General features: G+C 39.0%; 3 protein-coding genes and 1 pseudogene across 3 annotated transcripts; 2 read left to right on the plus strand and 2 right to left on the minus strand.

Annotated features, from left to right (window-relative positions):
• Nucleotides 1–13,138: 13,138 nt before the first annotated feature.
• Nucleotides 13,139–18,096, minus strand: LOC122641904 (annotated as a pseudogene).
• A 426-nt stretch (nucleotides 18,097–18,522) lies between these two features.
• Nucleotides 18,523–20,723, minus strand: LOC122641902 (pentatricopeptide repeat-containing protein At1g11710, mitochondrial). The gene has a single exon (XM_043835229.1). The coding sequence runs from the start codon at nucleotides 20,534–20,536 to the stop codon at nucleotides 18,578–18,580; it is 1,959 nt and encodes a 652-aa protein (XP_043691164.1). The 5' UTR covers nucleotides 20,537–20,723; the 3' UTR covers nucleotides 18,523–18,577.
• A 6,397-nt stretch (nucleotides 20,724–27,120) lies between these two features.
• On the plus strand, nucleotides 27,121–28,893 carry LOC122641903 (cysteine desulfurase, mitochondrial-like). The gene has a single exon (XM_043835230.1). The coding sequence runs from the start codon at nucleotides 27,167–27,169 to the stop codon at nucleotides 28,556–28,558; it is 1,392 nt and encodes a 463-aa protein (XP_043691165.1). The 5' UTR covers nucleotides 27,121–27,166; the 3' UTR covers nucleotides 28,559–28,893.
• A 37,869-nt stretch (nucleotides 28,894–66,762) lies between these two features.
• On the plus strand, nucleotides 66,763–67,275 carry LOC122642513 (protein translation factor SUI1 homolog). The gene has a single exon (XM_043836016.1). The coding sequence runs from the start codon at nucleotides 66,809–66,811 to the stop codon at nucleotides 67,148–67,150; it is 342 nt and encodes a 113-aa protein (XP_043691951.1). The 5' UTR covers nucleotides 66,763–66,808; the 3' UTR covers nucleotides 67,151–67,275.
• The last annotated feature ends 4,814 nt before the right edge of the window (nucleotides 67,276–72,089 follow it).

Consider the following 72,089-nt stretch of genomic DNA (forward strand, 5'->3'; position numbering starts at 1 on the left):
CGCTCTACTATATAAGCCCCTCAACCTAACCCATTCCAACCCAAACCCCTTGGTAAAGGCAGGATTCGATCATAAGGGCTTGGCAACAATTTTCAAAAGCTTTATATTTTCTCACATGGGAAAATGCATTTGAATTGGAGTTCATTATATGGATAGATGTAATATGGAAATGTACACAAATTTAAGTACCAATAAATTGCTCCATATTTTACCATGAAAGAAAAAATTTAAGCATAGTATAATTTTAATGAAACATGGGTCTCCATTTTGGTAAAGCTTACAATTTTATTTTTATATTCATAAAGGGCAAATAAAACACTTATCATAAGAACAAAATCAATCCTTTGCATCTTATTTCATCTCGTTTACAATATTTTGTCTAACTTGCTCCATGCGAATTGTTGTTGAAGGATAACCAAAGATTTATACCCAAACAAAAAACAAGGATAACCAAAGATGGCCAGCCACAACCCGGTATATTTATGTCATCGGGGTCATTCATCTAGTCATCATCGAGGATAACCGTTCTTAATCATTATTCAAACAACAAATCATTTGATTGTTGCTTCCGATGAAATTGTATAGAGTTGTACAAACAACTATAATTTAACATTTTAAAATGATATGGAGGCATCATTTTGAGAATGAAAAACCGTTTCTTTGAGTGTCAAAATGTGAAAGAAATCTGAAATTGAATTTCCTTAATTTTCTGGATGGGATTTTATATATGTTTGTAGATTGGTTTACAAATAGATTTGGTTATTTACAAGTTAACAAACACCGGTTTGAGCTCAACGTATAGATAGAATTTTGACACTAGAAACATAACGTTATCAAACGGTGCCTTAGTCTTGGATAAGATAACGTTTGAAATTCAAATGCTAGTTGTGAGAAGCCTTATCCTTAACAGCCCCCCTCAAGGTGAAGGTGGGCGCTAACCAATCTTTAACTGTGTCACGTAATAGCTGAAATTGATTGATAGATAAGGGTTTGGTAAATATATCAAATGGATTTCAAGTAACTTTCTTGCAACCAAATCCCGAACGAAATGAAAATCAACCTCTATGTGTTTCGTCCGTGCATGAAAGACAGGGTTGGCAGTGAGATAGGTGTCACCCAAGTTATCACACCAGAGAATTGGTAGAGAAGACACTGAAATGTCAAGCTCTTGAAGCAAAGTCCAAATCCAAGTGAGTTCTGTCGTAGTGTTTGCAAGAGCATGATACTCGGCCACGGTTGAGGAGCGAGCAATAGTGTTCTGTTTCCATGCAGACCAGGATATTAGGTTACGACCTATGAATATGGCTTATCCACCGGTTGAACGACGATCATCAACACAACTGGTCCAGTCGGTGTCAGAGTACGTAGCGAGGCGAAGAGACTTCCCACGAGTAAGGAGTAGGCCATGACAGATAGTAGCCTTCAGATATTGAAGAACGCGTTTGACAGCCTGCCAATGATCAAAGTTTGGGGCTTGGAGAAACTGGCAAACCTTGTTGACCGAGAAGGCGATATCAGGCCTTGTAAGAGTGGCATATTGTAAAGCGCCAACTGTATTGGAGTGGGATCCTAAAGGGGGTGGCATGACCCTTGGGATAAACGATTTGAGGAGGCCATAGGAGTGGACACAGGCTTCGCATCAACCATGTTTAATTTCTTTAATAGATCAAGAATGTATTTTTGTTGAGAGAGCAATATACCTTGAGCGTGTGGAAGAACCTCCACCCCTAGGAAGTTGTGTAATGGGCCAAGATCCCGAATAGCAAATTCCTTGCCCAAAGCTATAATCAGTTGTTGAGTGGCTGCAGGATTAGAGCCAGTAATTAATGTCATCGACATGTACCAAAATGTACAGGTAGTCAGTCCCTTGCTTAGAGATGAATAATGAAGTATCAGTTTTGGAATCCTCAAAGCCCAAAGATAGCAAGTAGGTACTTAAGCGTTGAAACCATGCTCGTGGCGCTTGTTTAAGACCATAGAGCGACTTATGAAGTTTACAAACATTATGGGAGTGAGATGAATCAACGAAAACCGATGGTTGTGCCATAAAAACGTCCTCCTTGAGAGAACCATGAAGGAAAACATTGCTTACGTCTAGTTGGTGAACAGACCAAGTTTGAGTCATAGCTAAGGATAAGACAGTGCGTACAGTGGTGGATTTGACTACAGGACTGAAAGTTTCTGTGTAGTCAATCCCTTCCTATTGATTGTAAACCTTTGCCACCAATCGCACCTTATAACGATCTAGAGACCCATTCGACTTACGCTTTACACAGAATACCCATTTGCAACCCACAATATTCATGTGGTGTGGGAGGTACCAATGTCCATGTGCCATTGGATATCAAAGCATTCATCTCAGAGACCATTATTGCTCTCCAGTGAGGAGACTTAATAGCAGTAGAGAAGCAAGTCAGCTCATTTTCCTCAGCCAGTAGGGCAAGGAAGGCCTGGGAAAGTGGATATCGTGGAAAGCGTTTGGGGTTGACTCGAGGCTACATGGAGTGGGTCTGTTGAGGAGGACATTGCACTATAGTACGTGTACCTTCTGGAACCAATAGTGCTGCAACATCTTGAGTAGTAATAGGGTTTGTATTAAGAGGAACAATATCCGCCGTTGAGTGGGGTGAATGTGATTATGGTGATGAAGAGTTAATAGGAGGGAAAATATTAGTGGGTTGGTTGGTTGGAGGGGTTGTATTAGTGGGTGCTTGGTGGCATGGAGGTGTTGGGGGTGGGACATTACCAGTCACAGGGGGAAGAGCATGTGAAGAAGAGATCACAACAGATGTGAGCGAAATCCATGGTAACGTACTGACTGCTGGCAAGGGAACGGTGGTGGACTGGGATAAATGATGATAAGGAAAATCTGTTTCAATGAAATTAGCGTGTCGAGTAATATACATATGACCAGGTTACACATCATAACACCGATAGCCAAGATGGAGTGGGTTATAGCCAAGAAAAATGCAGGTTTTGGACCAAGAGAATTTGTTGGAATTATAAGGACGCAATAAAGGAAAGACCGCACAACCAAATGTTTTTAGAAAATGCTAGTTAGGAACTACTTGATGGAGCTTTTCAAATAGAATGATTCCATTCAAAATAGAGGTGGGAGGACGATTAATTAGAAAAACAATTGTTTCAAAGGCAAAGGTCCAGAATTTGAGTGGGATGGCAGCGTGGGCAAGGATTGTAAGACCGTTGTCAATAACGTGGTGAATTTTACGCTTGGCCATCCCATTTTGTTCATGGGAATGGGGGCAAGAGAAACAGTGTACAATGCCACATTGTGTCAAATAGTTATTTAATTTTTGGTATTTACTACCTCAATCAGATTGAAATGCTTTAATGGCTTTAGAAAATTATTTTTCCACCATTGTTTTGAACTGCACAAAAATGGAGGGGACCTTAGATCTATTGGCGAAGGTATAGAGCCAATTGAATTTAGAAAAAATATCATCAAAGAGGATAAAATATTTATGATTATTAGTAGCAGAAATTGGAGTTGGACCCCAAACATCGGAAAAAAAATTAAATCCAATGGTTGTTTACTAATGCTTCCAGTAAGAGGTAAAGAGATCCTATGTGATTTGTCAATAAAGCATGAAAAACATTTATTTGATGAAGATGGGGAAGACAAGTGAGGAAAGGAGCGAGAATGAATGACATTGCTAACAATTCTATTGTGAGGATGACCCAATCTGGCATGCCAAATGTTTGTAAACACACGTTCACCAACGTTGATCTCAGCAGCTCGTACAACATTGTGCACATGAAGCCCTTTCATCTGGTATAGAACCGCTTCAAGTTCTCCTTGGTGGAGTGTCATGTGCGTCACCTTGTCCTTCACAAGAAAGTAGTAAGGATGATATTCAATATAACAGGAATTGTCTTTGGTAAAGTGATGAACAGAAAGGAGATTTTTCTTTTATTTGAGGTACATGAAGGATATTAGTGAAATGAAAATGTTGGTTAGTAGGTGTGAGAAAGGAGGTAGAATTGATATTGTTAATCTTAAGACTAAGACCATTACCTGCACGCAGATGTTCATTACCATTATATTCTGATGAGATGTGAAGGTTGGACAGATCTGGGGTGACATGGTGTGTTAGCCTCTGGAGTCTTGGCAGTAGAAGAAGATGAATGATACCAATAGAAAGTAACATGGCCGAACTTCTTGCAGATTTGACACTTGAGATTGGAGCGTCCTTTTTATTTTTTGATCTATATTCTTGGAAATGTCAAACGTTAAGGAACTTCTAGTGGCATGACCTCTTGGAGGAAAGGTTGATTGAGTGTGTTGAACATGGGCAAGATTTGCTTAGCCAATTGACTTTGCATTGGTGAGATAAATCTTATGGCTTAAAGAAGTCGATGAAGCATATGGAATGGAACCGGTTCAGACTTGGTTGTAAGAGCAGTGATGACATTGTTAAAATCTGAGTCGAGGTTGCGAAATATAATCGCATTAAGTTCTTCAATTCCAAGTGGTCTGTTGGCAGCGAACAATTGATTAGAAAGATATTTCACTTGCTGAAGATATATTAATATAGTCTTGTCACCCTTTTCAAGATTTTAGAGTTGCATGTGAAGTTGTAAGATGCTTGTGTGAGAGTGTTCCGAACGCAATTTTGAGAGCATCCTAGATAGCAGCGGCAGTAGATAAACTCACCGCATAAAGTAGAACCTCTAGAGAGAGAAAGAGAGAGAGGAGATTATCCAGCTTAGTACAAACTGGTCTTTGCACATCCAATCATTGTAATCTGTATTTGGAGCATGTCTTGGTGCCATCTATGAAGCCCATTAGGTCTTGGCTGTGTAGGAATGGTAGGAGTTGGGTTTGCCACAGTAAATAATTATTAGAGGTAAGTTTGATGCTTATATGTTAATGGAAGGAGTCGTTAAAGAAGAAGAAGCAACCATTATAGAGATGAGGTTTGAATATTTGAATAAGCAGTGGGGGAAGAAGAAAAAAAATGAAGATATTCACTAAGATCAGGAATTGGAGTTTTGCTTTGATGCCATGTCAAAATGGGAAAGAAATCTAAAATTGAATTCTCCTTAATTTTTTGGATAGGATTTCATATATATTTATAGATTGGTTTACAAATAGATTTGGCTATTTACAACCTAACAAATACCGGTTTGAGCTCAACGTACAGATAAAGTTTTGACTTAGTCTTGGATAAGATAACATTTGAAATTCAAACGCTAGTTATGAGAAGCCTTATCCTTAACATGAGACACCAAAACATTTCTTAACTTCTAGTTCATAATGAAGCATGTATAAGATCAAAACCATTTTTTACCATTATGGCCTTCTATGATGAAAATCTTATTAGCACATTTTGAATATTGTAAGGTATAATACTTTCTTATATATACATACTTCATACAAATTAAGTAATTGTGAATATTTGTCACACATCAATACTACCCCTTGGGAGGATCCGAAAGTTGACCCGAATACCCGATATATTCAAATACCTCCAACATCCGGATGCAGTATATACAACTCACAAACATGATCAAATAACAAGAAAACGAAATATTTCATAGATCAGAGTACGCTAAAGTTGATATTTACACAAAGATCTTATTTACATTTTTTCCCCCTTGTTTCCTACATTCTAGTTACATCATATGAAGAGCCAAAGACAACATGTAACCCTAGCTAATATTTACAATTGATTTTCATCTATCAAAAGAATATAAAGAAAACATAAAAAATAAACAAAAGAGAGGTTCTCGTCATTAAGCCCCGTCTTCCAGGGATATCCTAATCACCCACGTGAGAGGGATCACACCCCTTGGGGCCCAAGCCAGAATGCTCACAATCACCTTTAGCCTCCGCCTCGAAGTAATTCTCCCCGATTTCATCATATCTACCTGCAAGATCATCTAAAAGAAAGAATTCCATAGGGATGACCTCCACTGAGTCCAATGAATGAAGATAAACCACACAAGCAATCACAAATAAGTGATCCTAAATGCATGAGATTTAATTTTAACTCTAAAATTCCACTTAGCAACAATGCTTAAGTCCCTAAGCTTGTGCTATGGTAATAACTGGAAAAACATTCACAGCTTCTTCTGCACCTCACCACACCGAGTCCTTAGCCATTACCCTAGGAGTCCGCATAGGTCATGGCATCACATCACCCATTGACAGACCCCGATAATCAAAGTCTATCCTAACCTGGACAAAAGACAACTCCTTCAACATTAGGAAGCTACGATCACCCAACAGTTGTACCCCAGTTGGTAAGGATTATAGTACCAGGGTGTAACATTCCTAGTCTTATGCATACTAAATGGCATAATATGAGGTATATAGTGCTCCTGCATCCCATACTACGATACACCATACCCCTCGTTTCTAAGTCGACTACGACATCTATTCTAGTATGGCAATGATGCACATTCCAAACTGTCATACCATCACACCAATAACCATTCATAATTCCGTAATTCATATGCCATAAACAAGAATGAATTAACAGAACAGTTTCCAACACACACACACACACACACACACACACATACACACACACACACACACACACACACACACATATATATATATATATATATATATATATATGATGCATTGCATACATATGCTTGCCACTTAACAAGATAATTAAATGAACAAACATTCTCAAAAGAAATCAATGCGTATCCCCACTCATCTTGTTATGTGTGTGATTGCGTAGTTGATTTGGTTCTCGAGATGGTTGCTGATAGGTCTCAATGATCAAACATTTTTATCCTATGATTGATAGATCATACATACATGTCAAAACAGTGTATGAGTGTAGGTAGGGCCCTAAGGTAGCCTTAGAGTTGGATTAGATTAGGTTTAAATATCAAAATTGCTATGACAGCAACTCTGATCGGTGGAGATGGTCGACCAATGACACTGATCAGAGGGTTACAGTAACCAACCTTTTAAATTTTTCTGAGATTGCATTCTCTAGTTGATGGAGGCGGTCGACCAGTGGCATCAACCAGAGATTTTGCAACAAAAAATTAAAGAACGAAAATAGGGTTTTGAGAGGGGTTTTGACTTGGATTTACCCAATTGCTCTCAGGGATGGCATCTACCTTAGGAATTGAGTTTTATAACTCAAATTAGGTCTAAGAAGTGGATAATTTGATGATCTGAAATGGAGATTGGGGGAATGCATGAGGATTTGGGTTCTAACACATGGTTTCAACCATGCATGACTGGAATTAGTTTTCAATTGGTACAAACTAGCAGGTAGGACATGAAATGACTAGGTTCTAGGTTAGGGATAGAAGTAGATTAAATTATTAGGTTTGAATCCAAACATGCATGAAGAAATTGGATCCTAATAACACAATTTCAACATGCACGCAAGATCATGGATTGATAAATCTTCAATCATAAAACAGAAGTGCAACATGATTTCTAGGCTAAGGAAAAGAATTAAGGTAGGGTTTAGGTTAAAGAGTCTGGATTGTACATGCATGGGAAGAATTGGGTTCCAATTTACAAATTATTAAACCAATTTCAAATGTAGACTTGGTAGATAACCAATTCTAGCCTTTAATCTAAAATTTATCCTAATTCTAAACTTAAAGAAGGAATTCAGAATATGGGAAGATGATTAATCAAGTTCTTAACTTGAAATTAAAGTGAGAGGAATGGATTCCAATTGGTCTTTCATACAAGCTAACCAACAAAAAGGAAAAACCTGGATTTTAGTAATTAATCTAGGGAGTTCTACAGATTGAAGAAAAAAGAAAGAGAAACATGAATCTCCATATCAAACTTAGAAGCCTAGGCCTTCTCTTCCTCCTCTTCTATTCTTTCTATTTCTTTCTCCAACGATTTACACAGTAGAATAGGTTTAGTCTTTAGTTGAGTTTATAAAGTTGTGGAACTAAAGGCTTATTTCGCTAAGGGCCCATTGGCCAAAATCTAATTATTTGTTTGAATTTGCGGGACAGAGATTTTGTTAGTACAACAACTCTGGTTGGTGGAAGAGGTCGACCAGGGCCATCGACCAAAGGGTGTTTTCCTACTGAAACATAGCCTGATCACCTCCGGCTATTGACGTCATTGCACTTTAATACTCACAATATGATTCCCAGTCTTAAAGCATAAAATTGTATTTAGGATTCGTTAACCAGGAGTACTCACCATGATCCGTACATTTGATGGTAAACTTTGCAGTTGCACGGGGGAGGTATCCATCTGATTTTTGGCAAATGGAATCTCACCACAGAAGTTCCTTCTTCTCGTTCAAATACCCTGTTCATATTTTACAATGTACTAGTGGCTATGACTTCGGGTTTCCAACCTACAATTGGATTCGGGTTAGGGTTCGGGTTGGAATTTGAGCCACACTGTAACAATATTTGTTCCAAAAAAATATTGTCGCAACCCAAACTCGTAAAGGCTAAGACCAGTGATCCCATTCTTTAAACTAATGTTTCACAAACCTTCATAAAATAAAATCCATATATTCCCCATATAGACAAATCGCAACTGAAAACATTCATAAGTGGGAAACTTTCAAGTCTCATCAATTGGTCCTATACAATTGTCAAAGAAGGATGATATCTTCTACCTCCATGGTTTCTAGCAAGAACTTCATTAAAAGATGATTGGATGAGTTCTCTAGCATAACTACAAAGGGTATGTAGTATGGTTTATAATCTTGAATTGGATCGGCAGATTTTGGCCTATCAGATCAATATCAGCCGAGATCGATCCGATCCACTTGTACGAACAAGGGTAAAAAGGTTTAAAAAAAAGTTTGATTTTTTTTAAAAAAAAAGAGAGGGGCAAAAGTGTCATGTTTGGCCTGAGTTTGGGCGATCCCAATCTAGTCGATCCGATCAGATCCTAATACCGGGATTACGAACCATGGTTTGTAGGATGTTATGAAAATTTTGGCTCATGATTTCACCGAAATATTGAAACCTTTTTTTAATATTACCATTCCTTACATTATGAGACAAATCAAAAGAATCATTGTCACTTGCTCCTCTATAGTAATATACTTTGTATCTTTTAACAACTCTCTTTCCTTAGAGTACATATTAACCTTAGTGATCTTGAGACATCCGAAAAAACTTACGTAATCTTATAGGATATGTATTGAGTTGTAAGATCTCAAAAAATCAAGTATGGTTCGCTATTATACATTCATTTGTAGAGAATGCGGAATGCTAAATCAAAATTTGACTGTCAAGAACATATCATCGAATGTGTTAGGTATACGTCAAAAACTAAAAACAGGTTTATGATAACCTCTGTGGTATCACAAACACAACACCTCCAAAGACTCCCAACACTTGTGTACGTATCTCCACTCAGCTACTGGAACGCCTTTCATTATCAATAGGCTAGGGTTCAAAACCCTAGAAAAGAGAGGAAGAGAGGATTACAAATCATATAAGAATCATTTTCTCCTTCCCTTAGCCTCATTGTAAAGAGGGGTGAAACCCTAATCTGAGTGAGGCCCACAAAACAAGTGGTGGGATCTTATAAGGTGATCCAACTAGGGTTGTTGCAATCCACCTCTTAATTACCATAAGGTATTGCAACTTCAATAATCATCAAACTATTTACCAATCGCTCAACCCTAAGTGACTGGTAATATAAAATTCACATATTGGCCAGGGTGCAAGTTTGGCCCTGACGACCCGAGCCCACCCTGGCCCGCATTGAGCCTGAACAAGGCCTAGGCTGAGATACCTTGGCCCTGAAGGTAGGTCAGGGCTGGGAATTTATGGCCCTGAGTTAAGGCCGAGCCAGGCCAAGGTTAAGGCCTTGGGTTGAGCCTGGCCTTGCCTAGCTCGACTCTGTCTTCTTCTTCTTGGATTGCTTCTTCTTCCTCTTCTTTTTCTTCTTTTTTCCCCAACTTGGCCCAGCCTCTACATCTCCCATCCCCCTCCTCATGGTTAGGGCCACTCAGGATCCGCCCGGCCCGGCCCGACCCTAAGGGTGGGTCAGGATTGGATTTTTCTGGTCCTGAGTCAGGGTCGGGCCAGGCCAGGGCCCAACTAAGGGGACTCGGGGTTGAGTTGGGATTTTAAAAAGCCGACCCAATCCGACCCTATTGCAGCCCTAATATTGGCTATAGAATTTACCTCATAATCTTTCCACTTAACAATATCACCTGACAGATTAATCGACATAGAATATTAATACTATAAAAAGAAACCCTAATATGTCGAATACTTTAAATCAAGGAATCTGGTCGTAGATTGGACGAAAAAACTTTAATAACATATTTTTAAATAGAATTATTTAAATAATAAAAATAATTAAGATCAATTTGTAAAAACATTACAAAATGCTATTGAACTCAAAATTTTGTCCATTCATAGTCAACGGATTCCTACTTGATATTCTCCTTGTTTGGGAAGTAGATTTCATATTAAGAATTTCTCTCATTCACAGATGAATGTCATGAATCCAACACACCGGTAATTAGTCGGTATTAGCATTAATCTTTGGTACATTACTACGTACAATGTCCACCTATAATGATGAAGACCTTTGAGGTCTGGATACTAGAGTACCAATGATGATTGATGAGTGTCTTGTGCAAATATACAACAAACGGTCTACATGCTAGACTCCCACAATAACCAAGTTTGATACATATAACATATGAATACTCATACTTATATTTTTGTAATTTTATTCACAAAAAAATATAGCGTAACAAGTTTATAAACTAAAGGCCTAGTTCAATCTCTAGTTGCAAACAGTTTAAAGGTCCAATCTTAAGGCACAAACCATCACATATGATGAGAATTAATATTAATTAAAATATGAAATTGTGTTTGATGGACATACATATCCAACAATATTAACTCATTGCATAGCGTCCTTAGTGCCTTTTAATTCTTGATAAAGCTCCATTATTTGTTTAAATAACATTCCAACATTTATTCAATAAATAATAACCAATAAATAATATGAAACAAGGCTCTATGCCAAAAAATTAAAAATATAACCACATGAAATCAGATCCCATGCAATTATATTAAGCAATCATCATTTAATCACAATAGGTCAAAACCACCATCCAATTACAGCCAATAGTTGTTTTTCTCATATCAAAGCCATCAAATCGTATAAACCTTTCAACCAAACGTACTAGTTCAATCATATATAAAATAACCAAAAATTGGATAAAAATCCTCTGCAATTCTTAATTCTTGCAGTAGGTTGTGGTGCAAGTTTCATAGAGCGCCATGTGTCTATGGAAGATCGTGCGATTGAGATTCTTTTGGCACATTTCAAATGAAAGACCCATTTAAAGTACTGGGTTGAGGTATTACCCATCCAACGAGCAAAAAGAATTGAATCCCCATTCCTCTTCCCTTTCTCGACAATAGCTTACCCTACGATCCCTCTCTCGATAATAGTACCGGGTTTGTTAGGTTAGGTTTCCTTACTGATTTGAGTGTCAATAGTCAAAACCAAAATCAATATTCAAAGGACAGGTTTGGGTTAGGGTGATTTCCAATAATAGAAAAATAATATGGATGGATGGGTGCATAGTTCAAGAACTCACTGAGCTCTAATTTTTGTTTTTCAAAAATCGAGACGAGATTGAAGACAAAATGGATAAATACAATGTCTCAGGCGAGATTTTGAGATCTCGATGATCTCGATGGAAAACCTTGGTATACAGACACTTATTTATACCTAATATCATTTATGTAATACATTATTTAAGATATTATCCATAAGTAAACAAATACCCCCTATTTGAATCCAATAAAAATAGTTAAAAAATCAAATTCCTAAAGGATAAAAAGTCAACCCGTTGGTCGAGAACAAAAATTAGTTTTTTGGCAATAAGAGCAATTTTCAACTTTCGAATGTTTGGGTTTTTCAAAAATCTAAATATTTCATAAATCTTAATATGGTAAAACATTATTAAAAACCAAAAGGACGGTAAAATATTTATTTGTTTTGATGTCTAAAAAAATATTTTCATTCAAAACAATTTTGACAACATTTTCTCACACCAAATTAAGTCTGACAGATTCATAGCTCCTTCAATATAAATCAGATTAATATACCCAACTGTCAAACTAGACTCAAATTTGATAATCGAGTTCTGTTCTAGGGTTAATGAAGATATGCTAGGAATTTCAAAATGATCGGATGGCTAGTTTGCTTAATCTAGAAAATACCCTTGTATACGATCTTCTAGAAAGCTAGGCTCTAATACAAAAAATTTAAGAACAAACTTACTTGTAATGGCTATGATCTGAGAATAGGGTTTCCAAAACAGCAATCAATAGGAAAACTTGAATAATAACACTAGACAATCTATCCAAACTTTACACCACAAGATGTCGATAGGATCACACACCAACCCCTTCAACCTTGATCAAGCACAGGGCAAATCTTCTAGTTACAGAAAACAAACACAGCACAGCTTCAGTTGTTTAAAAACATCGTAAGGTAAGAGAGAGCCTCCACGAATTAGTTTATTATAAAGGCCAACAAGTCAAAATCAGAATCGGAGTAGGAAATCCCCCTAGCTGACTTGATTTACAAGACACAACCTCCTCACATGCGTATAAGAGGCGTGGACCCGAGCAACTAACCTAAAACTTGATAAAATTAGAATTAGAATAGCGTAAGTTGAACCAACAATTGAACCTGGTTCATTAAACTAAACCAAGACAAAACATAATAAATAAACCAAGTATGAAAGCAAATAAAACAGCAAACAAAACAGCTTCTCTATTAAGCCACGGATTGGCCCCTTCTCTTGGACTTCTTCCTTCGTGAGTATGTCTTCAGATCTGCCTCAGCTTTACATTCTAAATTGCCAATCATCCTTCAAGGACATGCCAAAACTTACCGGAAAATCGAAGTCCCAGCAAAGCTCACTAGATTAATGAAACAAAATACATCACCTAGATAATTTACCAAATACCAAGTCAGTCATTGCCTTATCCATACAATATATAAATAGAAAACAGGGGTATGGGTGTTTATCACCTGTTTTCTATTTATATATTCCCTAGATTCATTTTGTCAGAACATGCACACCTGTATTCTCACAGGCTCCCTTGAGAAAAAACCTTGCTGAATGTAGTAGCTCCATGACTAAAAATTTTCCCCTACTGGTTTTTACTTGGCCAGATTCCGGATCACATATGGAAAAATGCCCTCATGATTGAAATATTCCAATTCCACCTGCAAGTGCATGTCAAATAAGTCCAAATATCCAAATATTAATGCTTGCTATACAGTAATTTTCATATCACAACAGATGATACTAAGCTTTTTGCAAGAAATTCATACACCAAGGCGTCCAGGCACTATGAATGTGTAAATAGTTTCGATTTCCTCTGAAAGAAAGGAAACGAGCATACTTCTGTGTCAAAGCGTGGTGTGCAGGTAAACGATTTGCCAGCGTCAGTCACAACAGTTACATCTTGACCAGGCCTTATGTTGCTGATTTTGCTTGGAAGGTCAATGCTGTAGCGTTCATGACCAGTCAGGCCGAGTGTGTCTGCATCCTCACCAGCCTTGAAACAGAGAGGGATGATACCCATGCCCACCAAATTACTACGATCGATTCTCTCAAAGCTCTTGGAAATTACTGCTTTAACTCCCTGAATACACAAGGAGAATTAGGAACCCAAATATGGCAAAGGTGAATACGGAATCTATTAACAGGTAAAGCAAAGGACTATCCCTTTACAAGGAGAAAGCATGCAAACTCACCAATAACATCGGGCCCTTTGCAGCCCAATCATGAAAGCTTCCACTGCCATACTCTGCTCCAGCCAGCACAGTGGTGTCCTGCCCGGCACCCATATATCTCTGAAAATACAAATTCATTAGTAAAGTCACTCTCACGAAATCATCACCAGAGAAGCCTCTTTACAAATGTTCACATTTTCTATCTCTAACTCAAGGAATCAAAATGAAAAGAGGGGGGGGGAGGATAACAAACTACAAGTGTTTCCAAAATTATTAAATAAAAAGATCGATACTTTGTTTTAGTGAAACATAACACCCAAAGTTGTCAAGGTGTCACCTAGGCGAAGGCCTTGACAACTAGGGTCACCTTGCATCCAGGCACCCTCCATCCCTTGGATCACCTAGATGCCGTGACAACTATGATAACACAAGTCTTATTTTTTCGTGAAATATAAAACAGATGGAATGATACTGATTACGGAGGACATATTATTGCATTGAACGTCCAAAGCAGAACAAATTTCACGTATTAAACAATTATAGGAAACAAGGCAATGAATTAAGTTCATGTATATGCCTCCAGGGCATTCAAATAAATGAGGTGGGTTGACATTTCTTGAATTTTTTCTGTGGGAAAAGGTGAGGTGAAGGAGAGGGAAGAAAAAAAAGAAGAGTTGAAATATAAAGGTTTGTCATGACTTCATTAGTCACCCCTGCACTTCCACAAAAGATTAACCCAAAGATTTGATTATAAAGGTAGCACTCTTATGACTTATGACCTGAGATAATTAAGAGTGCCAGATTTGGCAACCCATAGACCTGCCTGAGATAATGGACTTACATTGCCAAATACCAGACTTGAAAGGGTAAGTTCCATAGTGGAGGAGAAGCTCCAACTAAAGGCTTCTGCATCATTGGGTGAAGTATACCACATACTATGAGCATTGACTAATTATCTGCTTTTCTTCAAACTCCCAAAATAGTGAAGGTTGGCTCAGTAGATTTTTCACACCACCAAAGCAGCTAAGTCAACATTCAGATCATACGGACAGGGGCCAACATCAACCACTATTCATGTGGTAAGTTTCAGCTAAATGGAATTTGCCATGTGGCAGAAGAGACTTTAAGAAATTGTTGAAAACTCAACAGTTTGAAAGAATTCAGGGAAAAGGTTGAATGACTGATGAACAAGGATAATAATACAATACATTGTGGGTCATAAATTGAGTTAAGACCATAAAATTTGACAGGAGGCTAATCAGAAGGGTCACCTATCTATCCCAACAGTTGGTATTGCCTGATTAGTCCCATATGGCGGTGAAATAGATCTACCCAACCAAGCTTGGCTACGTGGACAACTCCCGGGACCTTTAGCCATGATTAATATTATTAATTAACTAATTTATAAAAGGAAATTATACACAATTTAGAAGCAAGAAACTGACCATTGCTGCATCGAACACTGAGAGTTTCTCCCCTGTTGGAATGTGAACTGTCTTTGGGCCAATTTCTCCATTCAATAGCTTGTTGACAAGGCGAATATTGGCAAAGGTTCCTCTTGCCATGATTTCATCATTCCCTCGTCGGCTGCCATAAGAATTGAAGTCTCTGTGATCCACTCCATGCTCAAGGAGGTACTTCGCAGCAGGGCTGTCCTTGTGGATGCTCCCAGCTGGGGAGATGTGATCAATTGTGATGCTGTCACCAAAGTTGAGCAAACAATAAGAATCCTTTACTCCGTGTGGACCAGGTGGCTCCATCGTCATGCCCTTGAAATATTGAGGCTCATGAATGTAGGTCGAGTTAGAGTCCCATGAGTAAAGTTTGGAAGCTGGAACTGACAACTGATTCCATATTTCATTGCCGTTTGTGATGGCTTCATAAGTGCTTTTAAACATTTCAGGCAACACACTGGATTGGACAACCTGAAGCATTCCAAGTTAATCAATTAAGTGTTAGAGTTTATGTGTTATGGGTACATTAGTCTTTGTTCTTATTATAAGTGATAGAGTTGTATTTTTCTCCTTTTATTAGAGTGTTTTGTTATAAGGGGTAGTTTTGTCATTGTCTTGTTATAAGACATGACTTAGTTGTATTTTTTCCTTTCTTGTTTTATTTCTGTTTACCTCCCTAAGGAGGTTAATGTAATTCATAGAAGTTAATTATAATGAAACAAATATGTATGTTGAGCTTTACTCAACATACACGATTGTGCTTTTCTTCCAACTCCTCTTCTCTTCTTCTCTTCTTCTCTTCTCCTCTTCTCTTCCTTTCAGCTGTAAACTCTCATTCCTTGCTAAGAATCAGTTCATTCCTCATTATTAACTTTAAGATCTCACAGGAAAACTACTGATGGAAAATAGCATTTATAGATCCTAACATGCATTTGAAGATTAGCAATTCCCACCTCTGCAATTTCTTCAGTGGTTGGCCATATATCCGTCAAATAGACACTCTTACCATCCTTCCCCACTCCAATTGGTTCTTTCTCAAAATCAATGTCGACCTGAAAAGTGGATTTCATGATTACATAGAAGTTATGACCTGATACATCATCGATTTAACCACAGATATTTAGGTCAAATATGGGAGTACAAATCACGATAAGTTAATTAGTATGGAAAGGGGGATGAGGCATCCATCAATGTATATCTAAATTACCAATAGCATATCCAAAAATAAAAAACACAAAGAATCTATAAAAAAAAAGGAAACTGTTGTTTCGAATTTCATCCGTAAAGTCCATAATAAACAGAACCTATCTCTTGGCCTCTTTCCTAATGCCTCTCAGTTGACACATAACAAGACAATAATGCACCCCTCCCCACGCCAAAAAAAAATATTTTAATGTTAAAGAGCGCATGAAGAACAAACACCCATCCCCCAAACTTCCAGTGTTGCAGTTGTTTTTTGTTCATCACCAGCTTTGTGGTTGTTGAAGCATCTACATTTACTTTCAAAGCAAAAAAAATGTCATTATCAATACATTGACAACAAGAAAGCATCAAGATGGTTTGAGAGCCTTTTAAGCCTCTTGTAGTCCTCCTGTAAGTCTAATTTATACAAATTAAACAATGGATTTTGAAAACAAGATTCATTTGTAACGGTATGCAAGATATTTTTCACAAATGCAGATGATAGTCATGACTTGGTAAATTGAACAGAATTTCCAAAACGAAAATTGCTAGAAGATGTTCCATCTTGGTATCTTAGGCCTGATTTGGTATGATTTCTATTTCAATTTTGGATTTATTTCTTGAAATAATCAACAAATAGATTTTTGGTCAAAAAATTGAAATTGTTTTGGTTGTATCAATATGAAATATTTCAAGAATAAAAAAAATCCATTTGATAGTTCAAATTCTGAGAATAGATTCTCCATATTTCTTTGGGAAGGATGGTGGTGGTGGTGGCGGCGACGAGGTAGTAGCGATGGTGGTGGCAGGGTAGTGGTGACGTGGAAGTAGTGGCGGTGGTGATGGTGGTGGTGGTGGTGGTGGTGGTTGTGGAAGCAGTGGTGGTGGTGGTGATTGTGGAAGTAGTGGTAGTGGTGGTGGTTGTGGAAGTAGTGGCGGTGGCAGTGGTGGCGGTGGTGATGATGGTAGGGTAGTGGTGATGGTGGTGGTAGCGGGGTATTAGTGGTGGTGGTGGTGGTGGTGGTAGTGGTGGTGGTAACGGGGCAGTAGTGGTGGTGGTGGCGGTGGCAATGGTGGGAGTGGGGTGGTGGTGGTGAGACCATTAGGAGAAGAAGGGTGGTGTTTTATTTTTAACATGAAATTACTACTTTGCCCATGAAATTAACCATGTGCTCATTCAAGAGCAAGAGTGCTAAATCAAATGAAATAGAAATTCTGAAGTAGCTCCTCAGCTATTTCAGAATTTCTATTCCACTTGATTTCTATTTCACTGAAATATGGTGCAAAAGTCAAACCAAGCAATTTCAGAAATAGAAATCACCCCCTGAAATTGAAATAGAATTCATACCAAATCAGGCCTTATTTATAGCAGAGTAACAACACAATGTTTCAGCAGTTCAAAAGTTCGACCATCCAGTTGGCAGTTCAGAAGCTTAACCATTGTCAAGTCATGCCATGTTTTTTCAGTAAATTGTTTCTCTGAAGAGAGAAAAAAGATGGATCCTAGCACTTAGCAAGTGAGACCAATATACATACCATGCCGGCAAGTGCATAGACAACAACTAGAGGAGGTGAAGCAAGATAGTTAGCTCTGGTCAAGGGATGCACACGAGCCTCAAAGTTTCAGTTTCCTGAAAGCACAGCTGAAGCAACATTATCTGCAAAAGACAAATAGGTTTGCATTACATTAATAACAAAATTTGCAACTAGCTAGCAGGAGAAATGAGCATGCAACTTGGGAGTTGTAAGAAAGAAGGTGTCAACTATGAAGCATGACTGCAAAAGTGCAAATACAGCAGGGCTTTAATAAATTGGGAATGCCTCCTTATGCTCTGTTCTAGTTTTGCTTTAGTTTTAGAAAAGGTTAAATCCATGATATTACCATTTTCTGTAATTGCAGAAGCAATTGATTCATCCAGATCCCCAGAATTCCCAATACATGTAGTGTAGCCATAACCAACAATATAGAATCCCTGCTGATTCAAATACTTCTGAAGGCCACTACATATAGCAAATACATAGCCATGATTCAGAAATCAACAATGGTAAAATAAAAACCAGAGATTCATGTCATTTATTTCCATAAATAGTCTAAATACCTTTGGAGCAGATATTTTGTAGCAACTCCAGATCCTGGTGCAAGATTCGTTCAGAGGCTTCCAGGTTTTCCAACCAAAAGTTCTCAAATGGCGGGCATAGTGTCCTCTCAAACTTAATGTAGATCTTCCAGCGAGCTAACAATGGCTCTATATGTGTATTCATCAGGAACTAATCCAATTAGTACCATGGAATCATGCAACTCCAGCACTTGCTCTACACTAGAATTTTTACTGGACTCAGTAATAAGAGTTGTGTATGTAAAACAATCAGGAGTTAGGCCCAGACAGGCCATCCTTTTCATGAGCTCATTTCCCTGCTCAATACAACCATTCTTGCACAGGAAGTTGATCAACACATTAAAAGTGACTGCATTCACCAAAACTCCTTCCTGTCGCATCTCCCGGAACAAAGCAAAACCCTCGGCAATCTTACCATAACTACAGTACCCATTTATCAAGGTATTGTACGTTAAAACATCAAGTGGTAACTCACTCTTCCTCATCTCCTCCACCAAAAGCCCTGCTATATCCACATGGCCTTCATTGCATAGACCATTAAGAATGCAGTTGTAAGTTACCAAATTGGGTCTTTGACCCTCCTTTATCATTGCATCATACACACAAATGGCATCTTCTATTTGTCCTTCCTTGCAGTATCCATCAATCATAGTAGTATATGTGACCATGTCGGGAAGGACCCCCCGAACATACATACATGCGAGCAATTGTTTTGCTCTTTCGGTTTTTCTGCCTTTGCATAAGTAATTGATAAGAATATTGTGCAGGAAAGCATCCTCCACAAGGTTATTTTCTACAATTTGGTTATGAATACTAATGGCTTCACCTATATACCCATTACTACAAAGCCCTCGTGTGAGAATGGAGTAGGTGAACCTGTCAGGAGAAATATGCTTCTCAATCATGTCAGAGAAAAGCAAAGAAGCTTCTTCCATGTCTCCTTCTTTGCAAAGCCAATGAATAATTGAGTTGTATATGACTGAATTAAACATCAATCCATTCTCAACCATCTCATTGCACAACCTAAAAGCCTCTTCTAAACTTCCTTCAGCTGCATATGCATTGATCAGAATCGCATAGGTCCTTACATCTGGCTCAATCCCCATTTTAACCATGTCGACTCGAATTTCTTCCACCATGGCTAGTCTCCCAACTTTGCAAAAACCATTTATGATGGAATTATAAGTGACTGAATTGGGTTTGATATCCCCCCCTAACACGGCAGCCATCTTTTTCATTATCTCCAGGGCAAATTGGACATCACCTGCTATGCAAGCCCCATGTATGAGCATGTTGAAAGTTACAATATTGGGAAAAATGCCCCTCTTCAACATCCAATATATCATTGACATGGCTTCACGCAATTCGCAGGCTTCACAAAGAGCACAAACAATCAAATTACATGTAATCACATTTTCAGTGTACCCGTTAGAGACCATCTCCCTGTACATACTCCAGAATTTATCAGTCTCAACCAACTTCATGAGATGATCCAAATAGTTATTCCAAGCGTGAACAGTAACCCAGCAACCTACCGTCTGCAACTTCTTAATCACTTTGTAAGCATCTTCGGTTGCCCCAATTTGAGTACAAGCCCTAACTAGAGCATCAAAAACTGCAACACTCGAGAAACAGGTTTCATAACTACCAATCAAGGCTTCCAACAGCTCCAATGGGGATACACGTCTTTCTTGCATCAAGTATCTCATGAGACACAAAGCATCATCAAACCTTCTTGCTTTGACCAGTATATGAACTACTATACTGTAAGATTCTACACAATGCGAAAAGCTCTTTTGTTCCCTTACCCAATTGAAGAAATTCAAAGTTAACTGTGGAGAGGACTGAAACTCTAGGATCACCCGTGCTACTAACGAATTTGAGAGACTCGAAGCCATCTTCTCCAAGAATGTCCATTGTTTATGACGTAGATTAACGCAAATTGCATGGAAAAGAATATCCTCAGTTCCTGGATTACAGAATTTTTTTCCAGAGTGAAAGCTTCGGAATAAGCGATGAACTTTAATCCTTAACAAGCAGGAAGTAACAACCATAGGAAGTTTGGTTCCCAGATTTTAAAGATGAATCAGTTCATCAATCCTCTTCGCATCTGCCAATAACAATGAACCAAATCATAAATATCCAAAATAAGCAAATGTATCAATTATCAAATGCATTGTAGGTCAGTTATCCAAAGAATTAGCATAGTTTTCTTTCTCGCTTTCACTGTCCAAGGTACACACAGAGAGGACACCAGAAATTCACCACTGAGTGAAAATTCATTTACAAAAATATACAGATTATGTTAACCTACTAACAGAAGCTACAACAATCAGCAATTATTGTTTACCATTATTAAAATTGCTAAATGAACATGATACAAATCAAAGGTTAAAAAATGCCAAAATATAAGGGGCAATTACTATCACTCCCCTACACTCAACCTACATTTACTCAAAGCCCCCTACCCAAATTACCCTTGGTTCCTACTCCTCTCCTCCCCAAATCAGAAAAGAAATTTTGGGTAGGAAACTTTGAGAAAATATAGGTTTGAGTGTGGGGAAGTGATAGTAATTCCCAAGAATATAATGGTTGAATTGTATCATTCCAATTGGAATATTTTCAGATGTTCTGACAAAATGATCTTAGACCAGGTTTTTCTTTTTCTTTTCTTTTTTATTTATAGGAAAAACGAAAAACTTAACTAAAGAGAAAAGAGTGTACATCAGACATAACTTTACACATTCACTTATCTACTCTTGCTTTCTTAGCTAGCTTATCAGCTATAGTAACTATCAACCTAGAACTTTTAAGTGCCAAAACAGACTTAGTTGGTATGATTTCAATTTCAAAATTCGATTGATTTCTTGAAATAAGTCAACAAATAGATTTTTGGTCAAAAATTTTTGAAATTGTTTGGTTGCTTAAATTGAAGAAAAAAAAAATCATGAATAAGAAATCATTTGGCAACTTTAATTTTTGAAAATAGATTCCATGTTTTTCTTCCTCTATAGAACCAACAGAAAAAAAAAAAAAAAAAGGACTTGGTTTGCAGAAAGGGAGTTTGGTCCCATCAACAGAATCTTTAGATTCAACCTTCTTGAGATCAATCCAGACACCCCCAATCAGAAAAAACATATTCTAACCTCTATTTGTTCTTGATCAATTTCCAAAACAGAAGAAGATGAAGTTGTATCAGTCTTGTAAACAGTTACATGTGTATCCCAAGAAACTGATTACTGGATTTACGACTTTCGTCCAGTTACATCAAAATAAAAAAGTTGAAAATAAGAGAAGCAAAATGTATCAGACAGAACACATGAGGTTGAGAGAAGTGCTGTCCACGTTGTCTCCATCACTCATATTGCTGCTATTCCCATCACCACCTTTTCCGTATTTTTTCCATCACTTCTAGCCAAAAGTCCATAAGAGTTCTCATCTAAACTATCAAATTAACCCTAAAAAAAGGGAACGAAACCAACTTAAGACTCTAATTGATGCTTAATCAGTCATTCTTCCATCGCTTCCTCGAAACCCAGCGATGTAGAAGAGTTTGAATAATACCTCCCTCCACCACTCTTCTTGTGTAGTTTAGATTTGGAAGGCCATCTTCTTTGATGTTTTATCTAAAACTAGTTCACTCCCCCTGGTTGATGTAAAGGATACCCCAAGGAACAGGCTCATTGTTGTCTCCTGGGGTCTTCCTACTTCCATTTTGCGCCCTAGCTAGTCTCTAGCTTCAGTTTTGTTGGCCCTTGGGCTTGTATATTCCCTCTCCTTTCTTCCTAATTAAATTTTTATTCATCCAAAAAAAAAAAAAAAAACATCCATAGCAATCTACAACAACCCGTTTTCTAACAAATGAATGATACTAGAATAAATTCTTTATAAACTCTAATTTCAAGACTCTAATCCAATTCAATCAAACAAATAAAAAATCAGATTTCGGAAAAAGAAGAAGAAGAAGAAAATAAAAAATAAACCCTTCATCCATCTCTAACCCCATCAATCACTACAAAGCAGAAATTGCATACCTTTTTGACGCTCCACGCTATGTTCTATTGTCCGTGCTCGGTAGATAATAGACATAGCGGTGGCAGAGTTCGGCTGGACTGTGAAGTTAATAAACCCCTGCATTCAGCACTTGGAGATAGTATGGCCATAAGGGGGGCAGGAGGCGTGGCCAGAAACCGTCGGAATCTGGTTAAAAGAAGGGCTTGAGGTTTTTCACTCTTTCTGCTCCTCCTGGACTGAGTCGCTGAGGACAACGGTTTCTTCGTGCGACCAGCAAGGAAGAGTGAGGCGTCGGGAGGAAGAAGAAGGCTGGGGGTTTCGACGGGCGTCGGCAGTGGCGGGAGTGAGAGAGGGAGAAACCTACCGCTGCGTCGTCTTTTTCTTCCTCTCTGCGTCTTCTTGCTTTTACTGCGTCGTTGCTCTGCTCACTCTCTGCCTTGTTGAGATGGAGAGTTAGGGTGAACCGCGAAATAGATTGAAACAAATTTCTGTTTCAAAATTGAAACAGTGGCTCGTTGTTTCACCATTTCATATGAGGTTAAAAATTATACTTTTTTTTTTTTTTTTTTGGTAAAGAGAAGATTTATACTAGGAGTTTAAGAAATTGAAATTGTTTTGATTACAATCATTACATCAATCATATTTTATTTATAAAAACAAAAATTCTGAATTATTTTGCAAAAAATTATCTGAAATATCTTAAGAATAAGAAATTCATTTGGTAGTTCAATTTCGGAGAATAAATTCTTTATATTTCTTTAGAAAACAATGAAGGAGTGTCCCGGGCTGGGAAAGGGGTGTTTATGATGGTGGCACTGGCATAGCCTTTTATTTACATGTCAAAATAATCATGTGCTAAGATCAACAGTGAAATCAATTTCAATTTCAAAATTGAACCAACTCTTCATCTATTTCAGAATATTTATTCCATATGATTTTTATTTTATTTAAATAGATTATAAAAATCAAACCAACCAATTTTTTAAATAGAAATCATACCAAATCATACCTAAATACCCTAATTTCAATTTATGACCTTACGAAATATTTCTCAAAATCACACATAGAGTTTATAAACATCAGACAACAATGAGAATAATTCCCAATTGTACTTCAACCATCATTCATTTCACCACCTCCTCACAATCAACTTAGACTTCTATTTCTTCCAGCATTGCTCTTGAGAGATTTGTAATCCTTGTAACAAACTTTTGACCTCCTGTTGTGGCAAAAACAAGGAGGGGGCGACTAAATATAGTCTCACATCGTTTGGATTTTGAGAGAGCTTGTGGCTTATAAGCAGGGGTCAAATCCATGTAGACGCATTTTAAAACTGTGTGGGCCTCAGCCCAAAGCAGACAATATCACATAGACGCCAGGCTCCTCTTGGACCTTAACATTGGTGTCATCTGTGGGAACCTCGGGCCATATGCAACAAGCTCCCTCAACAGGAGGCCTCTGTTGTAGTAAAAATAAGGAGGGGGTGACTAAAGATAGTCCCAAATCGTTTGGGTATCAAGAGAACTTGTGGCTTATAAGCAAAGGCAAACCTCTTCCATATAGACAAGTTTTAAAACAATGCGGGCCTCAGCCCAAAGCGAACAATATCACATGGATGTGACGTACCCCTTGGGCCTTTAACACCTCTCATCCTATGAAACCAAAATCTATAGAAGCAACAAGAAAACTGGAATTAAAAAATAATATGGATCCCAAAGCCCCTCCTAGTATGTGGGTCATAGCTGCCATCACAAATGATTATTGGTTTACCCTCATCTGGGAGCTTCCTGTAATGAGGTCAACAGAAGAGGAAGTATCATTAGGAAACCTTGAAGTACCTACAAGCCACAGATTTATATCAGTAAATTTAGAGACTAATCGTAGAATATTAAACATATATGATGAAGATGAAGAAAAAGCAGATCTATTGCACACTATCTATATGAAATAGAGAATGATGGTAACTATAGGTACCAAATGTTTACAATCAACCTTTATTATTGGTCCTTTCACTATATTAAGATTGGGAAGCAGTTTTCTATACAGGAGTGTGGCTTACGCCAGCACTCCCATGTGTCTATCTCTCTCCTCCTTAAAACAAGAGGGCAGAGGTGTCTTTTCACATGAAGAAGAGAGAGATTGACTCATGGGAGTGCTGGCGTAGGCCACACTCTCGGACAGAGAATTTTTTTTCCATTAAGATTGTACAACATGAGGGGGTGTAATGCTTAAATGGTTGTTATGATTAAATATAGGTTTCCATTCTAAAAGTTCTATTTTGACCTTGAGGTTTCATCTTGTATTAAACATTGAGCTATATTAAGAGCAATGCATTGTTATCCTTATGTACTTGTATATTTTGGAATGATGGGAAACCTTAGGACAAGAGAAGCTGTTGTAATCTTATATGTATACCTTGGAAGAAAGGATTGAAATACTTGTTTGTGTTTTCTTCATGTTTTGAGGAGATATTCCATATTGAGATTTCTCATTTAAGAAGAAAATCCTATTTTACCCATCTTAAAAATAGTTTTGTGTATGATGTTATGTGAATGAAAACAATGGGAACTTCATATGGGATTTGGAACTATTGCTCTATGGCAAGGTCTTATGGTTACTTGTAAATTTCAAATTCTACTTGATGGGTCTTTAGCTCAAATTGATAGAGCACTTGGAACATGAGCATGTTCCATGGGGCTGGTGGTTCGAATCTATTAAGGTTATTTTTATTCAATTGCTATGACACTAATCCACTCAAGAACCCAATTTTAATGACATCTTTTAAATTTGACATTTTTTATAACTATTTTGCTTATGTTAATGGAATATTTTAATTTTATGTTAAAGTTGGTAAGAGAGAAAAAGACTTTACAAGTATTTTTTGGTATAATTTAGAAGGAAATGACATTATTGTAATTAATATTAAATTTAGAAGTAAATGACATCTGTGATTTTTTTATGTAATTTGATAGAATTAGAAGAGAAAATTGTTACTGTTCAAATGACAATCCATATGTTTCTATTTGTTTGTGATAGTAGAATCAATTTTTTATCAGGTTTACCATACAACATTTGTTCATTTGTTGGTACAGAATTACTCCAAAAATTCAGAAATAGAAAAAATCGATTCTCACCTAGAACCAATTTTTTAAAACAGAATGGATGCCATATATACCCTTCTCTATGCCATATTTTTTTTTGGAAAATTTACAAAAACACCCCCTAAAAATGGGGCGATACTCAGATCACCCCCTCATATTTGAAAATACTCAGATCACCCCCTCTACACTAACGGTGTTAGTCTGTTGTTAATTATTGTTGTAAAAAGACTATTTTAGCCTTGTACTAAAACTTTAAAATTAAATTTACAAAACTACTCTTTCCTTTATCTTCAACCTAAAATACCCCACCTTTTCCTCTCTCTACAAAGGCGGCAACCTCTCTTCTCCCTCACCAGCCAGTAGCCCCCCGCCCGTCCTCTGCTCTGCAACTTGCCCTTCCCCAACCAGCCTCTTCGGAATTCCCCTTTCATTTCTGTTTTGTCCCTTGTGGTTTTCTGAGTGTTCAAGAAACAGAATCAGTGAACACCAACATGCTGTATACAATCACTTGGCCTCTTATCTTGATTAATTTAATCGGATTTTGTTTTTTAATCATTTTTGCCTGCATTTTTTTATGTATAATAGTAAAAGAGTGACTCCAATTACTATTTATTTATGTCAATTGGTAGATCTTTCTTTTAAATTGTTATTACTATTTATTTATGTCAATTGGTAGATCTTTCTGTTAAATTGTTATTAATTAATTCACGATCCATTCTTGCTGCTATTTTTTGTTTTTTGTACATTCCTATGGCTTTCAGGTCAGGGTTTCATGTTTTGTTTCTTAATTTTTAATTGTTCAATCATGTGGAGGGCAATTAGGATCTAAAAACCCTAATTTTGTTTTAATATATAAGGTTGAAGGGAATCAGAGGAGAATATTCTCTCTTCTTCCCCAAAATCAACGGAAAAACAAAACAGAAAACGGTAAAACCCTTAGAGTTCTAGCTCAAGGGAAAGCCACAAATGATGACCAAAACACCGTGACGCCGGCCCAATAATCCTGGCAAAGTATGGTGACAAGCCGGTGACCAGCCACAGGGCATCAGACGCTGTCAATCTCCGACGATCCTTGCACCGCTCAGCCATAGGAGTAGCAGGGAATGGCAACCGTTAATTGCTACGGCTTTCAACACCTAAACTCACGGTCATGGCTTCAGAAGGTCCGTTCACGTTCCTCTTCATCTGTGGCAGCTTCCTGAAGAAAAAGATTAAATAGATCTAATAGTAGGCAGGTCATGTGAAGAAGAATATGGATATTGGGGGTTTTAGATTTTAGGGAAAAATAGTAACTCTATATTAATAAAGGGTAGTTTAGAAATTTAAATATATTTAATAGTGTAAAACTAACGAAAGGGACTAATGTGAGTATAGGGCTCTAATACAAGGGGTGATCGGAGTATTTTCAAATAAGAGGGGTGATCCGAATATCGATTCATTTTCTAGGGGTGTTTCATAAATTTCCCCTTTTTTTTTTTTTTGTTCGTAAACTCCTTTTATGTTCCTTTCTCCCTTCGTCTCCCACTGAGACGCTAATCCAATCCACAACGATTCGCAGAGTAAACAACCATGGCCACAAGGCTTCTCGCTTCGAAGCTCCGAGAAATCTATAGCAGCAGCAGGGGGTGCCCTACCCGCTTCCGAGCTCTCTCCACGGCCGCCGCAGCAGTGGCCAGGGCAGAACCATCGCCTCTTCAGCAGGAACAATACGAGGACACGGAGGGAATCAACATGAAAGGCGTCAAGATCTCCGGAAGACCGCTCTACCTGGATGTGCAAGCCACCACCCCAATCGACCCTAAGGTTTTGGACGCCATGCTCCCCTTCTACCTCTCCCGCTATGGCAATCCACACTCTCGCACCCATCTCTACGGCTGGGAGTCCGACCTCGCCGTTGAGAAGGCCAGAGCTCAGGTCGCCGCACTAATCAACGCCTCCCCCAAGGAGATCGTCTTCACCTCGGGCGCCACCGAGTCCAATAATATCTCCGTGAAGGGTATCATGCACTTCTACAAAGACAAGAAGCGCCACGTTATCACCACTCAGACCGAGCACAAATGCGTCCTTGACTCCTGCCGCCATCTCCAGCAGGAGGGCTTCGATGTCACCTACCTCCCTGTCGGCTCCGACGGCATCATCGACCTGGACCGCCTTCGCTCCGCTATCCGTCCCGATACGGGGCTCGTCTCCGTCATGACCGTCAATAACGAGATAGGCGTTATCCAACCCATGGAGGAAATCGGCCAGATTTGCAAAGAACGCAACGTTCCTTTCCATACAGATGCGGCTCAGGCTCTGGGTAAGATTCCTCTCGACGTAGAGAGGATGAATGTGAGCTTGATGTCACTGAGCGGTCACAAGATTTACGGACCCAAAGGAGTTGGAGCGCTCTATATGAGGCGAAGGCCGAGAATCAGGGTGGAGCCCCAAATGAACGGTGGCGGCCAAGAGAGAGGGATACGAAGCGGGACTGTCCCGACCCCATTGGTCGTTGGCATGGGGGCTGCTTGTGAGGTGGCCATGAAGGAGATGGAATACGACGACAAGCGTATCTCTGCCCTGCAGAGACGCCTGCTCGACGGAATCAATGCCAAGCTTGATGGTGTTGTTGTCAATGGGAGCAGCGAGAGGAGATATGCGGGGAATCTAAATCTGTCTTTCGCTTACGTTGAAGGGGAAAGCTTGCTTATGGGTTTGAAGGAGGTTGCGGTGTCTAGTGGCAGTGCCTGCACTAGCGCCAGCTTAGAGCCATCTTATGTTCTGAGGGCCTTGGGAGTGGAGGAGGACATGGCTCACACTTCCATTAGGTATGGGATTGGGAGGTTCACTACGGAGGCTGAGATTGATCGTGCAGTTGAGCTTACAGTGCGGCAGGTGGAGAAGTTAAGGGAGATGAGCCCTCTTTATGAGATGGTTAAGGAAGGGATTGACATTAAGAGTATTCAATGGGCACAGCACTGATCTGTCACCTTCAGATTCTAACAAGAGCGGGATACCGTATCAATCTTGGGAAGAGGGGGAGATATGTGACCTGTCTGATGTGTAAAATAAAATAGACAAAAGACCTGCCTGCTGGAGCTGCTTTGAGCATATGAACATGCCATATACTACTACTAAGTTTTCCATCAAGCAATACTTGTATATGCCTCTTAGAGCGCGTTGTTGTAAGTTTTGTTCTCCTGGAAATTTCTATAAGGGTATGTGTTTGTAAAATTTGACTTTCTTTGATTCATTATTTTCTATGAGCATTATATTTGCTTTTTGTGTGGCTATATTAACATGAACTGAATTGTGCCGACTCTAGGACTTGTTAGCGGTTAGTTCTGGTGAAGTTGTAAAGGTATTTTGGTAACTTGAAACAACATCACGGAATTATATTTTCTGTAAACAACCTTTGGATCAAAAGTGAAGGACTGCTTGGTAGAGTCAGTATGGAATGTGGGGAATTTTTTTTTGGGGTCAGTTGGATCTATCCTGTACCTTGGAGACCTCAATGGTTGTTTCATCTTGATTGCTAAATTGGTTGTTTGTTTTATTTTTTTCAAAACGAAATGGTACCATATACTGCAAATTTTTATTTGCCTCGAGACATGTCGTCTGTCTTGATAACCTTATTAAATTCTCTTGAAATAATTGAACAGGTGTCTTATGTCAAACTAACCTAAATTAAGCTTGAAACAAGGAATGGAATAATAAGAAGTTCTCCAGTAGAGTTTTAGTGAGTTAAGCAGGACTTTTTAGAATCAGTTCAAGTTGCCTTTTTTATGTGAGATTATGTAAGAAAAGAATTGCATAGATTTCATCCTATGTATATTACTGTAATTTTAACCATGAAATGGGTCCAGCATGAATTCAAATCTTCCTTTTATGGGTCTATGGAAACAATCCTCCCCACCCCTCCAAAGGGGAAGGGGGTTAAAAACCTCTCAAGAATGGCCAGTTTATGTATTTTCGAGTTAATTTTTAGAGAAGGTCTATGGAGTTTTATCAAGTTATCAAAGACAAATGCCACGATATTTTGAAGGTCAAGTGAAGACAAATCTCATAATATTTTCGAGATCTGTTCAGGTACTGCTCACTACTAGGATACAAAAAGAGACTCCTGATATTTGATATCTCTTTTTGAATGAGATCTCAATTCCAGCTACGGCTTAATTTTCTATCTTACAACTAGAAGCCCTCTTTTTTCCGATCTGATTCCTCCACCACCGCGAACCCTAGTTAGATTCAGGCATGATACACTTTTTGGTTATTGGGAGAACAGGTTATCAAAGACGAATTCCACGATATTTTGAAGGTCAAGTGAAGACTGAAGACAAATCTCATTATATTTTCTAGATCTGTTCAAGTATTGCTCTCTACTAGATGAAATGGGCTTTAAACTCTTGAGGTGGATAGATCCACCAACAGAAATGGTGGGAACACCTTAATTTTGGTTGACTTGGAATATGCTATATTGGATTTGTATGGCTAAGTTTCTTTAGTATGCATAAACTGTTATAGAACAACAGCAAAAGACTCCTTTTAATTTTGTTTGTCTTATACTTTTCCTTTTTTTTTTTTTTTGTTCAAGTCTTTTTTCTATTTTCACTGCCATATTCTTGAACATTATTTCCTTAGTGTTGCTATATTCTTGAACATTATATCCTTAGTGTTAGAGAGCGGAGCTCGGGTCAACGGAAAGGTTGCTCCATCGCAACCTAGTGGTCGTGCATGCGAGTCGGGAAACAGCATCTCCACAAAGCGGGGGTAATGCTATGTACATTATGACCCTCCCTAGACCCCACAGTGGCAGGAGCCTCGTGCACTGGGTACGCCTTCCCCTCCCCTCCCCTCCCCCTTAGCGTTTCATTTCTTAAACATTATTTCGTTAGTGTTTCTCCTCTTTTTATTTTATTAGATACTAATGCAGTTTTGGATTTCTCGTGATGTAAATGATCATAAGCTTCATTTGAAGCTAGTGTTGGCTCTTATAATATTTTGGATTGCTACCAAGTTTGAGGTTGATTTGATTCAGTGGAAACGTCCCAAACTCAGAAATTCCATAGGTCTTCTTTTTTTAGTTCTTTTACTTCTTGACCCCTTCTAACACTTGTCTAGGGGTCTGAGAAACCCTCGCTGCTCCATTGACTTCCTATGAGTGATACTTTGGAATTTTGGTCTTTTTTTCTTCATGACCCAAAAATTGTGATTTCTCTTATAGTATGTAAAGGATAACATCCATTCTGGAATTTGTTTTCTTTAAATCTTCTTTTTTCTTTTTGGTTGTTACTCATATTACTCATATATGTGGACTTTATGCAAGAAAGATAATGAGATTCTTGGAACTGTGTTGGAATGGATGTATGAGTTTCGAATCATCACTACAATTTTTCTTTAATTTGATGAATTAGATGGATAATTAGTTCTTTCTTTATTTCTATTTTTATACTTTCCTGAATTTTTTCCTGTTACTTTGGAGAATTATTTGAAAGCAACTTGTTATTATTTACTGTCATTGTCTTATGTAAAATGAGAAGATTTACCTTGGAAAAAAAATTTCATCGTATAGGATAAAAAAGGGCTACAGCTTATTTTTACCAGCTTTGGTTGCAATAAGATTTTTTAGTTACTTATTATGTTTCCACACATTGTAAGGATCTGAGCAAGTAAGCAGTGGTTCAAAAAAAGGTTTCGGGGATCGAATCAATCGCAGCTGATTCTGATCTGAATCGGCCAGATTCGGTCCCAAGAACCCTAGGATTGGCCTCAGATCTGAAACTCATTGATTCTAGTGTTCGTTGGCATGAATCAACCGTATTGGAGCCGATTCTAATCCAAATCAGCCTATTCACTGATCCGATTCCCGATTTTTGAAATCATGCTTGAGCCGTGCACATGACCAATTCCCATATATCAAATAGGGCAGTCCGCATCTTGTGGTGAAGTACCGAAAGCAGGAAGAGGAGTTTGCCGCTGCTGCATCCTGACCAACAACCTCGCCAGAAAATGATCAAGTGACGGACTTCTTTTTGCTCTGACATGTATTTCTAACTTCCAGGTTCAATTTATTTTATTTTTTGTGTTGGTTATAAGCATTTATTTGTTGAAAAGTCGGAGAGCGGGAAGGAGGGAGGGAGGGTTTTTGATCTATAATGGTCTTTGTTCTTGTTGTTGAGCTCTGAAACTGGTTAAATCGATTGATCTTTAAAGTGCTGAAACTGATGCTGTGGTCTGAATCGAAATGGAATCAAGCTCTGTTTGAAGCTTTCATATTCCATATCCAATTTAGCTTCCATCCACACTTTCCCCCCCTCCCCCTTTTCTGACAGCCCCAGATGATCAATTTCCATCCGAAATGTAAGTGTTATGGTTTCTGGGTAAAACACTCCTATTTATCGTCATTTCGAAGTTCCGTTCTCCTGATTTGTTGTTACAGTGCCTACATTCTCTTCAATATTTAACCTTCAGCGTGATAAGTGATTAGATGGTGAGACATGGGTTTCAGGGGTCCTATGGTTAATTTCTATTCGGTTCACGATTTTAGATTGATGCAAGTAGAATGGATTAGAGTTTTACTGCTCAGTGTATGGGAATGTAATTGACAGATTCTGAGTTTCAGGATTACAACCCCTATAAACAGGTTCTCCTTATGCCATTGGACTAGAAACTTTAATGTGAAATCCATGGTTTATTGAATTTTATTTTAGAAGTCAAACTTAGTTTCCTCAAATCCTCTTTTTCCTCACGCTCAACCAGTTGTAAGTGTTCCAATATTTGGGTTTGTTTGATCCAAACGACTTAATACATTTACTATTGGATAGTCGGAGATGGCCTAGTCATTCAAGTGTTTGAGGATCCATGGATTCGTCTGGGTTTTTTGCCTTCTCCTTAAGTCAGTTGAAAGTGAAGGACTTGATTTTGACCTCATCCTTGCAACCTCTCTCTCCCCATCCCCCTGACTCTCTTGCAGTGATCTCTCTCTCCATCCCCCGATTCTCTCACTCCCTGGGATCTTACTCCCCTTCCCCATCACTTCAGGTGCAGCGATCCATTCCCCAACCCCTAACATTGAAGGCGCAGGAAAAAAAAAAAAATCTCTGCTCCAAGGGAAACCCGTGTTTTTTTTGTTCGATTCCCCAATGGTCGAATTTTGTTGTAGCGATTCCTCTCCCCATCACCGAAGGTGTAGTGATCTTTGAGATATTGACAAAGGTACAGGTATGCCCTCCCTCCCAGAGATCTCCCCACCCGACTCTCTCTCTCTCCACTGTCCAACTCTCTCACCCCAACAATCTCTCTCCCAATTCCCCGACTCTCTTGCCCCCTGCGACCTCGCTTCCCTTCCCCATCTTTGCAAGTGCAGCGATCTCTCCCCAACCTCATTGCTGGTAGTGCAGCAACCCTTCCCCCCCCCCCCCCTCCCCCCACAACCCCCCCAAAAAAAAAACAAAAACTGAACGACTATGCAACGATAGGATTTCGGACCCCCTTACCATTCCTGATCATCTCCCAACCCTGACCCTTTCTATGCTCTCTCTCCCCATCCCCAATGCCCCCCCCACTCCCTCTCCCTCTCCCTACCCCTGCAATCCCTATACCCCCTGCGGCCAGATCAAGGCTCTATTGTCCTCGGCGGTAGTTGCAGGCGTTTGGATACGCCACTGTGATAAGATTCTATAGGCACAGGTTGGTGGAGATTGGCCGGTTTCCTCGTCTCTCTGGTAAAATCTTCTTCCCCTCTCCCCCCCCCCCCTCTTTTCTTCTTGCTTGTGTATGCTGTACCCCTTTTAATGTGGTGCTGCTTGTATCTAGCTGCTTATTGAATTACATGTGGGAAGTCTTGAGATATTTATTCCTTTGTACTGCACTATCATTACTATGCTTTGTTTGATCCGCTCTATCATTGGTCTCAAAGTACATATGTTAGACCTTTCATGTGGTTACGTATCCTGTATGTTTGCATGAGTTGTGAGATACCTTTTCTGGTTTGCTGGCGACTATGTACCATGTTATGTGCTCTATTTCAAGTGTTGAGATTGTTTGTTTAATGCATCAGGTGCCCCTTTCTTTATATTCTATCCTATTTATATTTATTTTTATTTTTTGGTGCGTCAGATGGGCAGCCGACACCTTATTATATTCAGCCAATTACCTTTTGCATGGATCCTATTTCATGAGTACTTTACTATTTTAGTATCGTGTCCTATCGACCTTTTTCTAGGGCGTCCCCTGTAAGCGACCAGCCGCGTTGTCACCCAGATGTGGTGACAAGTAGGCACGGACTCTCGCACAATGGACAAGTGCGAGTTAAGAATCTAGTCCAAAAGCTTAGGAATAGATTAACATCTTGGAACATTGGATCCTTAATGGGTAAGAGTCTAGAGTTGATAGATGTTGTGAGGAGAAGAAGGATTAATATAGCATGTATTTGAGAGACAAGATGGAAGGGTAAAAAAGCTAAGGTGTTGGATGAATTTAAACTTCGGTATATGGAAGATCAAAGTAATAGAGGTGGAATGGGTATAGTAGTGGACAAAGATCTAAAGAATGATGTGATGGATGTTAAAAGAGTTGGAGATAGGATTAGATACACCAAGCTTGTGTTGGAGAAAGAGGTTGTCAATATAATTAGCGCCAACGCACCCCAAGTAGGATTGGATGAAAGTAGTAAGCTACAATTTTGGCAACCCATGAATGGATTAGTACAAGGTTTTAGTCAAGGAAAAAAGATTATTATTGGGGATGATTTGAATGGACATGTTGGGAGAGATCGTAGAGGCCATGGATTTGGAGAAAGGAATGAGGGAGTCTTAGTTCTAGACTTTGTAGTAGCTTATGATATATCCATGGTGAACGCTTTTTTCGATAAGTGAGAGAAGCATTTAGTTACTTACGAAAGTGGGCATCATATTAGCCAAATAGATTCTTTCCAACAAGAAGGTCCGACGGATTGTTTTGTAAAGACTGTAAGGTTTATACCTGGGGAGAGCCTAACCACTCAACATAGAATGGTGGTCTTGGACATGTGCCTCATTATGCATAAACATAAGATAGGAGATCCTATTTGGCCTAGGATAAGATGGAGATTAAAAGGAGAGTCCATGATTTCATTTATTGATAAAATGGTCAAACAAGGAAAGTGAGACTTTGAGGGAGATACTAATACGATGTGGGATGAAATGACGGCCTGTACTAAGAAGGTTGCTAAAGAGGTTTTAGGGGAATCAAAAGGTATATATCATTCATTCATGCCCCTACGTAGACTTGGTGGTGGGATGATGATGTCCAAGCAGCCATTATGACTAAGAAAACTAGTTTAAGACATGGAAAAGGACTAAAGAGGTGGAGGATCTATAAAGATATAAATTCGCCAGAATTGAAGCTAAGAAGATTGTGGGGAAAGCAAAGACGAAGAAAAATGAGGATCTTTATAATAATCTAGACACACTCCACGACTTATCAATGGGTATAACCCTATCCTATCATCGAACCAAAATTTATGAAGGACAGCCAGGAGAAAATCTCACTCCAATCTGTCGTTTATTTATATTTATTTATTTATCTTATCCTACTTCTTGTAGAAATATAATAGATTTGGGTTAGAATGAGGAGGACGAGAAATAAGAGATAGGACGAAGATGAAAGAAGACCCTCCTTAATCCTATCAGAAAGGGTGCTCCTAAACTGGCTCACAACATTTCTCTCTTGTAGCTTCAAAGCTCACAAGCTCTGCTTTACGACTTAACGCATAGGATGGGGAAAAAGCTATCTATAAGATAGCTAAAATGAGAGAAGGAAGAGCGGAGATATTGACCATGTTAGATGTATTAAATGTGAGGATGGTGGAGTACTAAAAAGGGATGAGGACATTGAGGAGAGGTGGAAAGAGTACTTCTACAACCTACTTAATGAAGACTTCTCGAGTAATAGGGCTCTAGAAGGCTACATTACTCATCTTGACACTACATGACGTAGATATATACACAAAGTTAGGACGTCTTAAGTAAAAGAAGGTTTAAGAAAGATGAAAGTAGGCAAGGCACCAAGCCCAGACGAGGTCCCTATTGAGGTGTGGAAGAGCTAGGAACCTGTGGTTTATCTTGGTTAACCAAGTTTTTAACCAGATTATGACCACAAAGCAATTGCCAAATGAATGTAGGAGAAGTATTATGATCCCGATTTACAAAAACAAAAGTGATATTTAAGCTGCAATAACTATGATGAATAAATTAATGAGTCATACGATGAAGTTATGGGAGAGGGTTATTGAAACCCACCAGAGAAAGGAAACTGCTATTTCGGAAAATCAATTTGGTTTTATGCCTGGATGATCCACGTTGGAAGCTATTTTCGTACTTAGGAGACTCTTGGGAAGATATAGAGTGGGCAAGAGGGACCTCCATATGGTCTTTATTGACCTAGAAAAAGCCTACGACAAAGTCCCTAGAGAGTTAATCTGGAATTTACTAGAGAAGAGAAGGGTTTCATGTAAATATGTGGACATAATTAAAGATATATGTATGATGGTGTGGCAACTAGCGTCAGAACTGTTGGGGGGGGGGGGGGGTCAAGGTTGTGAATTCCCAATTACAATTCGGTTACATCAAGGATCAATTTTAAGCCCTTATTTATTTGTGCTTATCATGGATGACTTGACCAGAGGCATACAAGAAGAGGTTCCTTCTTGTATGCTTTTTGCGGATGATATTGTTTTATGGATGAGACAAAAGCAAAGATTAACGTCAAGTTGGAACTATAGAGATCAACCTTGGAATCAAAGGTTTGAAGATAAGTAGAACTAAGACAGAATATATGGTGTGTAACTTTAGCCACACTAGGATGGATAATGGTGGTGAATATCAGTGAGATGGAGATTCCACAAAGTGATTATTTTAGATATCTGGGCTCAATCGTAAATAAAGAAGGTGACATAGAGGATGATGTTACTCAGAGGGTTAAAATGGTGGATGAAGTGGAGAGGTGCGTCCGGAGTGCCATGTGATTGGCATATTCCTTTAAAGCTTAAAGGAAAATTTTATAGGACTGTCATTCAACCAGTTATAGAGTATGGTGCAGAATGTTGAGCAGTTAAAAAGTGTCACATAAATAAACTATGTGTAGTGAAGATGAGGATGTTGGGATGGATGTGTGGTTAAACTAGGAAGGATAAAGTAAGGATTGACCATATTAGAGCTGGGTTGGGACTTGGGAGTAGCTCCGATTCATAATAAGCTTAGAAAGAGTCATTTGAGGTGGCATGGCCATGTTCAACGGAGGCCTTGGGATGCCCTAGTATGGAGGAGTGATTTGATTCAGATTGAGGGAACAAAAAGAACCAACGGCAGGCCTAAATTAACCATAGGAGAAGTGAGGAAAGACATGCTTAGTTTAGGCCTCATATCATGTATGACTTCGAATAGAGCTGATTGGAGAGCAAGGATTGATGTAGATCAAAGCATGAAGAACAGGACAAAAGCAGATTTCAAAAACAAAGTTACTGTTCACATGAACAGTATTGTGGGTCCCAGCTTAGATTATATGTGCTTCTATTTTCCAATAGGAAGCCTTGGACAGCAAGACACTCAAGGATTGATGGGGCAGCTTTTAGAAGATTTTGTTTCCTTTTTTGTTATTTCAGTCCTTATTAGTCTTAGCTAAATTGGAATTTCAACTTTAGCTGCTTAGCTGAGTTAGAGTTTCTATTGTTTTACTTTCTATTTTTGTTTCATTACTTGTAACCCAAATCTCAACTCTATAAGAGACTTTCTATTTTTGGGGCCCAACACTAGAGCTTATATAATATACTGCCCATAGAGGCCCCCAAAATTTATGTTGATGAATGAAAATTGCTTTTATGCAACTTATTGTCCTGGTGAGAGGATGAGAGAGCTGACCCTATCCCCCTTCTATCCCTATCTTCTATTTTCTTCTTCTTCTTCCAATCGATCTCTCGTAATGCTGCTGCTTTGTGTCTGCAACAAACTGCTGTTGGAGAACTCCTTGAAGACCTGAATTGATCCATACACATCAACAAGTATTGCTGCTGCTGCTCACAGTCATTGAAGGATTGAAACAACCGTGTGTTTCTGGTTTCCAGCCCCAAGTTCTACTGCAACTTCAGGCTTTGATAACTCCACAACCAGCCGTGGGAATTGACTGAGTTTTGGAGCACAGATCCATCTCAGCATCACCTTCACTCGATCCAAGTTTGGAGCCCTCACTCTTGCTGGTTTGTTAGATAAAACTTACCTTCTATGTTCAGTCTTAACCTTCAAATTCTGTACTCAGCCCATATCTTCTTATTGGGCCATCAGAATTAGTGCTAATTTGGAGGGATATTCTACCCTGCTTTGACCCACACTCTACCTGAGTTTAAGGTCCATCACCTGGCTTAACATCGAGGTTCTGCTACACCTAATTCTGAGTGTTATCCTTGACTGGGTCTGCTGTTTGGGAATTAGTTGTTTGAATTTCATTGTTTTGCGGGTATCTTGAGGTTATCTCTAATCTAGCCTTACATTAAGGATCCATGTGGCTGACCCATTTAGATGGGATAAGGCTATGTTGTTGCTGTAAACAACTAGTCGTAAAATTGTTTCAACTTTCAACAAGTCCTATGGAATCCGTTGAGTGTGCCAAAAGTCATATATTTAAAATATGTATATGCTTAAGCTAGAACTGAATTTTTTTTTGTGACAAATACTATAATTGAAATAAATTATAATCTTGTACAGCATCATCAACAGAGGGCAAAAGATCCACATGGCCCAAAACTACATGGAAAAAGAGTACAACAAATACAACCAAGCCCAACAAAACCCAAAAAGGAACCTCCCCCAAAAAAAAAAAAAAAAAAAAAAAAAGAGTCTTTAGCCCGACTAACTCTATAACAAAGTCATTAGCCAAGGAGTTTGCTGACCTTGGTCGCCAACAGAATGAAACAGAAACAGAGTAAACCATGTGATGGGAATGCCGCATAGTGTGGGAATATTTCCATGGACATGGCTGAATTACCTTCAACCATGATGTTGCCAAGATCACCCCGATGGCAGGTCCAATCCCATCAAAGCAATATCAATGTGGTCTGGTATTTTATCCTGCAATTGTTGAAATGTCATGGTTGCATTGCTAATAGTTCCTTGTATTTGCAGTTCCCTGGTATGTTCCATATTTTACTTCTGTCTCTTCTGTGAATTCTTTCCAGATGCTATCTTATTCATCTTTATGGCCCTGTTACTATATCCACCGTTTTTCTTCAGTTCCGTTCCTGCCTACAAAAACAGATAGTTTTATTAGGTTGAAATTTTTATTTGTTTCTTATATGCTTATGAAGTTTTGAAAAGGTTATGCTTATATGTGGGTGCTTCTGAAATGGTCTTCACAAATGCTTAGCTCATTATCCCTTGGTAGTGGATTTCAGTGATCTTTTAGTTGCAAATGGTTGCTCTATAAGCGACCTTACACCCGATCAAATTGAGCGAGCCCATAGGGATTAAGGATTGAGGATGGCAGTACATAGTACCATTTTTTTAGCAGCAGTACCATCTATCTTTTGTATGTCTTAGTTGTCTTTCGTGGGATTCTGTTTTATTATATGGTCAATTGCTCAATTATACACAATATTTCTTTTTTTCACATACCTATATTATTCACTTTGCTAGAAGTCTTTATGGATTATTATTTCTGGACTTGAACAATTCCACTGTTTTTTTTTTGACAACTCAGCACTGGTGTAGGGCCCCGGTTAGACAAGGGAACAAATCTGAGAAGAAACTCAAGAGTTACAGGGGGGCAAAGAGGAAACACACAATCACACACTCACGTAGAGCAATCAAGAAAATTCTATTTTCAAAATCTGTGCTTCCATTGTTGGATTACAATGTACAAATAGGCAGAAATCAAAAGAGTCCAAATTGAAATGTAAAACTGAAACTAAAGAACCTAACTTGCAATCAAAGTATCAAACTGTATCTTCTAATCCAATTCTAAAACTAAACTAGCCTATTCCTTATTCCTACATATTCAACCCAAAACAAATAAAAGACATAAAGAAGAACTAAACTACTACCAACCCTTGTTGGACCCAAAAACCCGGGTTGGACTGGTTACGTTTGGGTCTGGGTTTCCAAACCCGGTCATGCTGGTCCAACCAGTTAAGTGCTACTGCATCAATTCTCCTTTGAAAATAACTTGACTCCTTTGAGTTTGGACAATGACCGAGGAGAACATCTGACTTAACACGCTGGAGGAGAAAAGATCCTGCTGTCCACTGAAGCTTGATTGCCGGAGGGGATGTAGATCGGTTCTGGGACCTCAAGTACAGCTGCAAGAGTCATAGGGGGTCTGGTCCATTGGCAACATTAAATGGACCAATCCATGGGCTATAGAGCCAAGTGGCCAACCAACCTTGGCTAGGCCATGCCTTGCGGGTTGGGTGTTTTTGGCTCATTCAAAGCCAATCGTGGGAACAGCTGGCTGACTATCTTTTGTTATTTGTTTCCTAATTTAGTTCAGCTTTTATTTACTTAGCTAAGGATTTTAGTTTTATTGAGGAACAAGCCTCAATATTCTCTTGTAAGAGGCTTCTAGTTCATTCCCGTTTCCCTTTTTACTACTTTCTATTTCTGTTTTTAGGAAGTTCACACTGTATGTAATGAGGAGCTTAGAGTTTCCTCCCCACAACTTTAGATGAATGAAAACTTTTGCTTTGCGCAGTGGAGCTGTGGGAAACAGTGAGGTGAGAGGCCTTATGGGTGAGATACCCAAGACTGAGAGAGTCTTCGATTCAATTTCCCTTTCTACTTCTTCCTATTGATATCTCCATTCTGGGTCTTGTTTCCTTGCAAATCTGAGAGCAACCGATAATCTAAACTACTGCTGGAGTTCCATATTTTAACTGAAAATATCCCACTGAGTTGCTGCTACATGTTGCTGATTGAAGGAGGTCTCATCCAACACCTGCAGTTCTATGTTTCTTCAAGGATCCTGCTATTCAACATTGACTCCACTGATATGAGCATCTAACCATCAGAGCTATTGCTGCTATTTGGAGACTTGAATCCTGACATACAACCATCTCTTCGATATTGATTTGGAGTAGATCTGACGGCTGGGTATGTCTATACTCTGCTACCTTCTAATTCTGAAACCTACATTCTATTTTCATGTCACTGATATTTCAGCATCTAGCCATTAACTTGGCCTGGGATTTCTAGGAGCTATTCACCCCATTTAGACCCAAACTCAATGGGACTATAAGGCTCATCCAATGTGTGTAGCTACTGTTTCTAAATTTGGGTTATTTGTGATTGTTTGACCTTGTTCCAGACCTGCGGTAGTATCATTACTGCTGTTGTTTATTACTCTCTTTGGTTGGGGTTACTCAATTCCCTTGTTAGGTGTTGTTAGGAGATATAAGGGTGATTTTAAGCCATTGTTACTTGCTGTTTTAGTACAGTTCATATACTGTTATTAAGTCTGAGAACAGTAACTGATTTGGGTTATATTTGTGATCCTATAAGGAGTTAGGCTACTTGAGACCTAGCTTACATTATTTAGTATCATAGCCATGACTGAGGGGAGCTCTTATATCGAGATTGTTCTCCTTCAAAAGGTTACACAAGGCCACCCTCGCTGCAAACTTCTTCATTCCTCTAATATTCCAGAAGAGGACACACATTGATCACTTACAATAGGTCGCAAGACAATTAGACTTTCTGGTCTGATCCCCATTAGAATTCTTCTTATTTTTCTTTTTCTTCAGAGGCACACAATCCCCATTCTTCTCCATGTCCTTAGCTGCTTCATCAACATTGGCGAGTTCTGGAAAATTCATAATAACCATCCCTCCAGAAGAACATAAGGGGTCAGGCCTGAGAAGTCTCCCTTGGATTCAGACTTGCCGCCTCACTCCTTCCTACCTCCAAACCACCATCACTGCATGACTAGATGAACTTGCCTGCACCCGATCTCCACTTGTATTAACTGCACGAACTCCCTGTATATTAGGTCCACGACCATCACGGTTAGGACCATGTCGTCCTCTGGACACCATACCTGCTGCACCACCTCTTTCAATGGAATAGTATCCTCTGGAGAGCTGTGACAATCATCCTCCTCACTTGAAAACTCCTTGCGACCAGATCTAGTCTCTAACGGATCCTGAGAATCAGAAGTATACATGAACCCCTGATCACCAGTGGTTGTAGTAAATTCTACATTAGAAATTCCTTCCTCCCCAACCACTTTGTGTATACTATCGGGAAGACTATTCTTCATCCCTGTTGTGTCATAGGAGGACCTCTATGGTTGACAAGGATATTCTCCCGCTCCTGAAAAGGAAACCTATCCGATCTTGAGTAATCTCTCAGGATCGCCCCACGATCAGAACCCACCAATGAAGGCTCTTGTGTTCATCATCAACAGACACCGCCCCATGAATACCTCCTAACTACTGCAATTCTTGATCATGCGCTTCAGCCTCCTTTTTTTGGCAATCTTGCTGTTTGAACCAAAAAAGCTCCATAGATCCAGGGTGTTGATGCTCAACCTGGATCTCTTGAATCCTTGGGGCAGATATGCACCTCAACTAAGACACTTGCAAAATGCCCCATGAACGATTGTCTAGTTCTTCGATCAAAGGCCATCGGTCTACCCATCGCCTTAACCATAGATAAAAGAACTTCATGCCAATATTCAAAAGATAAATCTGGAAAACAAATCCAAACAAGCTTTGTGGATAAAATCTTTCATTGATAATGAAATCTAGTCGCCACCTTGGGAATCTGATTAGTTGGCCAGTGATTTCGATAGGGCTTCTCCTCTAAATCATAGCCATATCCGCTTCAGAGGTGAATTAGAACACAACAAACCCCTTCCCTAGCAACGCTAAGTCTATTCTCTCCTTCAGATTTCAGGGTTCTCTAGCAGCCCTCAAATCCTCCAATAGAAGCAGCCGAAGATTTTCCCTTCGAATGAGAGCAATTCCGAATTTTCGAAGTTGTTCCTCATAGCCTTTTGCGGAATAACGATCCGAGTGATGCTACCAAAATGAATCAAATCTGGCAAGGCATCAATATTTGGAAGAGATCCTCCTCCCACTTCTCTTGCAAAAGATTTCTTTGGAACTGATTTATCATCCCGCCTACCACCATGATCCCCCAAGCTATCATCATGCTTCTCTAATTCTTGAAGCCTCCAAACCCTAGCCGAATGCACAACCTCCTTAACCCTCGGCTTCCCAAAAGGGATTAGAGAAGGATCTTCCCGCATAAGATTCATAGAGTCCTCCATGTGGATCAAAAGCCCTAGTATCACCATCTCCTTCTACAATAGGATCACTCTCCCTAGAAACCCTAGCCGCCTCCATATTTCGACTCGTTTCTCACTCCGAGTATGATCAATCCATAACACAGTATTCACAATGATGTTTGTGACTTATTGGAGGAGGAGAATAACTAGCATCACCAAGAAAAACCCATAAAATGTCAAACGCTATGCGCATGGAGGGAAAACCATATGCGCATAGGCCAAAACAACAAACCACTCTCAAAGGTAGGGAAAAACCCTAACCACACTCAAAACAGGAATCAAGAAAGGAATCCTAGATACTGAAATCAATGCTCTGATACCATGTAACAATAACAGAACCTGAATCAGTACCTAGACATAAGAAAGAGCGAAGAAAAGATGAGAGAATACTGCCCATGGTTTGCGTAAGGAGCAGAATACTAACGGTGGGTAGGGGCATGGTTTAAAGTATCGGATCGTATGGTATCGTATTGGTATGTATTGATATCGGTCGGTATCGATACGATATTGATCAATACGTCTCTTTTTTTTTTTTTTTTAAATAGTGTATACATTGTATCGTTACACAATACGATTAATACAAGGGGTTTAATGGCCTTTAATATGTATCAATTTGTATCGAGACGTATCAAGATGTATCGGCCGATATAGCTCAATACAAACCCATTAAAACTTGTTTTCACCCATAAAGTCGACACAACAAGCATTTTGGCGGAAAAATGACCCTAAACCCAGTTCTGAAACTCTGAAATCTTGCTTTTAATCTTGATTTTTCACACTTACCAACTTGGGGCTTCCAATCAACACTTGAAAACGAATCAAGGAGTGGAAAAACATCATCGTTTGCATCATCCAACAAGCTGAAATCAACAAGCTGAAAGCAAGATTTCTGAAACTCTGAAATCTTGCTTCTAAACTCGATTTTTCATACTTACCAACTTGGGGCTTCCAATCAACACTTGATAACGAATCAAGGAGTTGAAAAACATCATCGTTTCCATCATCCAACAAGCTGAAATCAAAGATTGAAGGAGATTTCATAGGAAAAGGTATGTTTTTTGAAAAAACTTGATCTTTTTGTTCAAATCATGCTTTATAGTTTTATTTTTGTGCTCTCTATCCATGGATTTAGGTAAAACTAAGCTAGTAGTAGATGCTTCAAAGTTGAACATTTGCAAGGATTTGTACTCAAATACATGATTTTTTGAAGACCCTTCCAGATATGAGTTTGAACCACCCCGACAATCTTCATGGCTATAGAGTGACTCTACGTATAAGAAGCCTCATCTTTTATAACGATTTCAATTTAATGCACTTGTTTGGTTATACATTATCCTCCATTTTAGTGTTTATGCATAATACATGTTATATATTGTTTAGTTATATTGTTTTTTATTCCAAAAATGTATTTCCATGTGTATCTTGACCATTTCCATGCGTATCTGTAGTGTTCGATATGTATCTCCGATACGATACGATGCATCTCTTAAAATCACCCAACTGATACAATACCTGATGCCGATACTTTAAACCTTGGTAGGGGATTTTTATATATTGATATTAAAGAAAGAAATTACAATTATGATTTAAGTGTACTTTACACTTAAGGACAAACAAGAAATAACATTACAATAATACCCCCATAGAACCAACAATAACTTAACAGGAATAATCCTACATCAGTTGTCTGGGACCTTGGGTGTCTTCATATACTAGTGGGTGCATCGTTTCTCTCTCTATCCCCTCCACACGATTTGGGCATTGCTTCTCCTCTCTCCCCATGACCTAGTGTCTCTCCTCTCTCTTCTCTCAAACCTACTCTCTGAAAACCCGTCCATTGATTTGATCTCCATCACTGTCTTCCTTATTTGCACTGCAGGGCTGATTTTTTCTGTTCTTACTCTAAAAGCCCTTATTTTAAAATTCCAAAAAAACGTTACTTAAAAAAATTGTTTCTGTTTACCACCAGACTTTTCTGAAACTCCAGTTTCGTCCTTCCTCTTCAAATTTTAATTATTTTTTCATCCATGACCCTGTTCTTGCCCAAAAAAAGTCCAAATTATTCTAAAAGTTTATGAAATTGCCATTGCTCTTATATATTTGTAATTTTTTGACTTCCGTGAGCCCATATCAGGGTTTTAGCATGGGGTTACATTAATGTGTAACATGCCACATCTTGTCTTGCATTTAGGATCACCAACTTCCCATTCTTTAAGGATTTGAAGAGTGGTTGACTCCACTCTTTGATCTCAGATGTGGGCAAAATACTCATTATCAGCTATGGACATCATTTGAGGATATTGTAGAAAGTACTTTAAAAGATTTTCATTGTTATGGTTTATTGGACACTACTGTCATTTACAACTGTATATGGAATGTTATAATATCTGTTCATTGGGATTTATATATCTTTTGGATGAATAGACAACCTTATTGAGAGAAAACAACAGCAGTAAATGCTAATCTGAGTACTCCTACTAACTTTCTCATTATTTTTATTATTTTTTTTGGGAAAAGGAACGCTAAGCGGTGATGTGCCTCAGTGCAACTGCGCCCAGGTACAGCTGTTCGTGAAATGATAGGTGTACCCCTGATCCTTACAACCTTTCTAAGGTGGTGCGCCAGTCATTTTGCGAACGGCTGTGCCTGGGCGCAGTACACTGGTTAGCATTCTTTCTCCCTATTTTTTTGGGGGAGGGGTGACTGACCACTGAGAGACTAATTTCTATTCATGTTTCAAACATAGGGACTTTTATTTCGACTTCAAAACATGGAATCAATATCCATTCAAAATGCAAGTCTATTGGGGAAATAGGAGCTTTTGAGGCATACCTGACCTTTCAATTGGAAGCCTAAAGGTACCCTTGCTCCGGTAAATAATTGAGAACTAACGTCATGTACACTTGCTTGAGTACTACTACTATTATCATCCAAAAGTAGGTACTGTGCTTCATGATTTAGATTGGTTTGGCAACATTTGGGCTTTGGAAGGCAGGAGTTATGATTGTATCCAGAGTGTTGTGTGTGAATGTATTATCTCTACTATTACCTATATAACTATATATGTAATTAAACTTGTTAGATATTGATGTTGCTTATCATATCTTCCACACTGCTTGCTTATTAATATTAGTATTCATTTTTATTTTCAGGGTATATGCAGTTGTCTGGTGGATGTGGTTTTGCTGAAAGTCATAATCATCCAACTTTAGTCAATAACCAATGTTTCTTGAATCATAGACTGCGTGCATAATCAAATGGTTGCACACCTTGTGCTTTGTTAGTTAAAGAGGATGAGGTTGTCATCTGTTTAGGGCCGATTCTCTTTCCTCTCCTATCTTACCCTTCCACCCCCCCTCTCTCTCTCTCTCTCTCTCAGCTTTGCAATTTTTGGACAAAACGAAGAATTGAGATGGAGAAAGACCTGCTTTTCAGAAAGGGTCTCTTTGCTTCACAGATCTTTTTGGTGGGGGTAGATAGATGGTTGAGGAAATACACTGGTTTGGATCTTTTCCTATTCTACCAGTCTCCATTTGTTGGTGCTTTTCCAACACACTCACAAAATGGTGCAGGGATGGTGTAGGTGTGGGCGTGCCAGAACTTTCGACGCAGGCTCAAACGAGGCTAAAATTGTTTTATCGGACTTTCAACCAGAGAATTTAAGGTTCCCTCGTGCCTGAGTAACTTTAAGGTAGACTAAAAGGCGTAGGTCTCAATGGAGCTCGAAAACAACAAGAACAAAAAAAAGGGAAATATGCAAAATACCTAAAAAGATAAGTGCAAAAAGATAAACAACTCAACTAAAATAAGGAAATAATATGCATTAAGTCATACCGTCACATAGAGGTGGATAAACTCCTGGCTCCTTACGATAGATAACTCAATGAAAGAATACATCTCCCCAAAATGTAATTAAATAAAGAGATTGAATAAAAAGACAAAAGCTTAAAAGATAAAAATGTTGTTGTGTTGTAGCTCTTACCCCTTTTATAGATAGAGCCCACTAGGACTCTTGCTTGGCGGTTGTCATAACAACCATACCCATAGACTCATCCCTCAATTAGTGCCATTTGTCCAGCTTCCCACATGATCTTTTGCAAGGTTGCAAGGAAGAGTGCCTCGTCACACCCCTCCTTTCTCGATCACCTCCTGACGCGGTGGGTCCTCTTCAGCAAACAACTACCCAACGTTGTTGATGCTTCATCTCCGACGCCCATCTCTAGTTCTGCTGATTTCACCATGTGGCCACGTATCTCATCTCCCTTTGGCTGAAAAGTGAGAACCAACACCATTTACCTAACATTCTCCCCATGTTTTTGAATGGTAGCTCTTATTTCATTTTCATTTTTTTTGTACTTGAAACCTTTCCTAATGCAACTACAATAGAGTCGGTATTGGCTTAGATTGACCCTGTATCTTGTCATGAAAGTGTGGAGCTGTTCATGTTTAATTAATGGGAGAGGGTTGGCCGGGCATGTTGCCCGCTCTAGGTATGCTAGTGGGACAGATACAAGGGAGGAGGGAAAGAGAGGCACACACATGGTTGGGCAGCCCAGTGGTGTGCCCAGCCTTTTTCCTCAATTGATAATAGATGTTTAACTTTTATGATTTTCAAACAATACATGCATAAGCTATAGGCCTTGCCATGTAGAGGGTCATCCGTGGTCAGTGGGATGGATTTGAGCTTGGAAACTTGGGCTTGTATAACTATGTCTTAAGGGGGTGGGCTCTGGGGGTGAGTTTAATTGGGCTAATGCCAATCATGTTTACATTAATTTACCTGTTTTTTTGTATGCTTTACTACCTTTTACCTTAGATATCTAGACTAAGTAGATTTACTGAGTTCACCATACCTGTTAGTTAGTAGGATTATTAGTAATATTAGGATATGTCTAAATAAAAAGAGACCAGCCTCTGACCGAGCGTATTGGGGGTGTTTAAAACATTCTCAACATGTAACTTTGAACTTACTCAAAGATCTACGCAGACCTTTAACATATCCGTTCAACTCAACTTTTCCTCTCCCGAAAGGAGGAGACATTTATGAGTCCTATACCCTTATCTAGGTGACGACTCCTTAGAAAGTAAGAGAGAACCCTAATTTCTCTATCTCCGAAGACTTCCCCCAGTGTCGGAGGAACCCCAAAGCAGACGGATGTATTTCCACCCTTGGTTCCTACTATGAGTGATTTACCCATGGTAGTGAGGGAATTCAAAAAGCTCTTAAATTGTGTTAATAAGCACTAATGATGATGGAAGAATCTGAGCTAGTAAATAAAAAGGGTTTTCATTCTGGAGACCATGAGCAACTCAATCTAGAGTTTATCTCAGTAGATGACATCTCTAGCTTGCCTTATCTTCATCCTTGTATGTTAATGCTTCACCACCATTGATTTACACGTTATGACTATAGATTAGAGAATCGAGGTAAAAATGCATTTTGATTTAAGGGTGTGCCTAGTGAATTCAGGGTTGAAAGGTTAAATACAATTATATATGGAATCAATTACCCAGAAGCCTTCCCTGATTTCATTATGCCAACGCTGTATTTGACATCCAGCGTCATTGAAGAGGATTCTTCTCCAATAATGCTCTCTTAAGGTCACGTTTCATATTCATTCACGCTAATTTAACTCCGTTTTCCTCAATATGTTTTCTTATTTTCTATTTTTCTTTTTCCTCTCTCCCTCTTTTATAGGAATCCATAAAACGTGATTGAAGAGGAAATAGGTAATTAAATCTAGAATCTAATCTCAAATCTCTCTCTCTCTCTCTCTCTCTCTCTCTCTCTCTCTCTCTCTCTCTGTGTCTCTCTCTCTCATACCTTATGCGAAACAATCCTGCAACTCAGTTCATGGTCTGAGGTATTATCGCAGCGTGAGGTATCGGTATCATATTGCTCGTATCAGGGCAATATGTAACAGTCTTGGTTGTGGCCGATCTTGATATTGTGCCAATATTGTATCGGTGATACGCTACGGACAAGGGGTAAAACAGTTAAATATCTTTTTTTAAAGGGAGATCAGGGGTAATTTTGTTAGATACGGCCGATCCTTGTTGATATCTTAGCGGTATCATATTGGTTTTGCTAGTGACCGATGCCTAATCCAATACCATGCAGTAAAATCATGGGTTCTAGTGACCGATAACGGTCTCTACCGATCCAGATCGGTTAGGTTCACCCTTGTTTCCTTCAAAAAAATTAGATTTTTTAATTTAATTTAAAATTTTAACCTTGACTGTACAGGTCCACCGAGACTAGATCGGCAAGGAATCGGTATTGGTCTCAACCGATACTGATGTGAATCGGTCAATCCGATACTGATTCTTCAAACTATGATGTTGATATTGTGTCAATATTGTATTGGTGAAATGGTACAGACAAAGGGTATAGTAGTAAAAAACCTATTTTTCTTTTAAAGAAAATCAGGGGGTAAACTCATCTGATACAACCGATCAATGTCGATGCCATGTCGATATCATATCAGTTTTACAGGTGATCGTTCCAATTCAACCGACAAATACCCGATCCAACATTAGTAAACACTCCGACAATATAATTTCCTCACCATCCTTATGCAAGACCAAATCGGTAGTTGTTCATCAGAACCAATGTGAGTTGCAGGATTGTTTCGCATAAGGAGAGAGAGAGAGATTTAGATTTGAGATAAGATTCCGGACTTAAGAGAGAGAGATTTGAGATTAGATTCTGGATTTAATTACCTATTTCCTCTTCAATGTTCAATCACGTTTTATGGATTCCTTAAAAAGAGGGAGAGAGGAAAAAGAAAAAAGAATGAGGAAACGGAGTTAAGTCTCCTTCAATGTCTATGAAACGTTGCCTTAGGAGAGCGTTATTGGAGAGGAATCCTCTTCAATGACACTGGAGAGGATTCAGACTCCTGCTGAGCTTATTGCAAACAATACCAACCCAATTAATGCAGGGGTCGTAGGAATGGGAATTGGCCATGGAAGAAGAAGAAGTAGAAGAATTGGTGAGTGGCCAAGAAGGCAGAATTAGAAGAAGATCATCAGAGTGGGAGGTTTGGTTGTGGGGGAGGAGGAGGCATAGGCTTAGGCTGGCTTTCCACTTCAATAGAGCATCTGCTTGTTGTTCCGCAATCGACAGTAGAAGTCGTGGAAAGGGATTAAATAGGGAGCAAAGAGACAAGTAAGAAAGCAATTAAGATGAGTCCGAGGGAGAAGGAAAGGGTTCTCATGATGAAGGTAACGGGAGAAGAGCAGCAAATAATGCTTTGGGTGGGTGAGCAAATGAAAGGGGGTTGTTAAGGGTATTTATAATAAGGGCAAATTACACGTCACCCCCTGGTTTTCAAACGAAACTCAAATCACCCTTTGGTTTTTGAAAATACTTATCTGTCCCCCTTTACAGTAACTGTGTTAGTCTACTATTAGTTATTGGTGTGAAAGGACTATTTTATCCTTGTACTAAAACATTAGAATTAAATTTACAATACTACCCTTAAAAATCTATGTTTGGATTTCACGGGTAGTTTAGGGATTTAAACTTATTTAACTGGTTGACATCATCACTTAACAACATAAAACTAACGGTATGTACTAATTTATCATATTGGGGTCTAATAAGGGGGGGTGATTTGAGTTTCGTTTGAAAACCAGGGGATGACATGTAATTTACCCTTATAATAAAAGGCAACAAAGGGTAGAGAAAGGCCCACGTATCACAAGTTCTGTTCACAGCATCATCGGCCACCAAATGAACAAAAAATAAAAAATAAAAAATTATTCTCTTTCAATTATTTGATTGATTGGGGTAAAGTGTAGACTTGGTGCGCATTGAGATGTGTGCAGCACAGACCAGCCGTCAAATACCTCATTGGGCTCTCCAGTCCAAGGAGAGGAGCCAGATCCCTTTGAATCCCAACCCAACCCAACCCAATCCAATTACTTTTAGGATTTTGTTAAACATGTCTAATTCATTATTCTCAAGGAAGAAAGTTGTTTGTCTGTGAACGTAGCTCCTGCACCAGCCCCCATGTATTTGTCTCTTTCCTCCTTCCTGTAAAATGACCACTCTAGCCCCACGAATTGAACCAAATGGGGGGTATTGATTCATTCTTGTGTGGATGTAGAAACCACGTTCTAATTTCTTAGAGAGTCATTAACCTGAGCAACAATCCTTCAAGAGTAATAAAGGAAGAAAATTATGCAATGATACTACACACTGTTGGGATCTCTCACTTTGGTGGGGTATGTGGCACACAATTACTTACCTCAAGTCGATTTGTGTGACTGCTCTTTCATATCTTTTATTTTTTCTTGGTAGAATATTCTTTCACGTTACTTTCTTTTTTTAGGAAGTAGGACTCACATGGTTACTTACGTCAAGTTGGTTAAATAAATTGACGCTGCTCTCTCATGTTGTTAAGTTTGAATTTCAAACTCAATTGTATATCTGATATTGTGTGTACAATAGGATAACATATACACAAGAAATCTTACCTACCTAATCTCCTACTGATATGGAAGATAATTACATAGTTACAGTATATCTTATCCACCTAATCTTCTACAAATATGGAAGGTATATACAAAGAAAAGAAAATCTATGGTAAGTAAATAGGATAAGGGTGAAATGTGTACAATTGTAAAATAAATTGTTCCACCAAAATAGAGAATCCTATTGTGATCACCATGACCGTCCTATGATGCCATTTTACTGCCTCTCAAGTCTAAACCCGAAGCTGTTAAACTTCCTCCCTGGGATACCAGGCTCTGATACCAGTTGTAGTTTCCAGATCGATCTAAGAGGGGGTGAATGAGGGTCTAAAAATCTTTTCAATATTTTACTTCTAACTGAGTAGCACTGAGTGAACTATTAGCCTGTAACACCCAATTGTTTGCCACTGAGTTTGCTTGAACAAACAATGACATACTATTCACATGCACACCCGCACTGCAACCACTATGTGGCCAGGTATACCAGATGTGCACCACATCCTGCATCACACAACACTTATAAATAAATACAAGAACAGTACACAAGATATACGTGATTCGATTACCTACATCCACAGAGTAATACCTTACCTAGGGTTTTGTATATACTCAATACAGACTGCAAATTCAATTGCAACTATAGTTTAGATGATGCAATGTTAGGGTAAAGCATTACACCCTGAGTATCTAGTTTAAAATACCCAGACTGCTGCCTCCAGCTAGTATTTATAAAAAATTAGGGTTTAGCTCAGATGGGCTAGTTACTAGATTGCTCCTCACAGCCTAAGCATTGATACAAGTAGGATTATATTAGAACATATGAAGGAATATTATTATTTATTATTTTTGTTTCTCTGCGATCAAGATCGGCTTTGGATTTTTGGATTTTGGAATCAAATTTGGTGGTTGATTGTACGTCACGATTCTGCAGTTTTGTTTTTTCTTTTGAGAGATCAGCTTCGGCTTCGGCTTTGGATTTTGAAACACATCTGCAGAATTGCGTTGTTTGTTTCTTACGATCGCGCGCCTTTGGTTTTTCTAATCACCGCTTTGGTCAAACACATCTGCAGGTTTTTTAATATTTTATCTTCGTCAAGGCTCGGTTCTTGAGAACTTTACTTTTGCTTGTGATTTCTCATCAAGGCTCGGTCCATGTAAGGCTCTGGATTTTATTGATTATTTAAAAAAAAAAATCAAAAAGAACAACAGGCTTTGATTTGACGTTGGCAGAATTTCATTTTCAAGAGGCTTTTGTAAAGCTCTTGATTCCTTTGTTTTGATTGATTCAATAAAGACAAAAAGCATTAATTGATTGCTTTTGTTGATTGATTGATTCAATAAAGACAAAAGTGTAAAGACAAAAAGCATTAATTGATTGTTGATTGATTTAATAAAGACATCGTCTGCCGCAAGTAACCGTACCAGCAACCAATGCCAGCCGCTAATGCTAACAACCAGCGACCTGCGCCAACAAGCACCACGACTGTCGACGCCGTTGTATCATTGCGATCCTTTCCTCCGTCGTCTAAATCCAGAGTTCTCCATCTCAGGTGTGATTGGTCCTTGGATCATTTATTTTTATTTGAATTTTTCCTTGGGCATATAAATAAATCACATAACAATGGAGAAACATGCTGTTCCAATTGAGATGATCAAATTGGAACACTTTAGTGGCTCTGAGTTTAGTTCTTGGAAAAGGAGGACTTAGTTTGGACTGAAGTACAACAATATTTTCTACACTGCGGTAAATACTTTTTCTGATTACACGGACCTATCTGAAACCCAATGGATAAGTGATGAGGACTTTTACAAAGACTACCTATTGAACTGCCTGTCAGATAGGCTGACAGAGACCTATAGTAAATATGAGACTGCAAAAGAGATTTGGGAAAATCAGGACCTATCAAAGACTCACTTGGTTGATAAGTTCATGGATTTTAAGTTTCAAGAAGACAAGGAAATACTTTCTCAAGTTACAGACTTTGAGAACTTGAGAACAAAACTTAACTAAAAAAATATCCTTGTTGTTGATGCATTCTTAGTGGGTGCAATTATTTTTAAGTTACCCTCTACCTGGCATTCCTTTAAAACTAAGATGCATAGGAAGAAAACACAAATGGGGCTAGATGATCTCAAACGGTTCATTAGAATCGAAGATGAGAACAGAGCTAGGAATAACTTGGAGATGGTGAAACAACAACAGACATCTGTCAATTTAGTTTCATAACTCAAGAAAAATCCTAGGCAGTCTAAGCCACCTAAGAATAGTTGGAGGCCCAAAAGACTAACTTTAAAAAAAAGGGCAAGTGCCGCAACTATGAAAAGTGGGGTCACTATGCATATGAGTGTAGGAGTCCTAAGAAAGGAAACACTGATACACCACAGAAGAAAGTTCACATGTTGGTGCATAAGACTGAGCCTACTAACTTGTTGCCATGGTTGGCAAAGGTAAGGGGTTGGCCAGTACATCTTCAGATTGGTGGTTAAACTCTGGAGCGACTTGTCATGTTTGTAATAGCAAGAACTTGCTCACTGATGTAGTTCAAGTAGCAGAGACTATCACTGTTGCAAATGGAGACGTCGTGAAAATGATTCAACAAGGGACAACGAACTTGGTTCTATCATCAAGTAAAATACTAACTTTGAAAAATGTTAAATTCTTTCCTGATTTTGAAAAGAATTTAATTTCAATTGGAATTTTGCTTGATGGTGGCATGTCTATTACTTTTAGTAGTAGTAGAGTAACACTGTCTGTTAACTCTTTTTATTTTAGATGTGCTTACAATTTGAATGGTTTAGGTTAAGTTTAGCTAATGAGATAATAAACCAGGTTAACCATATTTCACTTGATCCCAAAATACTACACTGTAGGTTAGGACATGTGAATTATAGGAAAATGCTCAAACTAGCTAAAACTCATAATTTACCATTAGACACTTCAATTAGATTTAGATGTGACTTGTGTGCTCAAACCAAAATAACTAGAAAACGTTTCAGACCAGTTTCTAGGAGCTCTCAACTTCTTGAATTTATACATTCTGATATTTGTGACTTTAAAAGCTACACAACTAGAGGAGATCGAAAGTATTTGATAACATCTATAGACGATTTTTCTAGATATTGTCATTTATACCTGTTAAAATCTAAAAATGAAGCATTTGGAAAATTTAAAAATTTTAAGAGTAGGGTAGAAAATCAGTTGAACTTAAAAATTAAAAGATTTAGAGGTGATAGGGGAGGAGAATACAATTTGATAGGGTTAAAAGAATTCTGTTCCTTTGCGGGCATAATCCTTAAAACATCTGCTCCTTACTCACCTCAATCAAATGGCATAGCTAAAAGAAAGAATAGGATGTTAACAGAGATGTTAAACTCCATGTTATTGATAGCTGACATACCCTCTTGCTATTGGGGAAAAACAGTATTGACTGTAAATCACATTCTAAATAGACTACCACATTCAAAACTGACTTTATTTGTAAACTATGGCATAACCATCCTTGTAGATATGACACTCTTAAGGTTTGAGGCTGTATAGCTTATGTTAGGATACAAGACCCTAGGAGATCTAAGGTGGGAACTAGAACAAACATTTGTGTGTATCTAGGTTGTGCAGAAGATAGTGATGCAGACCGATTTTTGGATCTATCAACCAATGTGGTGATAGAATCTAGAGATGCTATATTCTTTGAGGATAAATTTCTCAGAGATAAAGGCCTGACCTTACCTGGTCTGACAGAAATGGTTACAGAATCACCCATGGATACTGAACCAATTATTTCTGATATTCAACCCACAATGGTTACTGAATCAGAATCTAGAAGAATATCTACTAGAGATTGAGTATCTAAAGAATTTTGGTGAGGATTTTGTGACCTACCATCTAGAGGCCGATCCATCTACCTATAAGGAAGCAATGAGATCTAGGGACTCATTGCTATGGAAAGAAGCCATTGATGAGAAAATGAGCTCTTTAATGCAGAATGAGACCTGACACCTTGTTGATCTACCTAGAGGGGCCAAGACAATAGGATGTAAGTGGGTACTGAAGAAGAAACTTAAGCCGGATGGGTCTATAGCCAAGTATAAAGCACGGTTAATAGCTAAGGGCTATACCTAGATGAGAGGGATAGATTATTTTGACATCTACTCCCCGGTCTGCCATTTGGCAATGATAAGGATTCTTTTTGCCATAGCATCTATTGAGCACTATGTTATGCATCAAATGGATATAAAAATAACTTTTCTTAATGGAGACCTAACAGAAGAAATCTGCATGAACCAACCTGAAGGGTTTGTCATGGAAGATTCTAAAAAAAAGAGTTTGTAAATTAAATAAATCTCTTTATGGTCTTAAACAAGCACTTAAATTGTGACATGAGACGTTTGACAAGACAGTAAAGAGCCTTGATTTTCAAACCAGTAATTCAGATAAGTACCTTTATTTTTTGTCTGAGTCAAACAAGGTCGCAATTATCTGCTTGTATGTAGACGACATGTTGATTCTAGGTTCTGATCTCTCTGTAGTGAGTGACATTAAAGAAATCTTGTCCAAAGAATTCAACATGAAAGATCTTGGTGTGGTAGACACCATTCTTGGAATGAGAGTAAGCTTCAGTGTGCAAAGGATCACCCTTAGTCAGTTTCATTACATTGAGAGGCTACTTTCTAGTTGGGGATACAGTGATTGTAAATCAATTGAGACATCCTAGGACTATAACAAACGATTGAAACCTACCACATGTGATATCGTGAATCAGTTAGAATATTCTAAACTGATTGGGAGTCTCATGTATGCAATGAGTTGCACTAGGTCAGACATAGCCTTTACGATAGACATGCGGAGTCGTTTCACTAGTAATCCTGGAAAAGAGCATTGGGATACCCTGACGAGACTGATGAGATACCTTAAGGATACTGTAGGTTATGCTCTATGTTATACTGGACATCCTCCAATTTTGAAAGGATATTCTGATGCATCTTGGTACTCAGATTTGGGAGGCAGCAGATCCACCAGTGGTTATGTATTTACACTAGGAGGAGCAGTTGTAGCATGGAAATCCAAGAGACAGACTGGTATTGATCTATCATCTATGAAATCAAAACTTTATGCTCTAGCTTCTATCGGAGATGAAGCAGAGTGGATAAAGGATCTGATCATGGATATTTTATTAAGGAGTTTTAAGTTAAACTCTATATCTATGTTCTGTGATAATCAAACAACAAAAATGATAGTGAATAACTCACCCTTTAATGGTAAGAGGAGACACATCGGCTGAAATAGGCCATGCTGAATTATCGAACAGAACAAGGGATTATCACTTTGATTGATGTGAGATCAAAGGATAATATGACAGATGCCCTTACAAAGGGATTGAATAAAGATCAAACATTCAAAACTATGGGGGAGATGGGGTTAAAGACCATTTAGTCAGGTCTTAACCTAACCCAGTATTATTTTTGAATTATTCGAATCTCATCTAGCCTTGGAAAGCATTTGGGACAATATACATGTTTCAGATAACTTAGTGAGGTTACTAAGTATGGGAGTTTGTGAAATCGTTCCAAACTTGATGGTGTAACAAATTTTCATGTGAAGTTTTCTTATTTTGTTATTCTATAAAGGAATATGGAAAATGTCTGATATGTTTCAATGATATTGTGCTAGCCTTTATGTCATTCCAAATTTGATGACATGTCTTTCATAGTATGATGTACCATCCAAATTTGATGATACAACATAAATCTATGACTGATATGACGAATACAGTATTTCAAATGGAAACATGATGTGATCTTTGTGATAGAAACTATATAGGATCAAGTTCTTATAAAGAAACTTGATGATGATGCTTATTATTTTTTAATTACCTTCAGCCATATATGAAATGTACTAAGTTCTTATTGTTGAACTAGATACTATTGTACAAATGATTGAATTCATATTATCTTATGAAATTCATATTTGACAAATTACAGAAATGACGAAGATGGAGGAGAACGGTTGAACCTGGATCTCGAAGAGGATGATTTACTTGATGAGTAAAGTCACATGAATTGCAAGGACTTTTCCTTTTGACTATTTCTTTTGGTTTAGCCACTTGCATGTGGAACTTCGGATTAATTGTTGGGTTTAGTTTTGACCTAAAATCCTAGTGTTATTTCTTGAAGTTTACTTACTACTTACTTGATATTTTAGATTATTGATATTCAATTTATATTGATTCAATTACTGATTGAACAATGGTTTCTATAATGTGTGGTGGATATATGTAGAACATAGGAGGAGATTGTAAGGGTATTTATGCAATATCCCTTCATATGTTCTAATATAATCCTACTTATATTAATGCTCAGCTGTGAGGGGCAATCTAATAATTAGTCCATCTGACCTAAACCCTAGTTTCCTATAAATATTAGCTGGAGGCAGCAGTCTGGGTATTCCAAATTAGATACTCAGGGTGTAATGCTTTAAGTAACCTTGTGCTTAAGCCCTAAACCCTAACATGCAACACCTACTTCCACCCAAGCACTTACTTAGGCTAGGGCACCTACCCCTCTTCTAGTCAAGCACTCACTTAACTGGTTACAATGTATATGAATAAAAAACAAAGTTAATGGAAGTCCCACCCCATTATAACGTATGTTATAGATTTATCAACAATACAAAAATACAAAAGACTTGTAAGTTTTGGAGTTATTCCCTTGATAATATCACTCTGAGTGGCTTCATAGAGTACAGGTATCACTGGAATCTTCAACTCAGACTTGAATCTTCAAGTACACTGGCACAATAATCCCCTTCTTGTCTTCACTTGATCAATGAAAAGCTTCAAAACACCATAAATATTCAACAACCAATAATCTTGAGCTCTTTTTCTTTAATGGAGCACCACCACACACACACATTCTCACTTCAATGGGCATTCAAAACATACTCACAAAAGAAGGTGAATCATTCCAAGCTCTTTAATGCGCTCACAACCTCTCTCAAACCCTTTTTCCCCTTATTTTTTTTTTCTATTCTCGAGCTTCCACAATAGCTTCTGTTGTTGTTTGGTTGAAGATGGCATTAAAGTAAATTTTGATATATGGCAGAGCTCAAACAGACACCGGATGACTGAACTATGAGGCTTCAAAGTTCGACCAATGAGAAAAAAATCAAATGAAATCTTCGTATAAGGTGTATGGAATTAGAGGACCACGGGGGTGTACCAAATAAGTCATTATGAGAACCATCGGATTGGCATTGGAATGTGTGGCATGATAAAGTGCATCAGATTGATCTCAGAGGACAAATTGATCGCGCCAGCCAAAAAGGTCGTCGGCTAATGGGAGTATCGATTTTGGAATCGCAACGGAGAGCTGCATAGGCGAGCAATGCATGGCAGAAGAGGGCTTGTGAGGTTTGCTTCTTAACATTTGACTGGGTCAGATGACGTTTCGTCATCTCATATGATCGTACAACGCAAAAAGCACATGGCCATGGATGTTGTTAGCCAGCAGAAACAGATGTTGGCCTTTGATTTTGAGTTTCAGAAATAGGAACATGCCAGAAGCAAACTAGAAGCTGTCTTTTGGAATCTCAAATCTGGTTCTGATGTACATGTCGAGCATGAAAACTATTGACTTTGCTTAGCTTGAAAGAAAAAGCAACGCAACACATGGTGCATCACTTGGATAGTTGGATGGCCATTAATGCACCAATTCTCAGAAATTGTAACTGAACCCCTCACCCTATCTTTTAGGTCCCCTGTAACCATAACTATGGTGAAATTGCTTTAAAAGACAGCTTCATGTCTGTTTCAAAAAAAAATCTACAGTAGTTTTACTAAGTATGGAATTTTTTTTTTGGGAGGGAAGAGAAGTGTTGCAAAAGAACTAAAGTCTTAGTCTCCCATATACACCTTGCCTATGCCACTTCACTCCAAACCATTAACAACCATGCCACTTGGCAGCCACCTCACCCATGCCTTGAGGTACAATGGGGTCCACAGATTGTGGGGCCTACCCCTATTTTCTCTCTCCTCTTATCAATTAAAGAAAGCTTTGGAATGATTTTGCCATCGAGCCATTGCCATCTCAGTTAGTACTGCCACTGTATTAATAATTGTGTAAATTATCAGATTTCCCTTGAGCACTATAGATGTACCAAAATACCCCTAAACACTGCCAGAAATGCTCTAACACAAACACAACTGATCTGCACTTGGTTGCCAACAATGACAACTCATTATAAGTACTACCAATTGACCAACAAAGAGAAACATAACTAAAGTCATGTTCTGAACCATAGATTGTATAACTGCATCGTGGAGATTCTCCTTAATATCCATTCACCTCTTAACATGCACTAGCCCCACGGGAGACCAAATAGCTTGAGAATGAGGGCAGTGTTAAAAAAGATGAGAAGGGTCCAACCATGGAAAAAAACATATATTGCAGACTAAAGGGACATGTATATTCCATCCATTTAAGAAGTTAACAGAAGGGAGTCGACCATGTAAAAGTTTCCAAATAAACATTTGAACCTTTGGAGCAGTTGGAATGTGCCATAACTTTTACCAAACAGGATTAGGAAAATGGTTTACATCCTTCACCACTAGTCTATATGAGAGACGACAGTGAAGATCTCATTTGAGGTGGGAAACCAAATATAACGATCAACCCTTTGAAAGAGAGAGAGAGGAATAGCTAGAATTTGAAGAGCAATGGTAGGAGGCCACTAGTATTCGTAGAATATGATATCCTCCCTTCATTTTCGTCTTAGGGTCAATCGGTTGAAAATTCATGGTAGCATCACACGGTAATGGGTAAGGAGCGGCATTGAGTTGGACTTTGAGGGATTCAATAATCCAACCACGGATTTGTGAAGGTAATGAATATGATTTCACACACTTGTTATTATTCATCTAATAAGGTACAGATATATATACAAGTCTAAACGGTTACAAGTAAATATCACACACACTCAAGAAGTGTGATCAGCTACGTAACCGCTGCTGAGCTGATTATGACACGTGGAGAAGGATCCTCAACACGCCCCCTCAAGCGAAACGGTGCTACGCCTAAAGTGAGCTTGGACCGTAGTAGGGTAAACCGGTGTCGCAAGAGACCCTTTGTAAAGATGTCTGCCAGCTGATCAATGGTGAAAACATAACGAACGATCAAGTGCTTGGATGCCACCATATCTCGTACAAAATGAAAATCGATCTCAATGTGTTTAGTGCGAGCATGAAACAGAGGATTCGCAGTAAGGTAAGTGGCTCCAATGTTGTCACACCAAACCTGTGGAGCTGTGGGTAAAAATACACCAAGTTCCCGTAAAAGAGAATGAATCCAAACTATCTCAGTCGCAACAGTTGCTACTGCTCAATATTCTACCTCTGTGGAAGAACAGGAAACCGTCTTCTGCTTTTGAGATGACCAAGAGACCAAATGATTGCCTAAGAACACATAATATCCAGTTGTGGATTTTTGATCAATAGGACAACCGGCCCAATCGGCGTCCGAGTAGGCAATGAGTGATATGCTAGATTGAGGTCGAAAGAACAAGCCATCAGAGGGCGTGCTCTTGATATATTGTAGTATTCATTTTACTGCAGCCCAATGAACATCACTGGGTGAGTGCATAAACTGAGCTACCCGATTGACCGCAAAGCTCAAGTCAGGGCGGGTAAGGGTGAGATACTGTAGAGCGCCCACAATGCGACGATATTCTGTGCCATCAGAGAGAGGAGTCCCCGGGGTGATAGAAAGACCAAGGTTAGTAGCCACTAGAGATTTGGCCTGTTTAGCATATGACATGTGTGCCGAAGCAAGAAGGTCTCCAACATACTTGTGTTGGTTTAAAAATAGGCCCTCAGTAGTACTGGTGACTTCCATTCCTAAGAAGTAATGAAGATCACCAAGCTCTTTGAGAGCAAATTCAGCTGATAGGTGGCAAACAAGAGAGGTCATGGCTTGTGTTGTTGCCCGTAAGTAGTAAATCATCAACATACACCAAGAAGTATAAAGTAATACTGGCATGCCGATAAATGAAGAGTGATGTATCGGTCTTGGAAGCCACAAAACCATAAGATAGAAGTGCACCACTAAGCCGTGTGAACCAAGCCCGTGGGGCTTGCTTGAGCCCATACAATGATTTTCGTAGACAACACACATGTGAAGGATAATTTGGATCCTTAAATCCAGGTGGTTGGCGCATTAGTACAGTTTCAACCAATGTACCATGAAGGAAAGCATTTTGGACGTCAAATTGCTTAATGGGCCAATTTTTAGTGACCGCAAGAGAAAATATCAATTGGATTGTGGTAGACCGAATGACTGGGCTGAAGGTCTCATTGAAGTCTAGACCTGGGCGTTGGTGAAAACCCTTTGTGACAAGGCGCGCTTTGTAGCGCTCAATAGTACCATCAACCTTCCTTTTAATGCGAAAAACCCATTTACATCCAATAATGTTCTGTCCTTTAGCAACCGGTATGAGATCCCATGTACCATTTCGTAATAGTGCATCAAATTCGGCCTGCATGGCCTGGCGCCATTGTGGAGACCGCATGGCAATAGTGTAGCACGTGGGTTCCACATAATCAACACTAGTGGGCTCAACAGTCGCAGCAACCAAGTTTAGACACTGGATAGTTTTGAGAGACCCAGTCCTTGAACGTGTTAACATTGGATGTTGGCAAATTGGGCCAGCTATTGGACAACCATTGCAATTAGGGCCTATTGGGCCCATATCAGCCACAGGAGATGGCCCAGTTGTAGAACGTGGTGGATCTGGACTTTCACGATGCTGTGAGTGTGGTGTATCCGGTGACCTTGAATCATTATGTGATGTTTGATGGGCTAGGCCCAAGGAACTCTGTTCTGCAGGGACTTCGTGAGAAGAGGTTGCATCTATAGTTGGACTATGTCGACACTGGAGTAGCAGTGGTGGTGGTGCCACAAACCATGGGTCCAGCATACTAGACGTTGAATTGTTCCAAGTAGTAGATTTGGAAAAAGGGAATTCATCCTCAACAAACAAAACATGTCGTGCAACATATAAACGGTTGGTATTGAGATCAAGACATTTGTATCCCTTGTGAGATAAGGAATACCCCAGAAAAATGCATGGCTTGGAGCGAGCATCAAGCTTGTGGCGAGCATAGGGCCTCAACCACAGGTAACAACATCAGACTTGAACAGATGCTGTAGAGGACACTGCTGTCCAAGTAAGGCTATGGGAAGTCGATTGTATAGGTAAACAGCTGCAAGAAACGCATAGCTCCAGTAGGAAGTCGGCACATTAGCATGTAATAGCAAGGTCAGCCCTGATTCAACTATGTGACGATGCTTGCGTTCAGCAGCACCGTTTTGGGACTGAGTGTCAGCACATGAAATGCGCCGGGAAATTCCACATTGATGTAATAAGGGGTCAAGGGATTGAAACTCACCCCCACCATTTGTTTGCAGACTTTTAATTTTACATGAAAAGTAATTTTCAACCAAATTCTTGAACCTTTGGAAAATTGGTAACACATCAGACTTGCGGGTCATTGGATATAACCACACATACTTGCTATAGTCATCAACAAAGACCACATAGTAGGAAAAACCATCAACAGAGACAACAGGGGTAGGGCCCCACACATCACAGTGAAGAAGTTGTAATGGAGAAGAGCTTACAGAACCAAACAAAGAGAAATGCATTCGGTGGCTTTTAGAACAAGCACATGAGCCACAAACCGAATGGGTTACAGAGGAAACCGACAAATCAAAATGATTAACTGCATACCGGACAGTTCTATATGATGGATGACCAAGGCGACTGTGCCAATCGGTCAATGGAGCACGAACAACAGACAAGGATTGAAGCAGCGGAACAGTGGACGAAAGCTCAAAGAGACCATTCCTACTCTGGCCTTGGAACAGTATCTGGTTCGTCTTGTTGTCCTTGATCAAGAAACAAGAAGAATCAAAGACAAAATTGACATCATTATCAACACCAAAACGAAGAACAGAAAGAAGATTTCGTTTAATAGCAGGAACAACAAGAACATTTCGAAGATGAAACAGAGTAGAAGAACAGTGAATACTCATAGACCCAATATGTGAAATGGAAAGCGGCAAGCCCTTACCTATGAGAATGTGATTAGAACCAGAGTAAGGACTACTAATGGCAAGATTGGTTATGTCTGCAGTAATATGATTGTTAGAACCTGTGTCTAATAGCCAAATAGAGGAATCATATGAGATAGGTGATGAGGTAAAACAATTACCAACAAAGGCATGATTGAACCTCTGTGGGCAAGAGCTAGCCTGATGACCGGCCTGAGAACAGATTTGGCAAAATAAACCACCGGAACCAGACGCTGCCGGCAAGTTGGAGTGATAGGGTCGAGCTAGAGACTCTTGCGAATTTTGAGAACCAGGAATGTAGTCTGTCTTTTGAGCACCAAATTGATATCCAGACTGATAAGCAGGCTGATTCTCATAACTACGACGACCAAAACGACCAGAACCACCAGAACGGCCTGACCAGCGGCCACGAGAACGAGAACCACCAAGATAATTGGAACGACCTCGGTTAGCACCACCAGAATGGTGATTGTTCGAGTCGCCAGGTGAACCAGTGCGGCCAGAGGCACTGGAGGCCATGTTCGCAAATGTAATCGAAATTGCTGCATCAGAGGTGGAGCGAAGAAAATTCTCATGACTGAGAAGAAGTCCAGACAACTCAACAAAAGTCACCGGAGTTGCACAGAGACGAATTGAAGTTGCAAAATCCTTATAGTCAGATCCAAGGCCTCGAAGCACTGCGAGAACCAAGTCTTCTTCACCAACAGGTTCATCAATGGCAGCTAAAGTGTCTGCAACCGTGCGAACGGCCAGAAGATAGTCCGTAACAGAATCACTACCACGTTGGATCCAAAACAATCGATCCTTCAGATCCATAATTCTTGTGCGAGAAGAAGGCGCAAACACTCGCACAAGAGTGTTCCAGGCATCGAATGAGGTTCGAGCGCCTACAATGTGAGAGATCGTTGTCTCAGACAAAGAGGAGATCAACTAGCTGAGGATCAGTTGATCCTGGCGCTCCCACAATGCTGCAGCAGAAGGATCCTCAGGACAGGGAAAAGAACCATCGATGTAACCTAATAGATCGTAACCGCGCAAAAGTGGAAGAAATTGAGTGCGCCACAGCATGTAAATTGTAGAGTTGAGCTTCAACGAAAGCTGTGGAGAAACATTTGGTGAAATGATCGCAGGAATCGAAGAAGATGAACCAGAACTCGCTATTGAAGACAAGAAAACCATGAAAGACAGAGAAGAACTTCAAGAAAAAATGAAATAACAGAGAGCAAGAATCAAGAAACCAGAAGTGGAAACCAAGAAACCAGGAACGAAAACTAAGAAAAAGGAAGAAAATAACTCGTGTGAGAGACTGGCTCGTGATACGATGTGAAAGTAATGAATATGATTTCACACACTTGTTATTATTCATCTAATAAGGTACAGATATATATACAAGTCTAAATGGTTACAAATAAATATCACACACACTCAAGAAGTGTGATCAGCTACGTAATCGTTGCTGAGCTGGCTATGACATGTGGAGAAGGATCCTCAACAGGATTAATAAGATGCCCATCACCCACCTGAATATAATGACCTCGCTAGAGTAATTGACGAGTTCCTACAATTAAGGTTTTAAAACTCGGAATCGGGAATGGAATCAGTCATAGAGGATTCCGGATTGGAATCAGACTGAATCGGTTTTAAAGAATCTGGAATCTAAGCTATTTTATGGTGAAAATCAAACTGGTTTAGGAATCGGGAATCGGTCCATGAAACGATTCGATTCAAAATGGTTTATAAAGAAAATGATTAAAGAATTGGCCGAACCGATTCCGAATCAGGAAGCAACGATTAGGAACGGTGGGAATCGGGATCAATGTCAGCTGATTCCAATCCAAATCAATCGATTCCCTGATCCGATTTCCGATTCTTAAAACCATGCCCACAATAGACTTCCAACTAAGGGTGTTAAAACAGTCCCGTTTCAAGTAAACGGCCCAATTCGGTATAATCCGTTTAATTAAATGGTGTCAATTTTGAAATCATAACCAAATCATTTATCAAACGGTTTCACTTTAAAAACCATAACCGAACCATTTATTAAACGGTTTCATAGTTTCGATTTAACGGTTCGATTCGGTTTTGACACCCCTATGACAAACTCTTTTTTTTTTGGTGGTAATCTATGACGACCTTGGAGAAGCTTTAACGTGAAGGAAGTATTTTGTACACATAGATATTAGATACCCATTACATATGTATGCAGATTTTTGGTAATATGTATGTAGATGTCAGATGTGTAACATAGAACTGGGCTTCGCTGTAAAGACATAACCCAAAGGTTATAAGCCTATAACCTGAGCCCGGCCCATCTTGACATCGAGCTGGGATTTCTAGGCCCAAGTGTGGCCCACAAGCTGAAAAACCCAGCCCAAAAATAAGATCATCTAGGATTAGAGTAGTACTTGCGTAAATAGACCGCTGCCCCAATACCTTGGGTCACGCTGTGTTTCGCACTTGTCTGGTCTATCTTATCGTGTTTCTAGATCTTTCTTCATTTAACGAGAAACTGAAAATTTCAAAAATTAATGAGATTTAATCAATACCGTCCAAAATGGTGACGTGTCTTCGTTGGTCTAAAGCTGTCCCAAGTGGGAGTTTAATCATTGCTGTCCAAATCCAACTCATAATTAAACACCGACCTTATCTCTCTTAACCCAACGTCACCAAAACCCGGGTTAGATCGTGCGGCCACGAGGAACCAGGAACCTTTCTATTTGTAGAAGGAGATCGGTTTTTCGTCTATCTTGGACACCATATATACCCTCCGAAGTCCTCAAAATTCTCATATTCTGTTTCCAACGTCTCTTCTGCGATTTTCAAGGTTTCTGCTTCTCTTCTGAATAAGGTAGGCTTTCGATCCCTCCATTCCTTCTGCTCTGCGAAGGTTGTTGGTTTTCAGAATTTCTTCAATTTTTTTGATTTTGATTTTTCTCTTGTCGAATCGGCGTATAGTTTGCCCTCTGTGGATAGATTTGTAATCTCTTGTCTCTAGTATTACGATATCTTTTGTATTTCGATTTTCGTGATTGTTGTTCATGTGGATGAGTTGATTTGGCTATTCACACTGTTTGATCGATTCTTTCCAATGGGTTTGAGAGACGTATGAGAATAGAGGATACCGGTATCACTAGGGTTTATGATGGGAATTGATCAAAATTTGTTTTTGACTTCTGTGATTTTCAGTTCCTGCAATATCATCGAATTCATTGTGTTGGACATTTTATCTTCTTCTCTGAATTCTTCCTGTTTAACTATCAAATTATGTTTGCAGGATTCTTTATCGTTGATTCAAATCTTTTACAGTCAAAGTACATGGTTGAACTCGACGTTCAGATCCCTTCTGCTTTTGACCCATTTACTGAGGCTAAGGAATCAGGTGCCCCTGGGGCTAAGGAGTATGTGCACATACGTATTCAACAGAGGAATGGAAAGAAGAGCTTGACAACAGTGCAAGGTCTGAAACAAGAGTACAGTTGCGAGAAGATTCTTAAGGACTTCAAGAAGGAGTTTTGTTGCAATGGTACTGTTGTAGCGGATGAGAAATTGGGGGGCAAGGTTATTCAACTCCAAGGTGATCAACGGAAGAACGTCTCCAATTTCCTAATCAAGGTTAGCATTGCCAAGAAAGAACAGATCAAAATACATGGTTTCTAAATTTTGAGAGTTGAAGATTTGTGGGTTATTTCTTATTGTTATGGTGGTATGGACGATGATGAGAACATTCCAAAATGGTCTGTAATGAAACTTTGATCAGTATTATTTATTGGCTTAAAACTGTGCCATTTATCCTAATCCATGTATCTATGATTGGAAATTTGAGTGATGCACCTACACAAATTTATATTTTTGTATTCTTTCTCAAATTACATAGCATTTTCAAAGATAGAAAAATTTATCAGAAATTAACTATCTAAATCAAAATTCTCCATCACCATTAACTTCATCGGTAAAGAAATGAAATTAAGAGATTAGTATGTGGGTAGTTCATGTGGGAGAGGCTGTCTCCATTGGCTAGCACCTAATGGGTTTTCATATTAAATCTTCAATGGTTTAATGACGAATTATTTAGGGCGTAATATTTCAACTAAATTTTCTTTGCTTCCTTCAAGTTGGAAAGAACAGGTCAGCAGTAGTCACAAGGTTTTAAGTACACCAAGTTTAGAAAGAGGTTTTGTCCATCAAGTTTAGAAAGAGCAAGTCGGCGGTAGCCACAAGAGACATGGGTTTGTCACTGTTGTTGCTTTGCTTGTGGTTCATAGAAATGCCCATGTATAGAGAGCATCTTCACATCGTGGAATTGCAAGTTTATAGGAATTTGATAATTCAAAACCCTCATTACCCTTACTATAGTAATGCTTTATATCATCTAACAAAATCAGGGCTTAGATGGGCTTACTATTCCGACTGGCTCTATATTTGATATTATTAATTTTTCATAAGTAAATTATACATTCATATTTCATCTTTACACAAGTAGTCTAGATTTACAAATTCTATTAAAAGATTCTTAATAAATTTTTTGGGGTCTAACCCTATCAAGTTTGGAAAAAACAAGTCAGCAGCCACAAGTCTTTAAGCCCATCAAGTTTAGAAATAGCAAGTTGGCGGTAGCCAAAAGAGACATATGCAGTGTTTTTGCTCGTCTTATGGTTCAAAGAAACACCCATGTATAGAGTGCATCTTCACCCTCTTTGCCTATAATGACCGAAATTTCCCTATTCACAATTTTTTTTGATTCCTCTTAAAAAACAAAGTTATACATCTCTTTCTCTCCTAATACTCTTAAATTCTTTCCCCAATCCATCCATGCCTAGCTGTGTCGTCACTCTCTAGATCTATCTCCCCTCTTGTGCATCCCTCTCTCCCCCTCTTGGCCACAAATTTTGTTGTCCATCCTCCTACAATTGTTCTGACATTTTCACAATAATGATTTTTTTATAAAAAAAATAATAATAATTCCACTGATCATACCTCATTCAGTATTATGGTATTAAATCCATCACATGGTAAGGTTTAGAGCTACTTGATGATCCACAAGTACAAATGCCCCTCGAGAATACAATACTCAACAAGTTCAAAATTTACAGGGATAGAGAGGGACAACACTAACAACTATTTGTAGGGAGAGGGAGAATATCTTCCCTAGAGAGAGAAGAAGAAACCTTTTTTCTTTATGAGAAAACAAGTGAGATTTCTTAACTATCTACCCTTAGCTTATCAACCTATATTTATAGTCAAGGTTTTAGGAATCGGAATCAGATAAAGGATCACTCGGTCAACACCGATTTGGATCAGGCCAAATAAGACAGATTTGCCCCTGAATTAAAAAGTTTTTTTTACTATTTTACCCTTAATCTGAATTGATCCACCGATATGGGATCTATCAGGAAATATTATCAGTCCATGTCGATAGAAATCGGCCGATCCGTTATCAATTCCTCAAACCATGTTTATAGTTGTTTTTTTCATAAAATCTCATGAAGTCAAAGAATTAAAGCCTCATGAATTTAGAGATTGAAAGTCACATGAATTCAATGAGTTAAAGCCTCATGATTCAAGGAATTAAAGCTTCATGAATTCAAAGTGTGTTAGTCACATTTACCTGGGGAATCTCATAATATCCCTATATTGTTAAACAATCAGGAGATGGGATCCCATTGGATAATCTAGTTAGGTATCTTAATTAATGCTTACCTTCATTTCTCAAGGGGGAGGGTTCTACGAGGGTAATGTAAGAAGGAATCTGCATGCTACACCAATGAGGGTCTGAAAAATGGCATCACTCATATGAGTTCACATGAGGCCCACATGGTCAAAATAAGAGAGAGTGTGTCAGTGTGGGATATAAAACTGTTTTCAAAACATTTAATAAATAATTATTAATACATAATAATATTTTAATTCATTTTGTAAACTCAGCGTTCAGATCCCTGTATCTATGATTGGAAATTTGATTGATGCACCTACCAAAATTTATATTTTTGTGCTCTTTCTCAAATTACATGGCATTTACGAGAAGAGAAAAATTTATCAAAAATTAACTATCTAAATCAGAATTGTCCATCACCATTAACCTCATGCGGGACAGGATGTGTCTCCAATTGGCTAGCTCCTATGTCTCCTTAGGAATTATAATGTCGAGAGAGAGTTTATCAAAAATTAATTATCTAAATCAAAATTGTTCATCACCATTAACCTCATGCGGGATAGGATGTGTCTCCATTGGCTAACTCCTATGTCTCCTTATGTTTGGCCTAAGTTTAATGGGTTCTCATATTAAATCTTCAATGGCCTTAATGGCCAATTATTAATTGTATTTAAATGCCAAATCAGTCCAAATCATGGCTTAATATTCCTTCTTTTTTTTTTGTGTGTGTGGTAGTGGGCTTAATATTCCGACTGACTCTATAATTGATATCCTTCAATTTTCTTATACTAAATATCAGATTTTAAAGTGGTCTAATAATTATACATTCATATTTCATCTTTACACAAGTAGTCCAGGTTTGCAAATTCTATTAAGAACAAGTCAGCAGTAGTCACAAGGCTTTAAGCCCGTCAAGTTTAGAAAGAGCAAGTTGGCGAGAGCCACAAGAGACGTAGTTTCTTGTATTCAGAACAGAGAGAAACACCCATGAATAGCCATCTTCACATTGCCGAATCACAACTTTATTGAATTCAAACGCTCATTACTTTTATTGTAGCAATGCTTAATATCATCTAACAATCTTAGTCATCTGATCCTATTCCCTTAAAGATTAACATAAACAAGTGTGCTGATTTCTATCACCCTTACACATTTTGCCTATAATGACCGGAAATCTCATATTCACAACTCTTTTTGTTTTTGATTCCTCTAAAAAAGCTTAGTTATTGTTGGTGATAGAAATCCCAAACACTCACACTCGGGGATACGCACGTGGTGCGAATAGTGCCGGCGTGCCAGAACTTTTGCGCAGGTTCAAACAAGGCCGAGAACAGCCTAATCTGACTCCTTACCAGGCTAGTAGGTTTCCCTCCTGCCTGAGTAGCTCTAAGGTCTTTTGGGTTAAGCCAACAACTACGGACTATAGCTCGAACTGCTATTGATCTATGAAAAGAGAGAGATTTAAGACACAAACAATAATGAACTGAAACAATAAATGTATTAATCAATCATACCAAATACAAGTGTGAGCCTTGTGCGTACACCCCTGTTGCCCTTAGTATGTGACTATACATCCCTTCAGCCCCAAATAATGACAAGAACAACAATAAAGAGCGCAAAACGAAACAAAGGAAAGTAAAACGCAAAGAGAATAAAATAGATGCTAGTTGTCAGGTGTGTTTGTGTGTCCTTTATCAAATCTGTTGTCTTCCTTATATAAGATAAGCACCAGTGGTTATCAGTTTGTGCAACTGCTTCCACCAGGGCCATTCTTCTCGGTCCATGATTCCTTACTTCCCATCAGGCGTTACCACGTATGCCACCAGCCTATTCTGCCTCCAATTGCTAAGGCAGTGGTGGGGTCCACCAGCGTCGTCCTCATTCACGTTCCTCGCGAGACGCGGTCCTGCATTCAGCGCTGCCTGTACCTCTAACACGTGGGCCAGCCCCCTAATTGTAAGGGTGTAACCATGTTCCAGTGCCCTCCCACGCTTTTCGGCCCATCATTGAGTGTCAAGCCCTGGCTCTGCCCTGGCCCAGCCTGACCAGAACCAGGTGGTTTGGGCCACAAACAATGCCCCTCACAACCTCCCTGAGCTGTGCCACGTGGCCCAAGCTCTATGGGGGTTGTGTTTTGAAAGGCCGAAACGGCAGCTGCCTTTAGCTGATCCTTTGCGCAAGAACCCCTTCATCGCTTCATCTTCTCCAGCCGTTAGGGTTTTGAATTTCAAACCCTGCCGCCATAATGATGGCGCAAGTTCCATCCCACCATTAAAACCCCCTATTGATTACCGAGGGTTCTTCAACGGAAACCCCTTCGCTCGATCCCTCTCATTCTTCATTGCCCTTCGTCCATCTTCTCCCCCATTCTCTCCTTCTCGTCTTCATCTAGGTCCCTTCCCTGATGCCATGACCAAGAAGACAGAACCAGCGGCGGCAGAAGAAGCGGAAGACCTCCTATCACGGAAGCGCTCGCTCTTGCCCTCCTCAGTCTTAACCGAGGTACAGATCCCTGCTCTGATCCCTCTGTCTGTAGACTAGGCCTGTCCTTTGCTTCCCAACCCCATAGTTTGTCCAACTTCCCAAAATACAAGTGGGAACAGCTGCTCTTCCAATCGTTGACCCCCCTGTAACTCAAGGATAGGGCCTTTGGGCATTTATGGCCCCACTACCTTTGGGATTGGAAAACCTAGGTAGATAGAGTGGTCTGCAACCGCTTTGAACTGTTGATCAAACTCGACATCCTTTATGCCATTCAACTCTCGACCACCTCTGTTCCTCTCGAACGTCCCCTGCTCCAGGCTGCCATCCAATTCTGGTCACGGTCTACAAACACCTTTCATTTTCGCTTTGGAATGGCAGCCCCAACCCTCCTGGACGTCAGAGCCCTCACCGTCCTGAAGGCCGAAGGGGAAGAGTTCAATGGCTCATCCCCTGGCCTAACTG

Source organism: Telopea speciosissima, chromosome 10, assembly GCF_018873765.1.
Source record: "Telopea speciosissima isolate NSW1024214 ecotype Mountain lineage chromosome 10, Tspe_v1, whole genome shotgun sequence".
Taxonomy (NCBI): Eukaryota; Viridiplantae; Streptophyta; class Magnoliopsida; order Proteales; family Proteaceae; genus Telopea; species Telopea speciosissima.

Bases quoted from the DNA above. Each gene is read 5' to 3' on its own strand.
- LOC122642513 (XM_043836016.1), top strand. From the start codon at position 66,809: ATGGTTGAACTCGACGTTCAGATCCCTTCTGCTTTTGACCCATTTACT.
- LOC122641903 (XM_043835230.1), top strand. From the start codon at position 27,167: ATGGCCACAAGGCTTCTCGCTTCGAAGCTCCGAGAAATCTATAGCAGC.
- LOC122641902 (XM_043835229.1), bottom strand. From the start codon at position 20,536: ATGGTTGTTACTTCCTGCTTGTTAAGGATTAAAGTTCATCGCTTATTC.